This window comes from Cucumis sativus, unplaced genomic scaffold (assembly GCF_000004075.3).
Source record: "Cucumis sativus cultivar 9930 unplaced genomic scaffold, Cucumber_9930_V3 scaffold93, whole genome shotgun sequence".
NCBI classification, from domain to species: Eukaryota; Viridiplantae; Streptophyta; class Magnoliopsida; order Cucurbitales; family Cucurbitaceae; genus Cucumis; species Cucumis sativus.
In genome coordinates, this window is record NW_022279582.1 from 7,186 (window position 1) to 79,274 (window position 72,089).

The following is a 72,089-nucleotide window of genomic DNA, read 5'->3' on the forward strand; positions in this document are numbered from 1 at the left end:
AGGGTTATTGGCAATCAGGTTATGGTAGTTGGATGCTGTGAGATAGATACTAGTTTCTATGTAATAATTTTAGTACTAATGTTGTTTTCTGTTTGTGTGCAAAGCAAGTAAGAACTCAACAAATACATGAGATGAAGAAGAAAGAAAAGGAGTACATCAAATTGTGTGTGAGATACCTTTTAGTTATTTTTCGGTTCTAGGCTCAAGTTGGATTCAGGTTATATAGGAGTTTTTGTATGTCTAAACCAAGTCAAGTCTTAATGGAGAAAAAGAAAGAATCTATATCAGGAACGGAGATAATGAATTTGCTACAAGTATATTTGTTATTATCAATATTTTACCCATAATGGATCATTCCTTTCATTTACTGGCTTTTGTAATGTATGATATGAACAGAAAGAGGGTGACGACGTGGAACTTGGAATGGCAAGAAAACTGATAACGATTTCTATAAAAGGATAGTATGTTAAAACCTCTATTTTAAATGTCTGTGCATGAGCATGATTGTTAGTGGTTAAATAAAATATTCTCATAATTGTCTCATGGTTAGGTGGATGCTTATGAAGTTAAAAATCAAGAATTGACGTCAGAGAATGCTGATTTAAAGACATTGACCAGTAAATGCAGGTTTGCAACAATTTTGTTATTGTCTGTGTTTTAAGTTTACTAAATTTTTATCAAATAAATTTTGGAAGGGGTGGTGAGCATGCAATAAAACAAGTTTGTAGAATGCATCTATTCCGTCTTATTAATTTTGTGATATTGAGGTTTTTTGCCATTTTTTTATTGAATTATTTTTGTGAATTTTAATTCTTGAAGTTCATTGTTTTATTGGTTTATTTGATAGACAAAAAACCCCCTAAATTTGTATCAGATATGGTTTTAGTAATTTGTTTTCTTAAGATTCATCCCTTACATTTTGTTTAGTTAATTATTCCTTGTTTGGTATAATTAATTTTTTTTTGAATTATTTGTTTGTTTTTATTTTTATTTTTTTGTTTGAAAGAGCTTTTGTGATCAAATTTCTTTAACTTTGTTTGATCGATGATGAATGAATGAGAATAGAGGAAGGCCATAGTAGTTCGCAAACTAAATGAAATGACATGTTTAACACTACTCATGCATTGTTGATACTACAAACTGAAGAACATTAGGTTTTCTTATAATGGACTTGAGATATGCGGCATCTTTTGGAAACATTACATTTTTTTCAGTCAGTTATGCAAGCATGACTGGTATTTTTGAATCTCATTAGTCTATTCGTAGACATTTGACCCTTCTGGATGTTTATAATTGTAGTTTGTGTTTACTCCATTATTATTATTTGATTTTCAGTTGAAATATTTTGTACAAGTTATATTTTATTTGATTACCTTATTAAACATAATTTTGATTTTCTTTTTTGAACTTGGCCTACACAAGCTGAGATACTTAAGGGCATACATGATATGTCACGTTTCTACTTTTAAGGACATCAATGATTAATCAACCATAATTAGGAAGAGCTTTAGAACTTAAAATCCAGAACTCAAATAAACATATATCCTTCTACAAAGTTGTGAAAAACGTCTTGTTATTCATACCTAAAATTTTCAACTTCAGATTCCAACGGATGTACTCTACAGCCCTCTGGAAGTCCACATTGTTCAGAACCACCTGTATTCTGACCTTTCTTGCTTTCTACCGCCAAAACGCAACTCTCCGTTACTCAAATTAAATCAAAAACCCCAACTTAGAAAATAGACTCAAAATGAAAACTTTTAAGACTAATTTCACTCAAAACACTCGAGTGGATTGTGAGAAACTTAATACTAAATTTGGCCTATTTATAGAGTTCATTGCATGAGTACAAGTTGACACCTCATCCTTGCTTAAATTCACCTTAAACCTTCTTAAGGAACCTCCTACTTACTTTACACCTTAAAATGCATGCTAACAAGGTTTTACACCTCACTAAAACCTTAAACCGCTTGCCCTTATCATGCCACATAGTTGTCCAAAACGCATAGTTAACTTCCAAGGTCATCTCACCTAGTTTCTCGCCCAAACTACATAACCCAACTTAGAAAAGTTATAACTTAAAATCCATAACTCTTTTGACAAAACTTTCTTCTACAAAGTTTCTCTAAATGTGTTTTCTTCCCTAAAAAATTTTTCCTGAAATTTTGAGGGAAGAAAACGCCAAACGATGCGTTCTGTAGCGTTCTAAGAGTGTAGCTTGCTCAGATTCACTCGCAAACTGACCCTCTTGCCTTCTTTTGTCCAAACGTCAACTTTCTCATATCCAAAACGCCCAGCAACCTTCTTCAATAAACTAGACTCAAATTATGAATTTTCAAGTCTAGATTGAGTGTAATTTTCCGAGTTGTGAGAAACTCCTTTCTGAAGTTAGCTAAAACACCTAACCTCTTTAATCCTTCTTTCTTGCCAACCTTAAACACTCAAAACCCTTTCTAACCTCTAAAACCATTTTGCCAAGTCAACCCAATACGCCTAAAAAGTACTATTCTTTGATATTGAACCAAAAACTTTCCTTCTTTCAAACCTCTTAAACTCTTTGAAAAAGACTACACTACCCAAAGTTTGGGTCTTACATAAAGAAAGAAGAAGATAGACCTGGTTGGATAGCCATAGGTCCAAGGTTTCTAGTCTTTTTACTAGTTTGGAAAAGCCAACTAATTCAGTTTAGTAGAGGTGTTAAACGAAGATTGCTTGAGTTTGACGAATGAAAGAGAGCTCGTACCCGCAACTTTTCCTTGATTCTGCACTCTTGTGGGTAATAGGCTTTCCTTCCTTGTCGTAGGTTCCTTTTGTTGGGACTTTTTCCTTCCCTCCTTCTTACTTGTTCATCATACCATAGTAATAAGAATTTCTTAGAAATAAGCTACTTTCTCTCCTTAAACTACTGATCAATTAGAACCTCGCGTCTGCACGCACCTTGTTTTTAGGACTTTAGGAAATGGAAGAATGTCAAATCGAATAATTTGACTTTATGTACACTAATACAAGTGAATGGGTGTCTGTCTTTTAGCTTTTCTTGATATACATGAATATAGGACAACCATAGAGTATATGAGATTAGGGGAAGATTCTTGAGACCTCAACCTTTGCCGCGACTATCAATATTCTTTGAACCTCTTTTCCTTGCCTTTGTCTCGTTAGTTTGGGAATCAAGAAGAAGCTAAGCAAGGCATGAAGAAATTATTAACCATTCTAGATGTCATTCAGGTTGGATGCCAAATACGAGAAAACCTTTCTGAAGAGTATGAATGTGAAATTCTCATAAGCAATGAGATAGCCACTAGCTTAACCACCATGAGCCACACCCCATGGGTCGATCGTACCCCTTCAGTTCTTTTTCAACCTCAAAAAATTGAGTGAAGCATCAAAATGAAATTCTTTCACTTCGTTTTCATCTATTTTCTAGAGAGCTTTACAAATAAGGTCTTCAACGCAGAACCTAATTACAAACTGGTACAATTGTCTTTCTGTAAGAAGGTATCATGTCCATTTATCACAAGAGATCGACTTAGAAGTTCAAATGCACTTAAATAATGAGAAGGATCATTATGGGTAGTGCCAAGAGGCACAATTCAATATGCGTGAGAAGCGCATTTAAGAAAAAAGGTTTGAGGAGGAGGGGAGATCCAGATACTCGTTGGAGACTCCAACCAGCATGATTAGTTGTCTTCCTGCTCTCAAAAGTCTACCTGGAAATAAAAGGAAGTTTCAGAAACTTTAGGATGAAAGGCATAGGAAGGCATAGGAGCGAGGGAGTCAAAACCTTGCATTTCTGAATTTGAGCTAATACCTACGGTATTTCGACTATTATTTCTCCTTTTAAGCCACTTATCTAATAACCTCACGAATGAAAGAGTGATCCATCCTTAGCAAGAAGAGCTGAAACTGGGAATGAATAAAAGGAAATAAGAAGGAATGAGGCTTCCTGCTCCAAAAGAAGACGGTAAAGCTTTTGGTCTCGCCTTTTCTCCTCTGCCTTTCTTTTGCACTCCTTTCAAAGTCACTGATTATTATACATAATCAATTCTATTTCCCTTTCATGGGATAGATGATGGAATTTCCGCAAATTCGATTAGGATGAAGAAGCCCACGTAGCAGTTGTGAGTTTTTCACGGACTGACTCGTACATTATCGTTCTCAGCACCTCAATAGAGGGTTCCACTTCTTATGGAAAAAGTTCAAGACCTAGGCTTGATCTTTGTAAATGAGAATATATAGAAAGATAAAAATCTAAGATAGAAGAGTTGGGCACAAAAAAATATATAGAAGATTTTCGCTTGATTTAGGCAATATCCCAAAAATACCCTATCTTATGGAGCCTTTGTTTTTGTTCAATGGATAAACAAGTCTAGAGGATGAGTAGGAGGTACGAAGAATATTGCAAAGATTTTTGGTTCATTTTGCAAAGGAAGAATATTGACAAAGATCATTGATAAGAAACTTTCTAGAATTCTTTTCTCATATGGACCCCGTCCAGAGGACTTGTTTATCCATTAAAAGAGTCATGTTCCTTTAAAAAGAAGTTTCTGATGTAGGCTTTTTATTTGACGTTAGGAGTTATTCCAATAATATCCATCCAGATTCCACTAAAGTTGCATACGTTAGGAGTATTAAAACTGGCTATCCATTAGGGAATTTGAGAGTTATTTCACTAAAGTCCTAATCCTTTATAAAACAATTTTTCACGACAAAAAAAAAAAGATAAAAAAAAAATCAGAACTATGTTGTATTACAAAATATACAAGTTATTTGGTTATACATTACAATTTCTTTAATTATTTTTGGATTCAATATTTTTGGAGTTTGATTCAGTAAAAAGTTGGACAGTGTATAAAATTTCGTAAAAGAAACTTTTTTATATTATTATTATTATTAATATTTTAAAGAAACTAAATACACTATAAGAAATAATATTTATACAAACTCAGAACCACATATATGCATAATGCATATTACAACTCATCTAAACGTGCAGCACTTAAAAAATTCATCAACAATTGTAGTCATGATTCAAGAATCTAAGGACACCTTGAACTCGGCTTTTATAAAATCATTGTGGAGTTCTAAGGATATTGGCTGGGATTATGTGGCTTCTGTTGGATCTTCTGGGGGAATTCTTACCATGTGGGACAGCAGTAAAATATCTGTAACAGAGGTCATTAAAAGACGCCTCTCTTTGTCAATCAAATGCCTCACTTTGTGCAAAAAGGTTTGTTGGATCACAAATGTCTATGGCCCTTGTGGTTGCAGAGAAAGGAAATTGGTTTGGCCCGAATTGTCTTCCTTGGCTGATTGTTCCGTGGCCTGGTGCATAGGTGGGGATTTTAATATCACTCGTTGGGCCCGGGAAAGATTTCCTTTTGGCAGAAGTACTAGAGGAATGTCATTATTCAATAAGTTTATTGACATGGTTTCTCTCATGGAAATTCCATTGCAAAATGGAAGGTTCACTTGGTCTAGAGACGGTAATTCTCGTTGAAGATCATTATTAGACAGATTCTTCATAAATCAGACGTGGGATGTTTGTTTTGAAAATTCTCGGGTTTCTCGAAAAGCACGCATCTTCTCGGATCACTTTCCTTTATTCTTGGAGGCTAGTTCTTTTCTTTGGGGTCCCTCTCCTTTTCGGTTTTGTAACAGTTGGTTGGTGTCCAGTGATTCAAATCAGATTATTGTTGAAATAGTGAGCAACTCTAACTTCCTGGGATGGGTTGGTTTCATTCTTCATGAGCAATTGAGATCAGTTAAATTGGCAGTAAAAGCTTGGAATATTGCTGCCCAAGCTAAGGTAAAAAAAAACAGAGAAATCCTTGATGTCAAAATTAGAAAAATATGATTCTGTGGCTGAGTTGATTGGATTAAATCAAGAAGAGTTGAATTCTAGAGCTGCTTTGCAAGCGGAATTACTTAGTATTTATCAAAACGAAGAGCGTAATTTTATTCAGAAGAGTAAACTCAATTGGCTTTCTTTGGGTGATGAGAATACGAGCTTCTTCCACCGGTTTCTAAATGCGAAAAAAAGAAGGAACCTCATAACTGAATTAAAAAATGATGATGGGGTTGTCTCGACTTCATTCCGCGACATTGAAAGGCTTGTGCTGGAATTTTTTGAGTCACTTTATACCAGAATTCCGGGGGACAGATTCATCCCTATTAACAGTAATTGGTCTTGTGTTTCCTCAATTCAGAATGAGGCTCTTGTTACCCAATTTTCAGTGGAGGAGATCTTTAAGGCATTAAAGGCACTTGGCAACAATAAAGCTCCGGGCCCGGATGGCTTCACAGTGAAGTTCCTAATCACGCAATGGTCTATTTTCAAGGATATCTTCAAATCACTAATGTATGATTTCCACAGAAATGGAAGATTAAATGCTTGCATCCAAGAAAACTTCATTTGTTTAGTGCAGAAAAAAGAGAATGTGACTCTAGTCAAGGATTTCCGTCCAATCAGCCTTACTACGTTAGCATACAAGGTTGTTGCAAAGGTTTTATCTGAACGTCTAAAACAAGTTATGGATGCAATTATAAGCCCCACTCAAAGCGCCTTTATTGAAGGTAGGCAAATTCTTAACCCAATATTAATTGCTAACGAGGCCGTGGAAGATTATAGGGCAAAACGGAAAAAAGGATGGATTTTAAAACTTGACTTGGAAAAAGCCTTTGATAGGGTGAATTGGAACTTTTTAAAAAAAATTTATCTTTGAAAAAGTTTAGTTCCAAATGATATCATGGATAATGGGCTGCCTAAAAAATCCAAAGTATTCAGTCTTCATCAATGGTAAGCCTAGAGGCCGGATAACAGCATCTAGAGGTATCCGTCAAGGGGACCCCCTCTCCCCTTTTTATTCCTCCTAGTAAGTGAGGTTTTAGGAGAAATCATAAACAAGCTTCATATTAACAGCCAGTTTGAAGGTTTCCTTGTTGGCAAAGACTTGATCCACCTCCCTTTGCTTCAATTTGTCGATGATACTCTTCTTTTTATTCCAGCTTCCGATTATATATTTAGGTCTCCCTTTGAGAGGCTACCCTCGACAAAAGTCTTTTTGGCAACCAGTCATTGATCGAATTCACAAGAAACTTGAAAGGTGGAAAAGATATAACATCTCTAGAGGCGGAAGACAAACCTTATGCAACTCAGTTCTGGTTAGCCTTCCTACATACTACCTACTTTATTTTCTGTACCTGAAAATGTGGCTGCCTCTTTGTTAAAGTGAGTTTTCGGAGTGAAGGAAAAGGTCTGCAATACTCCTTGAAAGACAGGGGAAGCAGAAGATTGGTGTTCTATATTCTGGTTTGCTTATTAGTATTTTGTTGTTCGAATTTTGGATTAGGAGGTTTTCTTTGTTTGATGTTTGTGAATTATATGTAACGTGACTCATTTTCTGAGGTTCACGGTTTGCTTATGTTGTAAGTTGTGTTTGAATTGTCAATATAATAGAAACACTACATCAGTGTTCTATGATGTCATCCTTGGAATGCAATGGCTGCACACGTTGGGGTAACTGAAGTGGATTGGCGGAAACTCACTTTAACTTTCATACAAAATGAAAAGAATGTTGTTATAAGGGGTGACCCGAGTTTGACAAAGACTAGAGTGAAGTCTGTAACACATGATGGAGACATGCGACACCATCTGATTACGGTTTCTTGACAAAATGTCGAGCTATGGAGGGAGGAATGACATTTACCGAACTATATGGAATTGATGATGTTCCTACATTTCAAGAGTTACTACCAGCAGACAATTTTGGCTATCCTAAAAATCCAGCAACAAAGAAGTGGGAAGTGCTTGTTAGTTGGAAAGGAATACCACCTCATGAGGCTACATGGGAGAATTGTGATGATTTTACACAAAAGCTTCCTCATTTCCCACCTTGAGAACAAGGTGTCTTTGGAGAGGGAGAGTAATGATAGACCACCAATTGCAATACAATATAGCAGAAGAAAGACAAGTGGAATTGCACGTGCACAGGTGATGGAATTGGAGGAAGTGGAAACCACCTTAGTGGGGACAACAGTTAGTTACAGGGGGAGGTTAAAAGGGAGAGATGGAAGGAAAGATGGGGGTTGGTTAATCAGTTTCTGGAAGTGGAGGGGCTGTATTTTCTGGAGAGCAGAATTACAGAAGTTGTTCAGTTACTTTAATCTTAGAAAGTGTTTTCCATTATCGTAAACTACTTTTGATGTTTGAATGTTTTATTTTGTACTTGGTTATTGTCTGTAATAGTACTTATTTGTTCTGTGTTTTCAAGACTGGTTTGAGTATTGTATTCTGTAATAGTTTGGTTGCTTAATGAACAAATAAGAACCATTACTTGGTGTTCTATCAGCTTCTCAATCAAGCATTCACATCTCAATAAGGTATTATACATGCAATCAAACAATCACAACATACATACCATTTACTCAAAACGACCTAAAACATGCTCAAAACGTGTCTAAGTTTCACTTGAACTTTCAAAACGACCTAAAACAGCTTACGTGTAGGTTCGTAACTCATAACCTACGAAAAAAGTTCAAACATTGTGCAAAAAGCACTACAAGACCAAAATTGCAACCAAGTGTGTAAGTGCAACAAACTTAATTCAAACCAACCTAAAACGTGCTCAAAACGTGTCTAGGTATTACTTGAGTTTTCAAAACGACCTAGCAAATCCTAAGTGTAAGTTCGTAACTCATAATCTACCAAAAAGGTTGAAAAAAGCATTTCAAGACCAAAAATGACAACCAAGTGCAACAAACTTAATCTAACCTAAAATGTATTCAAAATGTGTGCAAGTATCACTTGAATTTTCAAAACGACCAAGCAATGCTTAAGTGTAAGTTTGTAACTCACAACCTACCAAAATTTCAAAAAGTATGAAAAAAGTACTTCAAGACCCAACATGTCAATCAAATGTGTGTAAAACTTAGTTTCAAACCAACCTAAAACGAGTTCAAAACGTGTCTAAGTTTCACTTGAACTTTCAAAACGACCTAACAAATATTCAATACAAGTTCATAAGTCATAACCTAGCAAAAAGTTCAAAATTTTTGAAAAAGACACTCCAAAACCCAAAATGTCAAGTGTGTAAGTGCAACGAACTTAGTTCTATACAAACCTAACAAGTATTGAAAACACGTATAAGTTTTCAAACACCCTAACAACGCTTAAGTGTAAGTTTATAACTCATAACTTACCAAAAATTTCAAAAAGTGTGAAAAAAAATCTTTCAAGACTCAAAATGGCAACCATGGCTGTATGTAAAACTAACTTAGTTTGTAACAACCTAAAAGGTGTTCAAAAAATGTTTAAGTATCACTCGAACTTTAAAAACGACCTAATAATGCTTTAGTGTTACTTCATAACTCATAACCTACCAAAAGTTCAAAAAATGTAGAAAAAGCACTCCAAAATCAAAATGGCAACCAAGTGTGTAAGTGCAACAAACTTAGTCTCAACTTTAAAATTAGTGCGAGTTGGGAAATGTATTAACTCAAGCATGATGTACAAACTTGAAACGACTTACATATTTATTCACCATCACATAAAAACAGTAATTAAATATAGATAACATGTGTAAATAAAGGGAGAATCACCTTTCTAGCAGGTAAGACCAAACACCATCCTTCTACTTGTAAATCTGCTCGATTGTCTACTTTGTTCTACACTCGTCATTTCACCGTCTCAGGCCATCCATTGAATTGGCCACCCAGCCTTGGCATACAAGAGTATGTCTCAGCCTGTTAACAAATACCACTAAAACTAAGCAAGACGAAGAAAAAAGTTTTCAAAAAATTACCTAACTTTTAGGTCTTCATGTGACTTTTAAGTACTTCTGTCTTCTCCTTCAACTCTTTGACAGATTGCTGAAATTATGTGTTTCTGCAATGTTTAAGTACTTACTCCTGAATTTTTTGAACAATAATGTTATCGCTTCTCTCCCACGTTTCACGAAGCCCTCAGCCATCTGCCAATTCCAATATATGAAAATTGTTTTACATATTATATTAAACATTGAAAATTCTTTTACGTATTATTTTTTTTTTACGTATTCCTATTGAAGAATCTCATTTGAGCATTTTGTGGTCAATTTGACTTGACAGAAACAACAGAACTTTCAATTAGAAGGAAGCAAGATGCCCAGTTTTTTTGAACAACTGTTTTTTTTTTTTTTTTTTTTGCTTCAAGTTGCTGTAAGTTGGAGATGTTTTCCATAACTACTTCGGCTTGGAACCCTCTCTCTACTCCTTATGTAATTTTAAGAAATAGATAAAATCCAAGTTAAACTAGATAAGTGGAAAAGATATCTCTTTTTTTTCTCTCTCCCTCTTTACCGGCTGCCATGCTGGGTGAAGAACTCTAAGCACCTACTAGGCGGGAATGGGTTTTGCTTAGGCAAGAAAAGCGGAGAGGATCCCCACGAAAACTCTGAAACCGGGGGATCTCGGCGCGTATTTTACTTGACCTACGCGGCTGGCTTGGCTCCCTCTTTTTTTCTCTCTCCCTCTCTACCAGCTGCCATGCTGGGTGAAGAACTCTAAGCATCTACTAGGCAGGATCAGGTTTTGCTTAGGCAAGAAAAGCGGAGAGGATCCCCACGAAAACTCTGAAACCGGGGATCTCGGCGCGTATTTTACTTGACCTAAGCGGCCGGCTTGGCTCCCTCTTTTTTTCTCTCTCCCACTCTAAAGACTACCACGCTGGGTGAAGAACTCTAAGCACCTACTAGGCGGGAATGGGTTTTGCTTAGGCAAGAAAAGCGGAGAGGATCCCCACAAAAACTCTGAAACCAGGGGATCTCGGCGCGTATTTTACTTGACCTACGCGGCTGGCTTGGCTCCCTCTTTTTTTTCTCTCTCCCTCTCTACCAGCTGCCATGCTGGGTGAAGAACTCTAAGCATCTACTAGGCAGGATCAGGTTTTGCTTAGGCAAGAAAAGCGGAGAGGATCCCCACGAAAACTCTGAAACCGGGGATCTCGGCGCGTATTTTACTTGACCTAAGCGGCCGGCTTGGCTCCCTCTTTTTTTCTCTCTCCCACTCTAAAGACTACCACGCTGGGTGAAGAACTCTAAGCACCTACTAGGCGGGAATGGGTTTTGCTTAGGCAAGAAAAGCGGAGAGGATCCCCACAAAAACTCTGAAACCGGGGGATCTCGGCGCGTATTTTACTTGACCTACGCGGCTGGCTTGGCTCCCTCTTTTTTTTCTCTCTCCCTCTCTACCAGCTGCCATGCTGGGTGAAGAACTCTAAGCATCTACTAGGCAGGATCAGTTTTGCTTAGGCAAGAAAAGCGGAGAGGATCCCCACGAAAACTCTGAAACCGGGGGATCTCGGCGCGTATTTTACTTGACCTAAGCGGCCGGCTTGGCTCCCTCTTTTTTTCTCTCTCCCTCTCTAAAGACTACCACGCTTGGTGAAGAACTCTAAGCACCTACTAGGCGGGAATGGGTTTTGCTTAGGCAAGAAAAGCGGAGAGGATCCCCACGAAAACTCTGAAACCGGGGGATCTCGGCGCGTATTTTACTTGACCTACGCGGCTGGCTTGGCTCCCTCTTTTTTTTCTCTCTCCCTCTCTACCAGTTGCCATGCTGGGTGAAGAACTCTAAGCATCTACTAGGCAGGATCAGGTTTTGCTTAGGCAAGAAAAGCGGAGAGGATCCCCACGAAAACTCTGAAACCGGGGGATCTCGGCGCGTATTTTACTTGACCTAAGCGGCCGGCTTGGCTCCCTCTTTTTTTCTCTCTCCCTCTCTAAAGACTACCACGCTGGGTGAAGAACTCTAAGCACCTACTAGGCGGGATCGGGATTTTCTTAGGCAAGAAAAGCGAAGAGGATCCCCATGAAAACTCTGAAACCGGGGGATCTCGGCGCGCATTTTACATGACCTAAGCGGCTGGCTTGGCTCACTCTTTTTTTGCTCTCTCCCTCTCTACAAGCTGCCATGTTGGGTGAAGAACTCTAAGGACCTACTAGGTGGGGTCAGGTTTTGCTTAGGCAAGAAAAGCGGAGAGGATCCCCACGAAAACTCTGAAACCGGGGGATCTCGGCGCGCATTTTACTTGACCTAAGCGGCTGGCTTGGGTCCCTATTTTTTTTTCTCTCTCCCTCTCTACCGGCTGCCATGCTGGGGAACTCTAGTGACCCACTAGGCGGGGGTCGGGTTTTGCAACCCTTAGCAGCTTGGTCGTATTGTTTTGTTTTTATCGGCTGTTATGTTGGGTGAAGAACTCTAAGAACTTGCCGACTTTGCTTTCTACCTGACCTAACAATCATATTTTGCTTTCAAAAAATCTTATACAAATGTGTATGACAAAAGAGGGATTTAAATTAATATAAAAAGGCATTAGAATATGGCAAAAAAGGGGATTAAAATTGAGATAAAAAAGACAACCGCACACATATTATTATGTACATAATTCACAATATTCAGAAAATGAACCAAGTGTTCTACTCATTTCTAAGCTATCAATATATGCATTTTCAACATATGTAACATATTCAAATAAAAAATACAATCACAAATTCGAGCTCCATTCATGCGTTAGGCATACATGCTTTTTTATGCTAAAAAGCGAAGTAGACATGGTACTTATCTCTAAGCATAGAGCATTGCAAAAGTTTCTAAATTTTGACATTTTTAGCAAAATTTGCAAAATGAAAATTTCCCAAAGGACATGGAATGTGCAAGGCTACAACCCCACCCCCCACTTAAAATTTGCATTGTCCTCAAAGCATTTTAAGCAAGATTCTACGGATGGAAAAAAAAAGAAAAAGGAGAACAGAAGACCTCCCCTTGTAACCTAGTTTCTTCATGGAAGCTTGCTTGCAAAGATCCCAAGTTTGGTTATATTTCATTTTTCACTTTATTCCTACAAAAAGAAAACAAGAATTTCCATCGAATTTATTAAAAAGGTTAAACTAAAAAATTTTAGAAAAATGTGCAGAATTGTTTAAGCTCGGTTGCATTTTCTAAGCATCACTTGAATTATTAAAACGACCTAACAAATATTCAATACAAGTTCGTAATTCATAACCTACCAAAAAGTTCAAAAAGATTGTTGTAGGTGTTCCACCAAACCTTTTGTAAATTACATACATCAATAAACTTACTTCTTATAGGGGGGGAAGAAACTATGTTTTAGGGACAGATGGCTCTAAAGCACACAAACACTCTCCATCTCACTCTCTATCTACCCTGTATCTAATTTAATCCAGCATTCATTTGGGGCATTGTAGGTTCATATTAAAAAATAGTCATTCATGTCGTGATGCAAAGGCCCTTTTTATGTATCTAGAACTAAAATCACGAAAATCATCGTGGACATGCAGCACAACAAACTGAATATCCATGGGAAGCCTTTGCTAACAAAATGGTTGACAATAATTACTCAGACAAGAGAGAATGACTATAATTAATTAACAGAAGTACAAATCAATATAGGTGCACAACCACCAAGCCCCCAACAAAAGGAACAATAAACTTCAATAACAAAAGAAAGGTAGTATCAGGACTATCCTTACCTTGTTATCGAAGAAGATACCTTGGCTCTGGAAAGCCGATGCTCTGCCTTACAACATTCAATTACCCAGTACTGTAGTGTTTCTTCAAAGTTTGGGAATCTACCTAAAACATAAAAATATATATTACAACTTGAAAACCTCCATGTCAGAAACTTTACTTTAATTATCAAACCAGATGCTATGCAAGAATTAGTTAGCAGAAACACAACATAAATAGTAATGATATTCTTTGGGGAGGGGATAAAAGCATCTTTCATCTTAGAAATAAGCTTAGCAGTTAGCACTAACCTTTATATAAGAAGTTAACACCGGTTTGATTACTTCATAAACTTCAGCTACGAAATCTGGTAAAGAGAAAGACCTAATCCATAATGTTAAAGAGGAAAAGAAAGTCAGATTCCTTTATTCAAACAGGTTAGTATCACATCTCCAAAGGAAAAAACTTACGGACCTCTACGACGAATTTCCTTGAATGATGTAGCGCACCTTGTTCTTGAAACACAGTTTCATTTATGCTGTGAAAAATAAGATTGATAAATAAACTTTCGACTACAATTAGCCACATAAACATAAGTTGTGACAGGAAAACAAAAGCTAACAGATAATTAACTATACAGTTTGTAGGCAAAATACCAAATAGCCCATAATCAAGATCACAACTGAAGCAAACAATAATGTGTAGTTTATCATTTCCAACCAAATAATTCAATAACAAATAAGGTCAAATGGCCAAATAATATGTCCTTTCACATAAATATTTACTCCTGAATTTTTTGAAGGATAATGTTATCGCTTCTCTCCCACGTTTCACAAAAATTCTTTTACATATTATATTTTTGTTACATATTCCTATTGAAGAATCTCATTTGAGCATTTTGTGGTCAATTTGACTTGAAAGAAACGGCAGAACTTTCAATAAGAAAGAAGCAAGATGCCTAGTTTTTTTGAACTGCTGTTTTTCTCTTCTTTTTTTTCTTTAACTTGCTGTAAATTGGAAATGTTTTTCATAACTACTTTGGCTTATGTAATTTATCTTCTCCCTAAATGCAACCATAAATCAAACAAACTAGATGAAGAAATTTACACCACAAAATCCATCCTATGAAGACTAGAGCGGAGAAAGATGGGATAAGGATAAAGCATAGGAAAAGCAAATACCCGATGGGAAGTAAACTGATAAAAAATACTTTGTGTTGAGAGTAATATATCCCAAACCAATTTTCTGCCAGCCATTAAGATTTACCCACTGCAACTCTACACACAAATATTTTTCTTATAAACAATAATTAACACAATCTAATTGGTATCTTATGGATATAAAAGACAGCATGGATCCATATTGGAAGGATTTCAAATTAGTCTACAAACAAAGAATTTGGAAGGATTTGTGATCAACTAAGGAGCTCTCGACTTTCTCCGCTGGAATTTACCTTCCTTGGGTACTTATCGACCAGAGACTGGAAGTAGTTGTGCTCTTCGTCCATAGTAGTCATCCAACCAGCAAGGGAAAGACCACGACGCGCAGTGGAATAGGAAAAAGAGCGTTGAGCACAGCTTTCGTGTCACCAGCAATCGTTTTTCCTTTATTGGTAGACCGAAAAGGCTTTGTCAAGCAGGCAGGCATGATTGTCACTTGATCGACAGTTGAGAAATCTGGCGTTGTTAGGCGCGATTTTGAGAAGACGTTAGAGAAGAAGTAGGGGAAGAAATTTGAAACGTGAGTGAGAGAGAAGGGGAGATGAGGGATTAAAATATATTTGAATTATTTGTGATAAAACCCATTTTTAAAACCCAAAAAAATTTCTTATAACTAAAACAAATATTTTGTTTTTAAAATTTAGACTAAAAAAATCAAATTTTACGAGATAAAATTTTTCAGTAACGATAAAGCAAAAAAATATATATTTTGTTTTTCAAATAATTATAATCCAAAATTTTCAAGAAATGTGAAATTTCATTTAATAAGATAAAAAAAATTGTGAACATTAGTTTCCAACTTTGGCAATGGATGAAAGTATTAGAAATTGAAAATAATTGTTAGACATGCATGTTAGCCGTCACCACAAACCAATCCAATTTTTCATTCAAAAAATGTTGAATTATAATTAATGGTTCTCGAAACATTCATACAATTTTTTTTTTTAATTTAACTTACTTAATTTGAGTTTTCTTACGATGTTCATGTCGATATTATACGAAAAATTGTCTTAAATGATTAAAATTGCTTTCTGAAGATATTTCACAAATATAACAAAGTTTTAGTGATAGAACATGTACTAGTGGGTCTATCAATTATCCTTATGGTTTTAGTTTAGTGGTTATTTATCAAGCTCTTAATAAATTAAATAGTGATTTAACAAATATAATGTAAAAGAATATTCCAAGAATAACCTTGGAGTAATCACTTGAATTTTCAAACGATACTAACAATGCTAAACTATAAGCTCATAACTTCTAATAACTATCAAAAAAGTACAGATAACACAAAAAATCTATTTAAATCTTAAAAAATGAAATATGAGAAAAAATTGAAAAGAGAAGAAATAAATTTTAAAGTATATGTAAATTTTAGATATTAAGTAAAAAAGAGAATATGTAAGTTGAATTTTAATCGGTAAGAATATGGATGTCTAGAAACAAATTTTTAATTTTTTAAAAGTTGATTTATAATCATTTGATTTCTTTAAATTCAACAACATAAACATAAAATGATTTGATTTTGAATTTATCAAACCTTACAAATATTTTTCAAATTTCAAATCAAGAGATACTAAGTTTGTTGACCTTACCCACTTGATTGCCATTTGGGACTTGTTTAAGACTAAGTTTGTTTCACTTGCATACTTGGTTGTCATTTTAGGTCTCAAAGTGCATTTTTCACGCATTTTGAACTTTTTTTTTAATGGGCTTTATAAAAATAATTCAAATGGAATTGGCAGATGGCTGAGGGCCTTCGTGAAACGTGGGAGAGAAGCGATAAGAATATGGATGTCTTAATGGTCATAGAAATTTATTATGCTTGGTTTTTGCTTGAAAAGTTTTCTATTATTTACTTTATTGAACACCCACGAGCACCCGTACATCTGGATTTGTAAGAATATGTATCATTATAAGGTTTCCATCCATCTTTCTTATGCCATCGATGAAGTTTTCGCTTAGATCTTTATCTTAGTTCGGCCTCTTTAAAATATATGTTACTCCATACAAGGAAGATCGAAAGTTGTGATACCAAGTGTAGATTTGTATTGTATAGTTGCCTTAGTTATTTTTTAATTATTCTTTTAGACGTTATTTTCATTTATAATTAGTTCTCTTTAGTTAGAATTTCTATTAAATTATACTTACCTATTATCAAATCCTTTTTCCGTAATAAGAGAAAATGGAGTTTTTCTCAAATAACAAAAAGTGATTATTTAAGATAGTATGCTAAAGGGAACACATCCAACTACCATGTTCAGAATATTACCTTTGCCGATTGAAATTCTTGGATTCTTGGTCAACTTTGAACGCAAATTTTTCTTAGTTGATTAATAAATATCAGGGTAAAAAGATCTTATATTGTAATATTGTTTTGCTTCACTTGCATCATACACTATTTTTTTACACTTATAATAAAAAGCCCATAGAAAGTAGAGAATTGTGTAAGAACTCTTCACTCTTGCCTGAAGCTACAATAGCCCGTAGAAAGTAGGAGAGTTAAGCTTGTTAGGTTAGAATGCGTTGGGTTCACTTGGGATCAAAACTTGCATCTGAACTTTTCACTCACAGTCGAAGCCACAATAGCTGGTAGAAAGTAGGAGAGTTAAGCCTATTAAGTCATAATGCATCGGGTTCCTTCAGGATCAAACTTTGGTAGGAAACTCTTCACTCTCGATCGAAGCCACAATAACACGTAAAAAGTAGGAAAGATAAGGTGGTTAGGTCGGAATGCATCGGGTTCCTTCCATATTAGTATTTGCGTAGGGAACTCTTCACTCTTGGCGAAAACAACAATTTTCTGTAGAAAGTAGGTGAGTTGAAGCGATTAGATCAGAATGCGATGGGTTCCTTCGGGATCAATACTTGCGTAGGGAACTTTTAACTCTTGGCGGAAGCAAAAATAGTCCGTAAAAAGTCGAAGAGTTAAGCAAATTAGGTTAGAATGCGTCGAGTTCCTTCGAGATTAAAATTTTCGTAGGGAACTCTTCACTCTTGGCCGAAGCAGAAAAGTTAAGCCAGTTGGGTCAGAATGCGCTTGGTTCTTTAATATATTACATGTTTGTACCTTTTCAATTCAATACTAGATACTTTTCACTTGTCAATGTGTTATTAGTAGTTTAATTTAGCGATAAGTTGTTGATAAGAAGTTTAGTTTATAATTCACGTCGCATTAGTTAGGCTATGCTCATCGCTTAGCCAACGTCAATCGCCAACTACTCGAGAGGGCAAGTAGCATGGATAAGGCTAATACGTGCAAGGGGGAGTTTCGCGACAAACTCCACCTTAGTGAGATAACTTCCATCATTTGTATACCGAGAGATGAACAAGTGTGGACATTAGGCACCGAGAGGTTGTTGTCCTTAATTGCGAAGCTCTATACGTTTTATAAGTGAAATCTTCTAGATATATCTCTCCTAAGCATTAATCATATGGATTCTGAGAGGTGACCATATGTGACGTTTAATGACTCTGAGAGGAGCACTTCTTAATTATAAGTTAGTTGAGCGAGATATATCCTATTAAAGTTGTCGTGTTACTTAATCGCATTATAACGCAAAGACATTCCTTTGCTCTTTCTTGCATACAAGTTAGTTCCCATTTCTATTTTGTCATCCATATTCCCTTTTATAGAATCTCTAAGCGTAGATATCTAGTGGTAGTTTGTTCTTGTATTTCTTTTATACCATTCGTTATTCTTTAATTCTTTTATACTGCCTAGATGATAAGTAATACCTAAAATTAATATCTTGAATCAATTCCTTATGTTCGACCCGGGATCACCCGGTAAACCTACCATTTCACTTGCACTTGGACAAGTAGTAAGAAAACTTGTACTCAAGAGGACTTAGTTGCCACACGATATGAAGGTCTAGTGAGCAATTCACATGCAGTTAACATGCTTAGTGATATATCGCCTAGATTGAGTATAATTTTCATTCACCATTTACTAACACTAAGCCCTGATTGTTGAAGAGAAACAACACCTCAATAACCGGAGCGATCGACTTCTATCTTTAGTTATTCGATCTTGAACCTTAATTGCACCGAGAGATGGCCTGGGATGAAACAAATTTACATTTATTTTATTCAGTCTCGAGCATACATTGTCCTAAGATGCTACATTATGAAAGACTTTTGCCTTTATTATTCGATCTCAGGCCTTAATTGCACTGAAATGGCTCGGGATGAAAGAATTCTGTCTTTATTTTATTTAATCTTGGGCATACATTACATTGAGATGCTCCGAAATGAAATTTTTTTGCCTTTAGTTATTCGATCTCGACCTTAATTGCATCGAGATGACCCGTTATTAATAAATCACAAAGAAGATATAAATCGCAAGGACGTCTATGGAATTTGTGAAAAAATAATCTCGCATCATGGACTTTTCTTATTTTGTTATACGAACCATAAATATTTTGGATTTTTCTACATTTATGTAAATTACTCTTAAATTAATCTAATTAATATTTAATTGGAAATCACTGCCACTTGGATATAGGAATACGGGAGCATCCCACATTCTCTAAATAACACCCACATATGGAAGTTATTATCTTAATTTAAATTAATGATCACAAATAGCAAAAAAGTTAAAACTATTTACAAAATATAGCAAAAAATTGAAACTATTTACAAAAAGACTCAAATGTGCTATAGAGAATTTAATTATTATGCTAATTAGTTTCAATTTAATTAGTATATTTGAAAATTCCACTTAAATTTGATTAACACTAAAATAATTAGTTAATATATAATAATTATTTAAATTATATTTAATTAATATTTCATTTAAATCACATTTAAATGAATATCTCTCACATAACCAATAGTTTTAATTTAATTAAATAGAATTAAACTAAATTATTAATTAATTCTTCAATTATTTAATTTCTAAATTAAATTTTTATATTTGATTTAATATAGATTTGAATCATACTCATATATGAATTTCTCTCATAACCTATTGTTTGAATTTGTATCATATACGTATTAAATTTTAATCTATAGTTTTATTATAAATTTAATTCATATTAAATTAACATTTGAACTCATTCAAATATTTATTATTTCATAAATTAATTTTAAATCATATACAAAATTAAATTTATATAATAAAGTTCAATTAAAAGATAAATTTTATATTATAATATATCACCATACATTATACTAATTTTCAAAGTAAATATGAACATTTCAAATTACAGTCAATATGTAATAACCTTAATACCCTTTACATACTAGGAAGGGACCTAATAAATTTACATTTCAAAGTGTTGGGAGCTAGCTACCATAGTTGAAATCAATTTATTTACTTTAGTTGTCGTATTATCCTTAAGAGCACCTCATGCCTCCACATCAATAATCATTTTATCTCATTGCAACAATCACCCATATAAATATTGAATCAACATATGGTTTGTACCTAATGATGAAAAACTTGGCACTGAGCCAAGTATCTCCCCCAATAATCGTAAAGTGATTCATCCTTTCCTTGTGTGATGCCATAGATTTTCTTCCTCACACTAGTAGCATAAAAGGTTGAAAAGAACTTTTCCAAATATTGTCTCTACATCTACTCCCATGAAATAATGCTCCCTGATGACAAGTAATAGAGCTAATCTTTCACTTCTTCGTGTTACGAGAAGGAAAAGCTCTCATGTTCGTCTGCTCAAGGGTTATAATGTGAGGACTCATTCCATTGCAAACAATATGGGGCTCGACTATCGAGAATATAACGACTGAACCCTAAGTGGAAGTCCATAAGTTCACTTTAGCAGTTAGCTAAATGAAAATCTACTTATAATATGGAGCAAGCACTAGAAGAAATTTGCTCTTTATTGTCAGTTTAGAACCGACATTAATGGCCTTTGGTGTCAGTTCGGAATTGACATCTATGCTAGCGTTATTAAAGGCCTTTAATGTCATTTTTGCTTTGATGTCAGTTTAAAAATGACATCAAATGCATCATTAATGGCCATTGATGTCGGTTTTAAATCAACATTTTTTATGGCGTAATTGTTGACCTTTACTGTCGGTTTTCCTTTAATGTCGTTTTTAAACCGACATCAAAGCCTTGTTTGTTTTTTTAATTTATTTATTTTAATTATTTTTCATGGTGTCAAAATCGACATTATTTGTTACGAATTACGACATGAAATGTTCGTCATCGAATATTTAAAAAGTATAAAAAAAATTGCTTAATTTGCAAATCGACATACTCAACTTTTCCACACTTCCATAGCAAACCAATATTTCCATTTCACCTACAAGGAAGAAGATCAACACCTACAAAACCAGCATACACTTCCACACATCCAATGCAAACTAATATATTTCTAGCTATAGAATTCAACATGTAAGAAACCTACAAAACCAACACATACATTTCCACACTTCCATGGCAAACCAATATTTCCATTTCACCTACAAGGAAGATCAACCCCTACAAAACCAGCATACACTTCCACACATCCAATGGCAAACTAATACTATTTCTAGCTATAGAATTCAACATGGTAAGAGGCCACAAAACCAGCACATACACTTCCACACTTCCATGGAAAACTACAAAAATACACTTTTCCACACTTTCATAATACTTCAAAAATACACATATCAATCAAGTAAATAATATGTAAAGTATTAAAGTATGTGTACAACAAATTCCTCCACTAATACACACTTTCCACATAGTACTACAACAAATACACTCTAAAGTCAACACCTAAAACACTACAATACAATATTCATAAACTACTACAAGCAGAAAACCTGAAAATTAAAGTATGTACAACAAGTAGTACTAGAATCTCGTAGCTTATATATTAAAACAATTAGTATTAGTACTAGTAACTTATAACTACAAAAAAAGTGTAAAAGCTTACACAAATCGGCTAACAAAGCTTGCATATTTTGTTCGAATCTCGTCAATCTCCTCTTGCGTATATGCACTTTTTTGTATTAAACTACGTAAAAAGAAAGGTATGAAAGAATAAGTTTAGATAATTTATGTAATTTGTAACATATAAAAAGTGAAAGTAGAAACTTACAAGGCTAGTGATGGGAGTACTAGAAATATGCACGATTTCATGTATATACTTTTGGACATAATACCCACACCCAACCGAATCCAATTGACGAGGACACTGCATGTATATAAATTACATACAAATTATTCTTATGTTTCATTGAAAATAATTATGTGTCAATGCAAATTACCTTTATAGGTTTCCATTTCGGATTTGACCGATAATGTTGTAAATCATGCTTAGCTTGCCATGTTTTTAATCCTCTATACATTTGGAAACATTAGAATTAGAAGACAATGAAGTCAAATAAGAAGTAAATCATAAGTCACATTTATGACTCCATGGATGTCTTCGTTAACTTTACTTGAAGAGAGTCCAAAACATAAACACAGTTCTCTCGAAGATCGATGACATGCAACATCCAATGAAAACTACAATAAACATCTTCAATGTGAGTATACATTTAACCTCAATGAAAAACATAATAATGTGTTAATCTTATTTATTTACCCAGTATTATACGGAATTAGAACTATTTGTTCCAAGGTAGCCGCTTCTAACTGGTTGGCAAAATTTCTGGATCGGAGATCACGATCCTTGATATGTGATGTTATTTTTGCTTGGTCATAACAAAAAACTTGCTTCCACAATCACATTCATCCCAAAGATATCTAAGTAAAAGCAACCTTAGTTAAAAAGGAACAAAATAACTATAGCTATAGTATTGGACATAAAGATGAGTAAAAGATGTTTACTTACGTAATGTATGCTAGGATGCACATATAGCCTATTTCTACCATGCCGCAATAATGGAGCAAGTCCTAACGAGCTAAATAAATGAATTTGTTTTTACCGAATATTAGCTCGTTCATTAGGATGCGAACCATATCTACATCCTTCATATTGTTCACGACATGTCCATATAAGAGCTTAATGGTTCCATTAACATTTATGTAATTTGAAGAATACAGAACATCCTTTGGGGTTGAATGCTCCAAGCACAAACAAAATAATATCAAAACCTAAAATACAATCACAAATAAATATCAAAGCTTCAATAGCACATAAACAAGTCAACGAGGTCATTCAACAATATTACCTAATGCTTGATTTAAAGTCTCTATCTTGCCCTTCACTGGAATAGGTAAACTACAATCTCCTCCTGTGAGCAAGTCCACCAAGATTTTAACATTGGGACCACCATTGCTATCATCAAGTACGGTTGCTATTGCAACAATATTATTAATTGTTCCTATAGCCAATTTGCACGGTGTTTACTTTACAAGTATTAAAAGCATCATTAAGAACAATTTATCCTATAAACATTAAAATTTTAAAAGTGACAACAAAGTTAATTACCTTCACTTCTTCGTTCATAGGTGTGTTGCCCAAATCCTCATCGGCATAGAGATCTATGTTAACACTTCTGATGGACGATCTCAAGTGATTATGACCCTTTTTGTAACTTTTGCTTTTTGAGTCATCTTCTACAACTTGAGAACTTGCAATTTTCTCTTTCCCTTTCACTGTCTTGAAATATAGTGATTGAGAGACAAAACCACCCATGCCACGTACACGTCCACCATGCTCCTTAGAGCCCAATGACTCAGTCAATATGTCCTCATCTCTATGTGTTTCAGCTAATGCATCCTATAGAACAATACAAGTATTCATCATTAACTAAGTTAACAAAAGATTAAATATTGTATATAAGTAAATCGCAAGCAAACTTACGATTCGAGAGACACAATCTCGAGTAGCATCATCAAAATAATCATTGTTTTTTCCTTTTCTTGCTTCTTTCCAAAGAGTTGAACGATAGGAAAGATCACACGTTATATTATGCAACCAAAGATATATATTTAATTAGCATAAACATATTAAGATAAATTATTTCATTCAATTAGAAATACTTACTAATTCTTCGGCAGGATTTTCATATCCCTTACTAGCAATGTGATGATTGTATATGCATTTTGATCTTCTTTCCCTTTGAATACGACTATAATCCTATACAAAAAATTAGTTTGTAGTTACATACCAAACCAACATTAAAGTTAACATGTAATTAAATTTATTTACCTCACATTCTTCAGTCAGTCTAGCGTCCACAAAGGATTTCCAATCTTCTTGATTAATATGAGAATAGATCTTAGGAGGAAACTACAAACATGATGGTTGATCCTTAAACGGAAGTATATACAGAAGAGTTAACGTAGTTTTGAAAGTTCGATACTTTCTTGATGCAGACATTAGGATAGAATGTCTAACATTGGGATGTAACTCAAACGACATCTACACAAGAAAAAAGAAAAAAATATTTAGACTTAGGGAAATCAAACTACATTGTAAGAAAAATGTAATTATAGAATTCATACGATATACAATCGTAGATTTTATCTTTCAACTCATTCGAAACTTGTTTCCAAGATTTGTATGTGATAGGAATCTGCTGTCGAACACACACACCAATGTAACTTTGAATTTTCTTAGATATAGCTCTTACAAGTTGCCCATGTTCATTAAATTGAACGGGCAACCGTTGCCCAGAATTTCTTACATGCTAACTCTGGCATAGTCGTTGGGCCACATGGCGCGAATGATTTGTTTCTTGCTTTGGGAATCATTTTTCTTTCATCCTCACTTAAGTATGTGACTCCTCCATCTATGAATCTGCAAAAAAAACATATATGTATTAGTAAGCACGTTAGTGAGCAAAGTAAGGACATAAAATAAGCTTAGTAATTACAATCTCTGAACATAAATCTATTATAAAGGAAAGTAAATGGCATACCTTAATAAAACATTTATACAATTATTACTTATCAACCCATCTACCCTCACAATCATGTCTAATATATGATGAAGTTGTATCATCAATCTCGTGAGGTGTATCAACATTGGGCATCTTTTGAACAACTCCATAACCACACTCTAGTAGCATATCTCCTATTTCATCTTCAAAGAAATCTTCTTCAATAGTTCTACGTGGAGATGTTAAAACCACTGACCATTTAGGATTTGCAGAATCTTTCACATAGAATATGTGTTTTGCTTGGGAGGCTAAAACAAATGGGTCTGATTTATGTCCAATACGTTTGAGATCCACAATGGTAAACTCAAGCTCGTCCACTTTGACTCCACTTCTATTATCAACCCAATCACACTTAAATAAAACAAAGGATAATTGATGGTAATCAATCTCCCATATCTCTTGTATTATGCCATAAAATGTCATATCTGATATGACTGGGTTTTTGTCTTTAGAACTAGACACTTGCATTGTAGTGGTTGTTATACTAACTCCACTATTTTGAACTCTCCTAATATCATCGACGTCTTTTTGTGTGGTAGTAATAACCATTGATCATGTAATCAGAATATGTAGCCACATGTGGAGAAGGTCCATGAGCTATCCATCTTAAGGAAGGCGTGATGGAATTTTTAGGAACTTCGAGAGCGAGGGCAACCTACAAAATATATTGGATCTGATTAGTTTAGATCTAAAATAAACATGGAAGTGTATGGTTCTAGTAATTACCCGTGTGGACAACCACCGACTGAATGTTCGATTATGCTCTTCTTGAATCCATTTTTTACTTCTATATTTACCAGAGTTAAGCTTACACAAACTCTCCATATTTTTTCTGTCAGAAATAACAAAATTATTAGGTAATTACATAACCAACTTATGTAAAATGAGAATAGATGGGATTTAGAACGTACTCAATGTATGGTAGAACTTCGTTTACATTTTGAATAACGTAAAGATGAGCTTGATCTAACTGCTCCTTAATCGGTCTGATAAAAGAAGAAGCTGATAATGATCTATCCACGTTTGAATCTGCTTTTATTACAGATGAGTTTAGTCCAATAGTGCTAGCACCCACCATAAATTTTGAACAGAACTCTATAGCCTCTTCAACAATATAATTTTCTACCATACATCCTTCTGGTCGATTTCTGTTTCACACATAATTTTTCAAAACTTTCATGTATCGTTCAAAAGGATACATCCACCTTAGATGAACAGGTCCACATAACTCAATTTCTCTTATGAGATGCACAACAAGGTGTACCATTATGGTAAAAAATGATGGTGGAACATACTTCTCTAATAGGCATAGAGTGACAACAACATCTTCTTGCATTCCTTTTAATTGTGATGAACCAACTGTCTTCTTACATATAGCATTAAAGAAGAAGCATAGTCGAACAATTACAAGTCTTACATGTTTCATAAAATACCATGAATTGCCACAAGTAGCAACTGTTGCATAAGAACGTGATGGTTTGTACAAGAATTTCTTCCCCACTCGATGTCGTTAAAAAAATAATTGATCTCTAATTGTATTCACATCTAAAGTCTTTGCATTTACGCATTTTAAACAAGGACAAGTCATGACGTTCGACATCTTTGAATGTTTCAACCCATTTTTAATAAACATCTCAACCCCAAAAGCATAATCAGAGGGAGGCGGTGGCTGTCGTGGATCTGAACGGTGGAAGAACCTCGGTCGGCGGCTTCGTGAATCGGAGATGAAAGAAAAAGAGGGGTGGGGCGGCTGGAAGATGTGAGGAAGAGGAAGAGAAAAAGAAAGAAAAAGAAAAACGGGGAAGGGACGTGCGAGAGAGAGAGAGAGAGGAGAGAGAAAGAAAATCTTTGATTTTCTTTTCTTTTTTTTTATTTCCTTTTTCTTTATTTAACTTAATGATTTAAAAAAAATTATAACAATATTATTAAATGTATATTATTATTATCTTAACCTTCCAAATCTCTTTCTCCCTTAACTTCTTTTCTAAAAAAAAGATATATATACACACATATATATAATAAGGTACCCTAGAGTTCGAGATGTTACAAGTGTAGTCTCCAACATTAAACCTTTGTCAAATAAATTTCCAAACTTGAAATAAACAAAGATTACTACTACATAAACTAAAGTATAAGAATTAATAAGAACATTTTAAGATTAGAGAAATAGAAATAAAACACAAATAATTATTATATGTTTAAAAACAAAAGATGAACTTACGTCCCTATAACACACTTAATATAAATCTAGTCTTCACCCTATTAACCTCAATCTCCATTAACACACTTCTCACTACATCTCCATAAGTTCCAAATCAACACTCTCTATTTACCATTACATTTTCTTACCAAACTAATCCAGATACCAATATGTTAATAACACGAAGTCAGTGAAAAATGTCTCAAAAGTTAATCCTAAATTAAATTGAGGAAAATAGAGAAGTGAATATTACGTTCCAATTTCCAAACAATGCTAAACTAAATCTCTCCCTTTCTCTTATTTGTAGTTACCTTTTATATTTATCATTCACTATTTCATTTCTTCACTCTCTTTGGTACTTTCCTTCTTTACCTTTAAACCCCAATCTCCATTAACCCACTGCCCACTTCCTCTTCATATCTTCCAAATCAACTCTCTATTTACCATTACATTTTCTTACCAAACTAAATCCACATACCAATATGTTAATAACAAAAAGCAGACAACAGAAATTAGAACCTACTAAAGATTGATTCAATGATCTATTTTGATGCCTAAAAAAAAAAGCGTATGAAAATTCTTTGAACCTCCAGAAGAAGGCTCGAAAGGGCCTCTGTAGTCCACTCCCTTTCGTCCAATGTCTGATGAAGTAATACCAGATTGGTATTCACGGGTTGAGTTGCCCTCTGTCTTGGTCTGCCCTGTGCTAGCCGAAGATGACGGCTGGGCACGCGATGGTTGCAATGGCTGGGCACGGTGGTGGCTATGGTGGTGGATTGAAGATGATTGGACACGAGGGACTCTTGCGGCGGAAGCACGACGGCGACTGTGACTGGGAAAGACTTGAAGGAAGAGTTATGGGCGACTGCGAATGGTCGAAGATGATTGAGCACAACAGAGGCGTTTCTCGATAGCCAAAGCACAATGGCGACTGGGAAAGACTTGAAGGAAGAGTTTTAGCCACGACGGCGATTGGGATGAATTATGGGCACAAAGACGACGATGAGTTTTAGGTCATAGAATGAGAAGAGAAGGGAGAAGGAAATTCGAAATCGAGAGAGAAAATTTTGATAGGAATGGGTAAAGTAAGAGAGAGAGGGAAATTTAATTTTTACAACTTAAAAAAATTAAAAAAGAAATTAAAAAGGGGAAGGGTCTTTAATGTCAGTTTTCACATAATAAAAAAAATTAAAAATTAAAAATGGAAATATCATTAATGTCGATTTAAAACGACATTAATGATCCGTCTTTTCAGAAATGACATTAAAGCCAGATTTTCATTTTTTTCACCTGACACTAAAGCCCATATTTCTTCTAGTGAAGGAAAGGTTTAGGTTTCACTTTCAGACATATACCAATTGTAGTCACGCATCAATAGTAAGAGCGAAAGTTAACCTATGAGATAATTAAACACTAATTCAACAAACCATTTAGAAATTTAAATCTGAAGGCATTTCAATCAAACTTTAGTAACGCTGGGAGAAAAACCTAATTGTAGCCATTTTCATTTTTAAAAAAATTAAACAAACTTTTTTAGTCCAAGCAAATAAGCTTATCAATCTTCAGATCAATTCCTCAACTATAAAATGTCAAATTGTATTGTTTTCTAAGAGTTGCTTAACAATTTCATCATTTTTTTATGCCTCCAAAAACAAAGATTTGGCATCAACTTTAGTGGACACCCCCTCCCAAACTACGTTCTATAAGCCTAAAAGACGGGATGAAGCCAACAAATATCGCCCTCCTCTTTCTACTACTACTAACTCATACAATGATACACTGTTGGAAAGGATTTTTGGAGGTTGGAGGAAATTTGGAAGAGAGAATTGAGATAAGAGGCTACTTGTGTTATTAGACACTTCTATTTTTTTGACTTAATACAAGTCGAAGGACATCCCTCTTATTTATCCTAGTTGTCACTCCTAAATGAATGGCTAGGATTTTGGCAACACATTCTTTATTTAACGGTTACAAATGACTCTCTAGAATATTCTTTACAATTACACTCATTTCTTATATTTTCTAAATGTATCTTCAATCTTCTCTAAATATCTCCTACAATTGATTTATCTAGAATATTGTAGTAATTAATACTTTATAGAAATTTGGCTTTTATTTGGGCTATGCCTAAATATTGTTAAACCCAAAATCAAGTTTATATTTCAACATCCTCTCTTAAACTTGATTTTGTTACTCCAAGCAGGTCTCTCAATTTTGTGAATTCTTCTTTTTTAAGAGGCTTAGTGAAAATGTTGGCTACCGGATCACGAGTCTTCACGCACTCTAACTATACTTCCTTTCTTCTGATGCACTCTCTAATATAATAATAATGTGTATCAATGTGCTTTATTCTGGTTGTGGAAAACTAGTTTTTGGCCAAAGTAATTGTTGATTTGTTATCTATGAAAACTTCTGGTTGGCTCTTCTTTTGGCAATATCATAACTCCTTTAATAGATTTCTCAACCAAGTTACATACATGAGGTAGCAACCACATATTATGCTTCACACGTAGAGAGAGTAACAATGGGTTGCTTCTTTGACATCCATGTGAAGGCAGTGTGCACACACATATGCACACACGCACACATGCACACGCATACACAAACACACACACATGTGCACACTCACACTCACACCCATCCTCACGACCACATGCGCACTCACACACGCACACCCACCCACACGGGTACACACGCACTCGCACACGCACACGCACACACCCACACACGAACACACGCATGAGCGCATGCACACATCCACATACACATGCACGCAAACACGCACGTCCACCCATACGGGCACATGCGCACTCACACACACGCACCCACCTACACGGGCACACGCGCACTCGCACATGCGCGTACAAGCACACGTACACGCACAAATACGCATGCACACACGCACACGTACATGCACATGCACACACACGAACACATACGCACGCACACGTGCACACACATGCACTCGCACACGCACACCCACCCGTACGAGCACACACGCACCGACACACATGCACGCACGCGCACCCACACGGGCGTATGTGCACTCATACACACACAAGCACACGTACACCCACCCACATTGGCACACGTGCACTCGCACACGCACATGCATACACCCACACACACGCACGCCCATGCGCATGCACGCACATGAACACACGCATGAACGAACGCACGCACACACACACACACACATGTACGAACATACGCACACCCACCCACACAAACATATGTGCACTTGCACACATGCACACACACACCCACACACATGCACGCATGCACATGCACACTCACCCACACGAACACATACGCACTCACACACATGAGCACACACACACCCACACAGACACACGCGCACTTTCACACGCACACACAAGCACACACCGAACACACGCATGAACGCATGTCCACCCATACGGGCACATGCGCACTCACACACACCCACACCCACCTACACGGGCACATGCGCATGGACGCACACGAACACACGCATGAACGCACGTGCACACACACACTTGCACACACACACGCACACCCACCCACACGGACACATGCACATTTGCACACATCCACACACACATGCACGCACGCGCACGCGCATCCACACGGGCACATGTGCAGTCACAGACACGCAAACACACACACCCACATGGGCACACCACACACAAGCATACGCACACACCCACACACACAAGCACATGCGCATGCACACGAAACACGCATGAACGCACGCACACATTCACACATGCATACACACATCACACACACATGCACACACGCACACACACATACGCACACGCACATCAATCCACACGGGCAAACGCGCACTCGCACATATGCACACACACACGCACACACGCACACACGTACATGCACAAAGATGTGAAAATGAATTAAATTTAAAAACAATTACATTAATTGTGTTGAGAATGACTTTTAAACTATATCATTTAACTTAATAACATTAATTAAATTATAATTTCTATTAATATTGATTTAAGAGTGTCATTAGTGTAATTATATCAATATAATGCGATCTTATCCAATTTTACAACAAAAAACAAGTCAAATATGGACTAGTAAATCCACACTCTTTGTCATAAGAGATATAATAACGTTTTTATGGGTCATTTTAAAAAATGACAAAACAACTTTTTCTTTTGAATTTTAGCAAATAACATTTTTTATCTGAAAAAGATACATCAACCCATAATAACACTACAACAAATCTGGGTTGTAGTGTTAGGTGAAAAAAATGAAAAATTGTCTTTATTGTCGTTTTTGAAAGGTGGATCAACCGACATTAATGATAAGGATTTAATGTCGTTTTTAAATCGACATTAATGATCAGCCAGTTTTATTTTTTTTTAATTTTTTGTATTTTGTAAAACCTGACATTAATGACCCCCCATTTTTAATTTCTTTTTAAAAAATTGTTAGGTTTTAAAACTAAAATTTTTCCTCTCTTTCTACTTTTCTCTTTCTTACTCTACTCTTTCCCTATCAATTTTTCTTTTCTTTCTCTCCAAGTTGGTTTCTAATTTTCTTCTCTTCTCAATCTGTGACCCTAGATCGCGAACGGCAACCAATCTTCATCGTGCTTCCACCGCAAAATCCTTGGGTTTCTTCATTTGATTGTTAACTTATGACTGCTAGGTAGCATTATTGATTATTAATTGTCTTATTTTTTTAAACGTGCAGCCTTATTCATACTATCTTTTGTTAGAAAAATGAAAGAAGAGAAGGCATAGAATGAGTGTTATGTGAAGCACAATATCTTCATAATGTGATGCGTTTTGGTTTTCGATTGAGATCAATCTTGGTAATTAATTGTTTTGAATTGTGTTTTATTTTATCTCTTTAGTAGTAAATGTTTTTGTTTTCTTTAGTTTAGTTTGAGTATTAGTCTTTTGATATATTTGTAGGTTGCATCTATTTATCCATATATTTATCTTTGATCAATACCTAGCCAATGGAGTCTCTTCTTTTTATGGGCTTCCTTATATTCCATGTTCTTTTACTATATATTTGAGATCTTCAGCTTCCATAAATGAAATAAATTAACTATTTTCATTTAAAAAGAAAAACGATCCAATAGGAGTTTGTAAGATTATTTATCATCTCCATTGTTTAACTTTCTCTATAAAAACAATGTTGCTATTGATGGGTAAATTTTACAATTAAGAGTAAGAAGCCTATAGACTAGCATTGCTAAATTGAACATTCAAAATTTGCTTTGAAGTAAGAGTCGAGGATGGTATAATTATTCTTTAGTTGTATTCCTCTTTTTCTTATAGATCTTTGAAGAACCAAATTAGGTTATTTTCTTCTTCTTAATGAGTTGTTTGATCAAAGCTTATTTTCTTCTTTATTTTTGCAGCACTTTTGGGTTGCCATTTTCAATTGTCTTCTTTGTTGCTGCTACATTATTTACTCTACTGAAACTTTGTGGTAATTTTTAATTTTCCACATTTAGATTGCAGTCTGTTTAGTTGATTTTAAATAGTATGTACTAATTTTGCAATTCTAGATTTAATCTTCCCCAGGTTGTAAGTATATTTTGGTCTTAGATAGCCAGCCAAGCTAAGCTAAGTAGATGGAAGCAATTGTTGAAGTTGAAGATTGTGAAAGCGTTTAAGATTTCTTATTTAAGTCTTGTATTAGGATCTAGTTTCATGCATTATTATAGAATGTATATACAAACGCAATATTAAGATTTCATTTTCTATATACAAATGTAAAAGAAAAATATTGTAGTTCCTAAAATAATATTAATTTTATTGATTTGTTGGTGTGAGAAAAAAATATTTATTTACACGTATCTAATGTCAGTTTATAAAAAATGAACAATAATGCAATAATTATAATTTTTTTTTGTAAAAATAGATCAAAAACAAGACTTTAATGTCGGTTTTTAAAAACGATATCAAAGGCAAACCGACACTAAAGGTCAACAATAGCACCATAAAAATGTCGGTTTTAAACCAACATCAATGACCATACCGACATTACTGATGCATTTGATATCGTTTTTAAACTGACATCAAAGCAAAAACGACATTAAAGACCTTTAATAACGCTAGCATAGATGTCAGTTCCGAACTGGCACCAAAGATCATTAATGTCGTTCCGAACTGACACCAAAGATCATTAATGTCGATTTTAAACCGATATTGAATGGCAAATTTCTTCTAGTGTAACCAAATTTATATAATTTGAGAATCAACATTTTAATAATTTTATTCAATCTTACTAACTTCAAAATAACCAAATTGAATTTGAATTTCAAAATAACAAAATTATAATTTAATAGTATTTGAGAATCTCAACGATAGATTTTGTATCAAAATAACCTTAATTGAATTTCAAAATTAAAAAATATCAACTTGTTCGATATCTTTATCTCAAAATAATATTAATGACTTGAATATCAAGATAATTAAATTATTATTTTAAAATTGAAAGAAACTCAACATTAAGAAATATCAACTTGTTCGTATACAAGCACACGAGACACACATACACACGCACGCACGCACACATAGACACACACACACGTGCACATGCGCACACACGGACACGCGCATACACATGCACACGCTAGCGTACACGCACACTCACCCACACGCACACGCGCACGCACACATATGCACAAAGATGTGTAAATAAATTAAGATTAAAAAACAATTACAATAATTATGTTTAGGAGTAAAAATCATGTTCATTTGACTTTAAAACATTAATTAAATTATAATTTCTATCAATATTGGTTTAAGAGTGTCATTATTTCAATATAATGCGGTTTTATGCAATTTTACCAACAAAAAATAAGTCGAATATGGACCTGTAGATCCACACTCTTTGTCCTAAGAAATGTTAATAACAACTTTTCTATGGGTTATTTTAAAAAATGGAAAAACTATTTTTTCTTTTGAATTTTAGCAAATAACATTTTTTGCAGGTGCATGGTATTTTACAAAATATCCACCTTCTCCAACTGTAATTATTTAGTTTCTACGTTGTAATTAATTTATGTCATTTATCAGCTTTTAATTAATTTTTACTTGAAAATATACATCAATCCATATTGCAACTTTTTTTTTAATATCTTGGGACTCAACTAATTGATTCAATATTTTAATAACTTTATTCAATCTTACTAATTTCAAAATAACCCAATTGAATTTGAATTTCAAAATAACCAAATTATTATTTTTCAGAATTTGAGAATCTCAACATAGATTTTGTATCAAAATAACCTTAATTGAATTCAAAATTAAAAAATATCAACTTGTTCGCTATTTTTATCTCAAAATAACATTAATGGCTTAAACATCAAGATAACGAAATTATTATTTTAAAATTGGAAGAATCTCATCACTAAAAAAGATCAACATGTTCGCACACGCACACACGCACGAACGCACACATACACATGCACGCAAGCACACTCGCACACGCGCGCACGCACGCACTTTTGCATACACACACACATACATATGCACGCACACCCATCCACACTTACCTACACACACGAACACACGCGCACACACACACATATGTATAAAGATGTGTAAATGAATTAAAATTAAAAAATAATTAAATTAATTGTGTATAGAAAAACTTTTAAACCATATTCATTTGACTTAATAACATTAATTAAATAACAATTTTTATCAATATTGGTTGAAAAGTGTCATTAGTGTAATTATTTCAATATAATGGAGTTTTATCCTATTTTACCAACAAAAAAACAAGTCGAATATGGACCAGTAGATCCACACACTTTGTCATAAGAGATATAGCAACGTTTTTATGGGTCATTTTAAAAATGACAAAACTACTTTTCTTTTGAATTTTAGCAAATAGCATTCTATCACGTGCATGGAATTTTCTAAAATACCAAATATTCATCTTCTCCAACTGTAATTATTTTGTTTCTACTTTGTTATGCATTTATCAACTTTTAATTATTTTTTATCTGAAAAAGATACATAAACCTATATCATAAATTTTTTCTTAATATCTCGAGACTCAAGTAATTGATTCAAGATTTTCATAAATTTACTCAATCTTACAATTTTCAAAATAACCTACTGGAATTGAAATTTCAAAACAACCAAATTGAATTTCAAAATAACAGAATTATTATTTTTCAAACTTTCAAAATGTCAGATAGATTTTGTATTAAAATAACCTAAATTGAATTTCAAAATTAAAAAATATCAACTTGTTCGCTATCTTTTATCTCAAAATAACATTAATGACTTGAATATCAAGATAATAAAATTATTATTTTAAAATTGAGAGAAACTCAACATTAAAATATATCAACTTGTTCACACACAAGCACACACGGACACGGGCAAACGCGCACACACGTACACACGCACGTATGAGCGCACACACACCCACACACCCACGCGCACAAGCACATACGCGTCCGCACACACACAGACAAACATAAGCACACACACAGACACACACACACGTGTGCACATCAGCACACAAACAGGAATGCACACACACATACACACACCCACCCACATGCACAAATGTGCACAAACGTACACCTGCATGCACACACACTCGCACGCATACACACACGCACGAACGCACACTCACACCACACGCATACCCACACACCCACACGCACGCACATACACACACGCACAAATGCACAAAACTGCGTAAATGAATTAAAGATAAGAAAAAATTACATTACTTGTGTTTAAAAAGACTTTTAAACCATGTTCATTTGACTTAATAACATTAATTAAATTATAATTTTTATCAATATTGGTTGAAAAGTGTCATTAGTGTGATTATTTCAATATAATGCGATTTTATCCAATTTTACAAAAAAAAAAAAAAACAAGTCGAATATGGACTAGTAGATTCACACTATTCATAAGAGATATAACAACGTTTTTATGGGTCAATTTAAAAAATGCCAAAACTATTTTTTAAAAAAATTTTATCATATAGCCTTATTGCACGTGCATGGTAATTTATAAAATATCAAAATATCCACTTTCTTCAACTGTAATTATTCCGTTTCTACGTTGTAATATATTTATGTTATGCATTTATCAGCTTTTAATTATTTTTTACCTGAAAAAGATACATCAACCATGTCATAACTTTTCTCTTAATATCTCGAGACTCAACTAATTGGTTCAAGTTTTTATAACTTTATACAATCTTACTATTTTCAAAATAACCTAATTGAATTTGAATTTTAAAATAACCAAATTGAATTTCAAAATAACAAAATTATTATTTTCAGAATTCTAAAATCGCAACGATAGATTTTGTATTGAATAATCTTAATTGAATTTCAAAACTAAAAAGTATCAACTTGTTCACCATCTTTATCTCAAAATAACATTAATAGTTTGAATATAAAGATAACTAAATTATTATTTTTAAAACTAGGAGAAAGTCTACATTAAAAAATATCAACTTGTTTGCACACAAGCACATGTGCACACCCACCCACACATGCACACGCACAAAATGTGCATACACGCAAACATGTACGCACACATGTGCACACACACGTACGCACGTGTACACACACGTACACACGCGACAGCACACACACGAACATACGCACAAACGCACACACATACACGCACATGCGCATGCGCACGCACCCACACAAACTCACACACGCACAAAGATGTGTAAATGAATTAAAATTAAAAACAATTACACTAATTGTGTTTATAAAGACTTTTAAACCATTTATTTGACTTAAGAACATTAATTAAATTATAATTTCTATCACTATTGGTTTTAAAATGTCATTAGTGTATTTATTTCAATATAATGCGGTCTTATCCAATTTTACCAACAAAAAAACAAGTCGAATATGGACTAGTAGATTCACACTCTTTGTCATAAGAGATATAACAACATTTTTATGGATCATTTTGAAAAATGACAAACTACTTTTTCTTTTGAATTTTAGCAAATAGTATTTTTTGCACGTGCACGGTATTTTATAAAATACCAAAATATCCACATTCTTCAACTGTAATTATTTTGTTTCTACGTTGTAATTAATTTATGTTGTGTATTTATCAGCTTTTAATTATTTTTTACTTGAAAAAGATACATCAATCCATATTGCCACATCAATCCATACCAAAACGTTCCTAAGAAAGGATCATCTCACCCATAACTTTAAATTCTTCAAACACAATGCAATTAACTTAAAGCAGAACAAAACAAAACAAGAAATCTAACCAACAATAACAAAAAAATAAACCTTAAGCCTTGATCCTTGCAGTCCATTGGGGTTCAGAACGCGGACATGATCGAGAACAATCGATTCGAGCTGCAGGTTTCAACATCGACAAAGAATTTCCAAGTAAATGAAAATTTTGGAAATGGGTAGTGAAGAAAAATAAGGTTGAGAGGATTTTGTTTGGTGAGTGGGAAAAACTCTAGCCAGTGGAAAGAGAAGGGAAGAAATGGGGTTTAGTTTACACAGATTTTTCTTAATGATTGTTGGAAGAACAAAGAGATTGTGAGAAGGTTTAACGGCAACGACAATGGCAGAATGTTAAATCCCCAAAAGACTAAATGGCCAATTGAGAGGAAGAAGGAAGAAAGAAATTCTCTTTCAAGCTAGGGAAAAGACAGAGGAATGGGAATTGAATTGTACGTTTGGTATGGCTATATGCAATTTTCTTGCTTCTTTATGGATATGTTGTACAAAGAGTAGAATGACATGGTTCACTTTGTTTCTCTCTTTACAAAGTAACCAATGACTTAAAAGAAAGACATTGAACAACAAATGACCAATAGAAAACAATATACTCAAGAAACAATAAAAAAAATGCAGAAATTAAAAATGAAATTGGAAGTAGGAAAAAAATGGAAGGAAGAAAAATACCCCAAAAGTTCTAAATGCAATATGATCATAACAAACATGTCTCACTGTGAACAAATCGAACAAGCTCTATAACGAATTTTGTAGTGGGATTCCGACTCATAGAAGCCGGCTCCAGGCTTGCACAACGAATGACCAATACAAAATAAGATCCAGTAAAAAGAAAGGCCCAACTAAAGTGAAATTAGAAGACACACACGTCCTATATTAAGGTAGAGTCAAGGTAATTTAGAAAAATTCATTACCGGACAACTACCTCAAAATTACCCGAACTTATAAACTATACAATTATTTTTTCCTGATGTTCCAAAACACTTGCCAACTGAAATTTTCTTTTGACAAATATGCAATGGGTTTCTTGAAATTGAATGCTCAATCCAGAAATTGAAAATGAAATTGGAAGTAGAAAAAAAATGGAAGGAAGAAAAATACCCCAACAGTTATAAATGCAATGTGAACATAACAAGTTGTTCATCATGAACAAATTGAACAATCCCCAAAACAGATTTTGCAATGGGATTCTGACTCCAATAAATTGCATCCATGTTGACCAAAACTTTCCGAACAAAGGATTCAGCTTCCCATCAACATGCATCACAAACCTATAACTTTAAATTCTTCAAAAACAATGGAATTAAATCAAGGCAAAAAAAAACACAACAAGAATTCTAACCAACGATAACAAAAAAATCCACCTTAACCCTTAATCATTGTCGTCCAATGGGAGGTTCAACATTGGACATGATTGAGAACTATTGGTTCCCAGCCGCAAGTTTCGGCATCGACAAAGATTCTCGAGGGAAATGAAGATTTTGGAAATTGGTAGTGAAGAAAAATAAGGTTGAAAGAATTTTGTTTGGGGAGTTGACAAAATTGTAAACCGAACCCCATGTGTTTCATTTTTCTCCTCATCGGCCAGAATTTTGTCAACTCCCCAAACAAAATCCTGGCCGATGAGGAGAAAAATGAAACACATGGGGTTCGTTTACAATGATTTTTCTTAATGATTGTTGGAAGAACAAAGAGATTTAAGGGTAACAAAAAGAATGGAAGAATGTTAAATCCCAAAGACTAAATGGCCAATTGAATGCTTAAGGAAGTTTGATTTGCCTGTTTTAGCAGTTTTCTTGCTTTTTTATGTAAATGTTGTAGAAAGAGTAGAACAAGGACATAATTCACTTTTTTTTCTCTTTACAAAGTAACCAATGACTTAAAAGAAAGACATTGCACACTAAATGCCCATTAGAAAACAATATACATCGAAAAGAATAAAAAATATGCAAAAAACGGATTTTGAGTAGAATTCCGTCTCAGATTTGCAGTCTCCAGGTTTTCCAAAACGTTCCTAAGAAAGAATCAGCACAACCCACAACTTTAAATTCTTCAAAAACAATGAAATTAACTCAAAGCAGAAAAAAAAAGATAAAAACTCTACCCAATGATAACAAAAAAATAAACCTTAACCTTTGATCCTTGCAATCCATTTAGGGGTTCAACACTAGACTTGATCGAGAACAATCAGCTCCCAGCCGCAGGTTTCTGCATGGACGATGATTTTTCGAGGAGGGAAATCAAATTTTTGGAAATGGGTAGTAAAGAAAAATAAGGTTGAAAAGATTTTGTTTGGAGAGTGGGCAAAATTCTAGCTGGTGAGGAGAAAAGAAAAGACATGGGGTTCAGATTCGAGGGATTTTTCTTAATGATTGTTGGAAGAACAAAGAGATTGTGAGGAGATTTAAGGGTATCGCCACGAATGGCAAAATGTTAAATCACAAAAGACTATTGTTTTCTTGCTTCTTTATGGAAATGTTGTAGAAAGAGTAGAACGATGACATGGTTCACTTTGTTTTTCTATTTACAAAATAACCATTGACTTAAAAGGAAAGAATTTGCACCACAAATGACCATTAGAAAACAATATACATAAGAAAGAATAAAAAATACGCAGAAATTGAAAATGAAATTGAAAGTTGAAAATAAATGGAAGGAAGAAAAATACTCCAAAAGTTCCAAATGCATTACGATCAAGAGAAATTTGTATCAACATGAACTGATCAAATAAGCTCCAAAATGATTTTGCAGTGGGATTCCGACTCAGATAAGCAATCTCCAGTCTTGCCAAAACGTTCCTAACAAAGGATCATCACACCCATAACTTTAAATTCTTAAAAAACAATGGAATTGACTCAAAGCAGAACAAAATGAAAGAAGAACTCTAACCAACGATAAGAAGAAATAAACCTTCACCCTTGATCCTTCCAATCCATTTGCGGGTTCAGCACTGGACATGATCGAAAACAATCAGTTTCCAGTTGCAGGTTTAGGCATGGACGAATATCTTCCAAGAAGGGAAACAAATTTTAGCGAAGTTTGATCTACCTGTTAGCAGTGTTCTTGTTTTTGTACGGAAATGTTGTAGAAAGAGTAGAACGATGAAATAAATCACTTTGTTTTTCTCTTTACAAAGTAACCAATGACTTAAGAAGAAGACATTACACAACAAATGACCAATAGAAAATGATACGCAATGGAAAAGAATAAAAAAGAAAACAATATGCATTTTTGTGTTCAAATTCTTGGTCAAATCGCAATTCAGAAATGAAATTTGGTTCATTATCGACGATAATATGTGAACTAAATAACATAAGTTTCAGAGTCATGGGAAATAATAGCCTTGCTAATTGCTCAAACTCTGAATGTGAAGGCTTTTCCCATGTGAAGGAACCCAAAGAACCAGCCAAAGCAGCATGCTTCTTCCCAATGCAAGAACATTCAGTGTATCTTCTGATTATGTCTTGAATGCAGTAGGAAAAATGATATGAAGTTGTAATTCAAGCTAAGGTTTTTTGCATAAACCAAAAACTTAGATGGATAAAACACAAAATGCATCCTGTTCCTACCTTATGCCTACTACATTGCTAACAATACACTTACTGCACTCTCATAGAAGGAGCCAGAAATGTTCTTGATGATCTGTTAAAATCTTTTGATGAAAATGTAATTAGTGCAAAGAGCGTTGATGATTCTAAAACAGAGGCACCTCATGCTAACTCGGATGTGCAATGCATCTCTGAAGATGAAAAAGTAAATGAAGTTTCGAAAGATGATGATTCTGTGGAGATTTCTGCTGAGGAAATCAATGAATCTGACAAATCTTCTCTGCCTACTGAAGACTTGGATGTTACTGAAGTTCACAAATCGAGCATTGCAGAAGAATTTGGTATGGAATTTGAATCTCAACAAAATGAGTCTACCTGTGAATTGGAACATAAAATTGAAGAAGATGTTGAAGAAGAAAACACACGTGAATAACTCTGCTGAAGAACTGTCTCTTCCCCACGAAAATGTGGAAGAAGAAACTGAAGTTGATGGAGATGATGCCTTGAGCAGTGATGAAGAATCTTTGGAAGTGAAAGACGATCAAGATGAAAATGATCAGATCCCACAACCGAAAATGTAGCATCAGATGCTGACATTGAAGGAGACAAGAAGGAAACAAAAATGGAGAAAAGTTCTGTTCAAGCTGAAGAAGATGATACAATTATCAATAAGTCCACAGAGGAGTTCCTTGAGAATGTTTCTGATGATTTGGTTGATGTCAAGATCCAATGGAAAATGGAAGAAAAAACTCTTCCTAAAGACATAATTGTCGAAGCTATCGACTCACAACCAGAAATCCCAAATGCCATTGTTCAATGTGAGGAAGCTTTGGTGGAAATCACTATCACATCCTCCAACAACAATGCAGTTCAATCATTGGCAAACCAATTCCCTAGGCCAACAATAGAAGCCAAATCTCCCGTTGAAGAACAAACCATTAGTTTGCTAATGGACAACCCAGATGCTGAGGAAGAAGAAGCTGAAAAAGAACAGAACAAAGCAAAGTTCATTCAGTTAGTGGTGAAGAATGATAATACTAGCCTAAGGTAGCTGAGGAAGTTGTTCAAGGAAAAACTCCAACTTAACCATAAGAAGATGGAAAAATATAACATCAACACAAAAGTTGTTGGAGGTGGCGTGAAAGTGAGAACTGCTTTACAACCAGTGCCGGAAAACAGAATGACCGTGCATTAAAAGTCTAGAAAGAGAGAGCATTGTGCATGGTTCAAATTGTGGTTTGCCTCACGTTATTGATTTTGTGTTTGTTTTATTCTTTCCATGATGTATTTTGAGAGGAGGGAAAAATGAGGTAAATGATTAATTTGTCTGAATTTTTTTCATCAGTTCAATAATAAAAATGCTAGTAGTTTGTCTTTTAAAAAAAAACAATACACTTACTGCAGCACCAAGATACAGGTTGTAGCCAAATTTCAGGAAAAAAATATATTCAGATTTTTGCATATCGAGAATTTGGTGAAACGCACCTTGAGTTTATTTACTCAACTAATCCACGAGAATTTGTGATATGAACACTCTTGGCAGAGGTCCATTGACTCCATCACCATCATCAGCAGCATTAGAAATGGAGGGAGGTGAAAACCAAAACGCTTTCAACTTTTTGGCTGGGAATGATAATTCTTCTTTTTGACCTAAGCGGCTGGCTTGGCTCCCTCTTTTTTTCTCGCTCCCTCTCTAAAGGCTGCCATGCTGGGTGAAGAACTTTAAGTACCTACTAGGCAGGGGTCGGGTTTTGCTTAGGCAAGAAAAGCAGAGAGGATCCCCACGAAAAATCTGAAACCGGGGGATCTCGGCGCGCATTTTACTTGATCTAAGCGGCTGGCTTGGCTCCCTCTTTTTTATCTCTCTCCCTCTCTACCGGCTGCCATGCTTGTGAAGAAAAATCTAAGGACCTACTAGGCGGGATCGGGTTTTGCTCAGGCAAGAAAAGCGGAGAGGATCCCCACGAAAACTCTGAAACCGGGGGATCTCGGCGCGCATTTTACTTGACCTAAGCGGCTGGCTTGGCTCCCTCTTTTTTTTCTCGCTCCCTCTCACAGGCTGCCATGCTGGGTGAAAGAACTCTAAGTACCTACTAGGCGGGGGTCGGGTTTTGCTTAGGCAAGAAAAGCGGAGAGGATCCCCACGAAAACTCTGAAATGCAATATGATCATAACAAATTTGTATCATCATGGACAGATCGAACAAACTCCAAAACAGATTTTGCAGTGGCCTTCCGACTCAAATAAACAGCCTCCATGCTCCCCAAAACGTTCCTAAGAAGTGACACCATTTCACAACAAGTAGCCAATGACTTAAAAGAAAGATATTGCACAACAAGTGACCATTAGAAAATAATAAACAATAATTAACACAATCTAATTGGTATCTTATGGATATAAAAGACAGCATGGATCCATATTGGAAGGATTTCAAATTAGTCTACGAACAAAGAATTTGGAAGGATTTCAAATTAGTCTACGAACAAAGAATTTGGAAGGATTTCAAATTAGTCTACGAACAAAGAATTTGGAAGGATTTCAAATTAGTCTACGAACAAAGAATTTGGAAGGATTTGTGATCAACTAAGGAGCTCTCGACTTTCTCCGCTGGAATTTACCTTCCTTGGTACTTATCGACCAGAGACTGGAAGTAGTGTGCTCTTCGTCCATAGTAGTCATCCAACCAGCAAGGGAAAGACCACGACGCGCAGTGGAATAGGAAAAAGAGCGTTGAGCACAGCTTTCGTGTCACCAGCAATCGTTTTTCCTTTATTGGTAGACCGAAAAGGCTTTGTCAAGCAGGCAGGCATGGTTGTCACTCGATCGACAGTTGAGAAATCCGGCGCTGTTAGGGCGATTTTGAGGAAGACGAAGAAGATAAGAGAAGGGGAGAGGACGAGAAAGTAGAGAGACAGAGAGAGCCGTTAGAGAAGAAGTAGGGGAAGAAATTTGAAACGTGAGTGAGAGAGAAGGGGAGATGAGGGATTAAAATATATTTGAATTATTTGTGATAAAACCCATTTAAAACCCAAAACAATTTCTTTATAACTAAAACAAATATTTTGTTTTTAAAATTTAGACTAAAAAAACAAATTTTACGAGATAAAATTTTCAGTAACGATAAAGCAAAAAATATATATTTTGTTTTTCAAATAATTATAATCCAAAATTTTCAAGAAATGTGAAATTTCATTTAATAAGATAAAAACATTAGTTTCCAACTTTGGCAGTGGATGAAAGTATTAGAAATTGAAAATAATTGTTAGACATGCATGTTAGCCGTCACCACAAACCAATCCAATTTTTCATTCAAAAATGTTGAATTTATAATTAATGGTTCTCGAAACATTCATACAATTTTTTTTAAATTTAACTTACTCAATTTGAGTTTTCTTACGATGTTCATGTCGATATTATACGAAAAATTGTCTTAAATGATAAAATTGCTGAAGATATTCACAAATATAACAATGTTTTACCGTCTGTTAGTTAGTGATAGAACATGTACTAGTGGTCTATCAATTATCATCTATGGTTTTAGTTTAGTGGTTATTTATCAAGCTCTTGATAAATTAAATAGTGATTTAACAAGTATAATGTAAAAGAATATTCCAAGAATAACCTTGGAGTATCACTTGAATTTTCAAAACGACCTAACAATGCTAAACTATAAGCTCATAACTCATAACCTATCAAAAAAAGTACAGATAAAACAAAAAAACTATTTAAATCTTAAAAAATGAAATATGAGAAAAAAATGAAAAGAGAAGAAATAAATTTTAAAGTATATGTAAATTTTAGATATTAAGTAAAAAAGAGAATATGTAAGTTGAATTTTAATCGGTAAGAATATGATGTCTAGAAACAAATTTTTTATTTTTTAAAAGTTGATTGATAATTATTTGATTTCTTTAAATTCAACAACAACATAAAATTCGATAAGAGAAGGTTGTCACATGCTTGAGTTTGTGTTGAATCAAATGTGGACTCTCGGGCAAGGGTGTATCTTGGCCATATAATTTCGGGCGAGGGTGTAAAGGTTGATCCCGAGAAAATTAGATCTATCAAAGAATGGCCCGTGCCCACTAATGTCCGTGAAGTTCGTGGATTTCTTGGGTTGACAGGATATTATCGAAGATTTGTAATGAATTTGGAAGTGTGGCTGCTCCTTTGACTCAATTATTGAAGAAAGGAGCATATGAATGGACTGTTGCAGCTGCTGAAGCTTTTGAGAATTTAAAGATGGCTACGATGACTCTCCCAATCTTAGCACTGCCAGATTTTCCTTACCATTTGAAATAGAGACCGATGCTTCTTGATACGGGGTAGGTGATGTCTTAATTCAAAATCATCGGCCAATTGCTTATTTTGAGCCAGACATTAGCTATGAGGGATCGTGCTAAACCATTTTATGAACGGGAATTAATGGCTGTAGTTTTGGTTGTGCAACGCTGTAGACCTTATCTTTTGGGCAAGAGGTTTGTAGTGAAAACTGATCAACGATCATTGAAACTTTTATTGGAACAAAGGGTTATCCAACCTCAACATCAGAGGTGGATTGCTAAGCTTCTTGGCTACAATTTTGATGTCGTGTATAAACCGGGACTAGAAAACAAAGCAGTAGATGCCTTGTCTCGTGTCCCTCTACTGCCGAACTTAATCAACTTACTGTTGAGATCAGTTAAATTGGCAGTCCCCAAACTGAAGTTGACCCTAAATTAGTCCCAGAAATTAATGGATGGATCTGAATGTCTTGTTCAATGATGAAGATATTCTCCCTATTAAAATTCCCCTGGATTTGCCTAATGATTTAGTGTCTATAGTCGGTGATTGTGGAATCATTATGGCTTAAATTAGATGTGCAACTGCCTTTTCCTCCTCCCAGTCATTATGAAGGTTGTCTCCTGGAGCACTAGGAGTTTGAACGACCCCTCTAAACGTGCACTTAAAAAATTCATCAACTATTGTAGTCCTAATGTAGTCATGATTCAAGAATCTAAGAAGGATACCTTGAACTCAATGCTAAGTTTGACTGCTCCCTTCGGAGTGACAAGTCTCGTTTTTCCCCTAGTGTGGAACGGGGAGGATTCCTCCTATTTTCAAAGCCCTCATCAAACTCAATGCTATGTCTAGAACGCTAAGAGTAGGTGGTCTGCTTTTGGTTAGGCCAAAAGTGAAGTTTCCCTTCATTTTTTTATGGGATTTTTCTGATGTATAATGCATATGTTCTTTTTTTTTTTAGCTCTTAATTGTCTCGCTGTCTTAAGTTTTACATTTGCAAGTCTCTCTTTTCTTTCTTTGGTACGCACACAATAACCGATGGGGTAACCTTTCTATGGTTCTACACTTAGTTTCTAAGTTTGACTGCTCCCTTCGAAGTGACAACAAGATTTGTTAATGCCCACCCTTTCTAAAGGGATTTAGTTCATTGTGGCTAGACAAGAGGCTCCAAACTCATGTTTGACAAGACAAATTTGTTAAAACCATCTCAATTTCTAAAGAGTACCTCCTATCCTTTTTTAACTCTATCTAGGCTAGGTTTGGACTAAGCGCATCATAGGTAAGTCATGGCAAAGAAACAAAGGAAGACAAAGCTAGAAAAGTATCCATGCACTTATTTATTATATGCATGCAATCAAGCATTCACAACACACATACCATTTTCTCAATCATGCATTCACATCTCCATAAGATATCGCTAAAAATGGGCTTAAACCAAAAAACACTGGCAGCTTATTCTCAAATTTCAGCACATATACTCATCAACATTCAGAATTTTACATCACAAACCCAAGCTCAGTGATCAAGGGTTGCTAGTCATGCTTTTTATGCAAGATCTAAGTAATCTAAGAAGGTATAGTGCTCATTATTGTAAGGAAATTTTTTTTAGAAATTTTGAAATTTGGGCAAAATTTGAACCTCCAAGTTTAGACTAAACATGCAAGCAATTGCCCACCCCCACTTAAAAAATTGCAAACTTTTGAAAATCAAAATAAAAGAAAAATAAGGGAGAACTTTGGACTCCCCTGGAAGGATCGACATCCTTGGCTTTGGTTTGAAGCTTGCATGGATAAACCTCTTCATTCCTTTTTCATTGATTATTCATCCTTGTTCCTGAAAATCAAAGAAAGTTCTCTCAATTTCATTTATTACTAAAATTAGGATAATTATATTAACTGTATTTTAACACTTTTGGTAGTTTATGTTTTGGTGTATTTTCAATGGTATTTTTATATAAAGTACAAAGTTTATGGGTATTCTGTATAATTTAGCCTTGAAATTTCTCAGACATGCATCAAATCAAAATTTCAAAACCATCGGTATACTTATGGAACCTCTTTAACAAAAAAAAAAAAAAAAATCAAACCCATGAAGTCTAACTAACCGAACACAATTAGATTTCTAGTAGCAGTAATTTACCACAGAAACATAAATTAATAGTTAGAAAATAATTGCATGGCATTTCTATAAATTTATCACATGATCTTTCTTCTTCCTTTTTTTCTTTCCTTTTTTTGATAGAACTCTAACTAAGTTAGTTAGGCTTCTACATGTAGCAGTTAATTAAAATAGAGACAGAAACTATAGATTAACAAACAATTGGAAGGCCTCTCGATCAATTTAATACACAATAAGTTCATACTTGTGTCGTTTTGGAAGTATGAAAAACGAAAAATCGCTATTTTCCCTAAACGAGAAACCTCTTCATTCCTTTTTCGTTGATTATTCATCCTTGTTCTTCAAACCTCAAGCCTTAAAATTGAGGCAGTAGAGGAAATTCTCTCAATTTACTTCAAAGGAAGGATCATGTTCTCTCCTACAAAGGGTGTGTTTCTAATTTTCATAACTTTATGACTTAATATGGCAATGTTGTATAATGCAAATCCATAATAGAAGAAACACCATTTGCAGCACAACCAAGAAAAATGAAGATTGAATATAATGTAATGCAATAAAATTAAAATACTAAAGAATCTTGTGGTCCCTTCCTTTTCTTCTTTGTTTTTGATAAAGTAACTGCATTTATCACACAAACAATTAGATAGAAGACTTAAAACCCTAATCTGCATCGGACTAAGTTGATATTTTTCCTCTTTCTTTGTAAGTTAAAAACCACATGAGTTTGACACTGATTACTACCACCACAAGTCATTTAACTTCTTCAACTGCCTCATACTTTTCACACGAAACTGCGTCATACAAATTAACCCATAATAAAGCTACCCAAATTCCAAACCCCATCCGATTGGTTTCTGAAATCAGTAACTCTCATGGAAGGAAAAACTTGGACAGACTGATGCATAAATTGAGAAATGAAAGTTTGAAAAAGATTCTTACATCTTTGTCTATTAGAAAAAAAATCGATTTCTTGCAGTAGAATCGTTGTTCCCTACCATTCTCAAAACAGCCTGAATAGCCATGTTAAGAACACCGAGCCCAACACTGAAGTTGAAAGAGGAGAAAAAACAGCATGTTGAAACAAATGAAGGTTAAACCAAAAGGATTGAACTATAGTTTCCAAAGTTTTCATTTCTCTTATATTCACGTAGTAATAGTAATAGTAATTCCTCTTTCAAACAACCACTTTTGTTTCAACAAAGAGGACAAGGCTTACGATCCCTAAATAGTTAGCAGTATTGCTATTTGGAGAAAATGTTAAAGTTAAACAGCTGACAATACCTTCCAGCCCCTACCACTACTATCTTTTGGTTAACAAAATCACTCAATGGCTGCCCTTGAGCTCTCACATTTCCCAATAGTCCAGCGAGAGCAACACCAGCAGTTCCCTTTATGAAATGAAATAAACGAAAATGAATGTCCTTTTAAGTAATTATCAACTGCATGAATACAACATGAACTACTCACTTGTATGTCATCGTTGAACATGCAGAACCTCTTACGATAACGTTGTAATGTTTCAAAAGCCCATTTCATTTGAAATCCTCAAACTGGCATCATTCAAAATCAAATTGCGAGATTACGATACTGATTACTGGCAGTGAACACAGTTAAAAATTTGATATCTTAACCAATAAACCTGAACAATAGCTTTAGGCCAACATGTATCCACGACTTCCATAAATTCATCAACAATAGATAGATACTCTTCTCCCTCCAATCTAGGTATTCCTATTCCCTGAACTCCAAGGTCACCGAGGCCAAGAATACGACTTCCATCTGTCAAGACAATCACGTCAACCTGTAGTTGGAAGAAGAAAATACAATGAACTTCAAATATGGTGTTGCCGGAAATTAAAAGGGATTTTCATTTTTATTTTGCTCAAAATCAATGCTCTTGAGCTTTTAATGTCCCGAGAAATGTGAAAGTTTCCCAATATATCGTGTATGGAATTTTAAACTTTTCAAAGAAAACAAGGGTGATCAACATACAAAAGCCTCTGTGGATAGAAAATTAATCAAACGAAAATTCGATTGTTCTGTAGCAGTTTGACTTTGTTGTCAAGAAAATTAAGAGTGATAAGAAGGCGAAGGAGTGACTTTGAGTGGTGGCAATTAGACAGCCAAGCAACTACACTCAAAGTTGCAGGTCAAATAGGCAGCAGGAAGAAACAGAAGAAGAAGAAGAAGAAAAGTTTTCGATCTATCAAACGTGATCAACATACAATAGAAAGTCATTTAAATTATCCAAATATCTTTTGAAGTAATTTTAACAATTTCAAAATAACTCTTAATCATGCTCTAAATATGGAATGAATTATCTATTCAACTACAAATACAAAAGTTTTCCTAAATCACTCTAACTAATTATACAAATTCCACAACACATAGATCACACGCTTCCCAAGAACCCACAAAATTATTCAATGCGGCATTTCACCAAACAGCTGGTGGATGGGGACAACAAAAACAAGTGTTTAACAAAATTATCTTAGAAACAAACACATTAATATTACCTGAAGATGGAACTCCAATTGAACAGCCTTGAAAAAGTGATGGAAAAACAAACAGAACATAAAGATTGTGGGACTCCTCAACTCCAATAAATCCTGCAATGGAAAAATGGGTTAGAAGAAGGTGGAAAAGCATAGTAGAGGATGATGATAATGAAAATGGGTAGTAATGTTTTTCGGTAGCTATCTTTTTCTTCTCTTTTTTTTTCATGTAGTTGATGGTTGTTCTTGATTGTCTTTATTTTTTTTTTTTTTTCCTTTTTTGCTTTTGGGAAAAAACAGTTTGTTGAATAAGAGGTGATGATGCTGGTGAGGGAATTTATTAAAGTAATGAATACTTTTTGGAGGACTTAAACAAGTAAAAGGACGAAATGTATAATTAGTTAGAGGAGGACTTAAACAAGTAAAAGAACCAAATGAAGCAAGCTCAAGCAACAAATTTTCTGTTAAGTAAGCATAAATATTAACTAGAGACTTAAATAAAATATTTCACCACCACCACCACAACAACAACAAAAAACCCAAATATATCGCCATTGACAACAGAAACAGATCAATATAAGCACAATACATTACATGGAAAATATGGAGATAAACGACATGAAGGTTTCCCTTTCACTTACAAAGAGAATCATTAAGTAACTTCTCGTTGTTAGTACCAATATCTAGCATTACTGGAAGAATCTGTCAATTAAACAAGAGTAAACTTAATGAAATTCAAAAAGTGGGGTTAAGAAAAGTTGCTAAAAAAATGTCAACATTAAATGATATTAGTATTCTTAGATAATCTACAAATTTCATGAAGAAAAGACTGCAGACTTGAGAGTTACCCCCACAATCAGGAATACTTGCTGGAACGGGAAAAAGATATCGGCAAATTCTAAACACGGCACACTAAAACTCTCACTCTCCTGGTTCATGCCTAAAATCACATGTACATGTCAATGCTGATAGTGCCTCTTTCACTGAAACAAACCAAATTTCAGTACCAACTAAGATTCAGAAAATAAGGTATTTAAGATGCAGAAAATAAGGTATTTAAGATGCAGGAAATAAGATAGTTAAAATGCAGGAAATAAGGTAGTTAAGATGCAGAAAATAAGGAAACACCCCACATCACTACAGTGCATAACAAATCTATCACATAAGCACAAAGATAAATACCGAGTGTATTAGTTGAAACTTAGCAAAAACAAAAAGGACATAAGCTTATTCTCAAAATTCAGAATCTCACGTCACAAACCCGAGCTTAGTGCTCAAGGGTTGACAGTCATGCCTTTTATGCAAGATCTAAGAAGTTATGATGCTCGTTATTGTAATGAAAAACTTTTGAAAAATTTTGAAATTTGGGCAAAATTTGAAATCCCCCAAGTTTAGACTAAACAAGCGAGCTATTATCCACCCTTCGCTTAAAAAATTTCTTGGAAGTAGCCCAACATGAGAAGATAAAACAATCTGAATGCAGGCAATCCTATAAACAATTAAAACAATAGCCACAACTGATTGAAATCAAGTTGGATAAACAACCATTGGATGAAGGGAGGGCGTTGAGCTTGTCTAAGAAAAACATACTCTTTGAGGGTTTATGCCAGCAGCAGCAACATACATATCCAGCTTTCCTGTAGGTATTCCTATACCCTGTAGGTTCTCACCTGCAATTTGATGTACTCCTTTTCTTTCTTCTTCATCTCATGTATTTGTTGAGTTCTTACTTGCTTTGCACACAAACAGAAAACAACATTAGTACTAAAATTATTACATAGAAACTAGTATCTATCTCACAGCATCCAACTACCATAACCTGATTGCCAATAACCCTTCTCTGGAGTTCAACATTTTCCTACTGTAGCTTGTCAATTTGAGCTTTAAAAGCAGCCTTACCTTTGGCTTCCTGTGGAAAAGAACTTCCTTGTTCAATGTTAAATAGAGAGAAATCATGGAATTTAGACAAGTCTCGAGATTGTACTATTCGTGTAACTGTTGCAATCTCCCTATCTTTAACTTGTACTACCGACTTTAGCCTCTCAACTTTGGTCTCCAACCTTGATATATCTTAATGTAGCCTGCCACAAGAAAATAAAGGTGACTGAATACAGGGAACCATGGTTGTGTGAAGGAATATTAAAAAGCTTTGCAACATCATTACCCTGAAATGAACTACATTTATTCCATATCTTAAACCAATCTCCCATAACAAGAAATGAACCAAAATTAGAAACAGTAGCTCTTTCAACACTACCGAAAGACATAATCTCACGAAGACACTTGGCAATAAAATCGAATCTTTAACGCATCACCATTCTCATCAAATGTTAAACAAATCTCCTCTTGATTCCAATTATTTGATAAGCGAGAAACAAAATAGATCATATTAAGTAACACAAATTCACGAAAAATCAAACATAATAGATCATTAAATTGAAATGTGACGGTAGACTTGACTAAGCCTGATCCTCTTAGCTCAGAAGACAAGGACGGGTCGTGTTATGAGAAATGTCAAGGTAGACTAAATCTCATGTAAGTCACTAGTCAAATAAACCAACAGCTAAAACAAAGCAAAACAATAACAAAAACCCACAAAGATGTTGTAACGACAGTAAGACGTATTGGTTATGATAAACATATACTACTATGAGTTAGGAAGATCATGGATCCAGCCAAAATTATAGATGAATCAGTGATAATCAAAAGTTGAAATCAGTGATATCGAATATTTCTTTAACCCAATATGTTTAAGGTTGCATTTTGTTGTTTCCACACACATCTTGTGACTATGATCAAAGCATTGAAAGTGCAAGAATATAAGTTATAGAATAGATAGATTCAAATATATTAGCAATATTTTTTGCGGTACATCAGAGATTTAGAAGTAAGAAATTATATGAATGATAAATCAAAATAGTTCAGAGACATGGCACCTTTTCCTCACGTAGCTCCACTAAAACAAAGTGGTAAAGGGGAGAAAGCTAAAATGTGGCAAATGCCTTCTTCGCTAAAATGTGGCAAATGCCTTCTTCTTTCAAACATGAAGAGATTGATCACAAAGTCAAGTTGAAAGCTAAAAAAACTTAAGCCTCTATTTGGCAACAATTTTGTTTCACAAAATTATGCTTATGAAAATTACTTATGACTAAACTTCTTTGAACAATTGATAAAAATGTTCTTGAAAACTACTTTTTCTTTCCTAGTCTTTGAACAGAAGAAAACAAACAAAACTAAAAGCAAAATTATTAGAAAATGTGCCTAAATGGACAAATAGTCAGTAGGAAGAAGAGGATTACAATATATTAGGTTAAAATGTTGAACTATGATGCTAACTAGAAGAGAGCAGACCACCTAACACTGATCCAAACCACAAGGTATGAACCTTAAAATTGGTGAACGTGTATCCACTTTAAAGGTTTAAGTAATGACTTCACTCTCATTATCGATTGATGTCATTGGATTGATTTTTCTCCCAAGTCCCTTGGGTTTTCTGGAGTTCCCCACCCTTGCTTTTCATCTAATCTTAGTGAAGAGTTCTCTTTTGGCTCATCTGAAACAAATGCCACCATCGTACTTTCAAAGATAAGGAATCCGACTTCACTCACTTTTCGATCATCTTTTGTATACAACCTTCACTTGGTGTAAATTCACCCCACACTTTCATTATTACAATCTTACTCTTATATCACAATGGAATAATCTTTGTAATCTCTCGCAGCATATGTGCTCTTTTGTAATTTCATCCCATCAATGAAATTATTTATATGTTTCTGATAAAAGAAATGTCTCCTCAAAAAGAATAATAATAACAATAATGTTTGATCAAAGAATCCTTTGGACAAGTCTTGGCACATTGGGAAATCAAGCCCTTGGCATTAAACGCCGAGATCATGATATGGGAATTCCAAAATGTACAAAAATACAAATATTGCTCATGCTCATGAGATTGAATACAACTTATACTCTCTGACTGCAGAAATCCTTAACTCTTAAAAGAAAACAGGAGGCATTGGAAGATGAGTATTTATTACCACTTCCAAATTCCAGTGTAGTGCTCATATACTGTTAACAGCGGTGCCTAAATCCTTGGGGTATTCGGTAGACCGTCATCGGATGAGATTGTAATGTAATGTAATCAATAACCAATGGTTGGATTCAGCGTTTTAGAGCCGATTTGTAATTAAACTCATACATTTCAGCTCTCCAAAGAGAGTCTTTGAATTCAACATAACATTTCTAGTTTCAATTACTAACCTATTGGTGGAGAGCAAGTGCCATAGGTTAAGAGTTAGTATTCCAATCCTGACTACTCCTGACATTACCACGAAGTGTAGACTACATACCTGTAACTCATTATTACTTATCGCACCCGGCAGCCCAAAATCTAAACTCTGTAAGCTTTATCTCATCTAACAATGCCACCCAAAAATCATGCACCAAAATCAACCAGAAATAGAGGTTCAAAATATAATGGAACGGCAGATAAAAACAATACAATAGTAAAAACCACGCACCTTTTACAAACTCTTCCCAAAGAGACAGGCTCAGTTAATCATCTTCGTCGCTCTCGTCACTGAAATAACTTGCTTTCTTCTCTTTTTTCTTCTCTACAATGTTCTCACCGCCAGTCAGGAGTCTCTGGTCTGCATCTCCGTCCACCACCGAGGCCCAACTGTCATCCTCAAACCCTTCTCCAACATCTGATCCCAATCCTCCTCGTGCCTAGCACCAACTCCACCCCTTCTTACCCGCTTCGGTTCTGGTCGCTCCCTTGGCCCCAATTGATTTTTAGGGCATTCATAAGACAAATGCCCATCAATTGCGCCGCACTCGTAGCACCTACTCTTATCCTTATAAACCCTCTTCCTTATAAACTCAGCGGCACGACCATTATCAGTCGCTATAGCAGCCTTAAGAACACGGCCATTCAAAATCTTCCCGTGCATCTGTTTCGCGGCCTTCACCGCGTCATCCTGAGAAATAAACTGGACGAAGGCAACGCCGCGAGACTTGCGAGTCTGTCGATCTTTCAACACCGTAACACGAGCGATCTTACCAAAGTTGGAGAAGAGAGTGTGGAGGTCGGAATTAGTGAGTGAATAGTCGAAATTGGAAACATAGAGAGTAGACTTCGAAGGAACCAAACCTCCAGAACCACCGCCAGACTTAGTGGAAGAGTGTGAGTGTGAGTGCGATTGCGATGAGAAGTGCGACTGTGAAGACGACGGCAGCGACGGGTCAGAAGAGGGGGCGGAGGGATACCGGTAATAGAAGGTTTCGTCCTCGTCGCTGTCGCTAGTAGGGCTATTGGTTTTCTTTCCCTTGGGCGCCATTTTTTCACCCGAGTGCTGTAAACAAAACCTATAGAATGAAAATATAGACTTAAGGTTTAGGAAATCGACCAAATCTAGGAACGAGACAATTACTATGAGCGGTTTGTTTTATTTAATATTAAATAATAAATAGATTTGGTTAATTTCGATTGTTTGAATTGATTTTTTTTAAAGTCAATGCTCACTCCTAAGTTTCACTAACTTTTTGCAATATCACTCTCTATAAATAAATTGTTTCTTCATCTTTAGAGAGACATCATATTCATATAAACAAATTCTTTTAGGAGAAGTTTGGTGCATAGTATTATAGTTTAAGTTGTTATAGTCGTGTTTAGGGTACATAATATTATAATATTAGTTATTATAATTTGTGTTTATGTGTAAATTATTATAGTACGAGTTATTATATTATGTGTTTGAGTATAAATTATTATAATCCGACAAAATTGAGAATCAAAGTGACCATTCTTATTTTGAAAAAGAAAAAAAATCCAAAAGAAGTCAAAAGGAATAGAGAAAATTGTTCAGTCAAATGTTAGTTTACTTTTATTACAAAAAAATTATTTATCTTTTGGGTTTAGGCTAATCTTCAATGATCATGGTCGGCCAATCTCCCACCATCATCTCTAGTGACTCCATCGACGAACTTCCGATAATCAACTTCGACGACCGTTGTCATCGATTAGTCTTGAAGATTTTTTATAAAAATATTTTTTAGTATATATAACAAACAAAAGAAATTTGTACGTATAAATATTTTTTAAAATATATATTTTAAAACACGATTGTGTTTTATTTTAAGAAGTTTTTAGAAAAAATGTTAAACAAAAATGAGATTTTTTAGGTTATTCAAGAAAATACTTTTAGTTTAGTTATAATAATATTTTATAAAATGCACTTTTTCATACTTTTTTTTCTTTGTAATATTCTCCTAAAGATAATGTTTGACCAATCCATGACTTGATTTGGACTATTATTCGATAGTAAACAATGTTGGTATGTTGCTTTTTATTTTATGTTCATGTGTTGTTTGAGTTCGGTTTAAATTTTGTGATTATGGTCACTACGTTTGTATTGTTGCATTATATATTTAAACTTGGTTAACCATATTCTCACTGTTCACACGAGATTTCGAATAAATGTATTTCGTGGAATTGAACTTTATATATTGATGAATATTGTGCATACAACCTCTAGTATTTACTCATTTGATGCTTTCTCTCGAATACAAGTTAAAACTTATAACTTTTTGATCTTCGATCTTTAGGATATTGTAGTTGCAAGTTGATTTGAACTTCGATCTTATGGAACCCAAGGAAAGTTTAATCTTCCAACTTTCAGAAGTTGTTGATCTCCAGGTTGATATGAACTTTGACGTCTTGAGAGCTTGTAGAAGTTTGAATCTTCAATTCTTCAGTACTTCAGAGGTTCAATTCTTTATTCAACCAAAGACCCCTTTTAAAATGAATGGCAATGGTCTCTATTTATAGAGAAATTTCATGGGCTTTAGGTGAACTTGGGCTCATTTGCTTGCTAGACTTGGACTTGGGCCCATTTGATTGTTGGGCTTGGACTTGAGCCCATTTGTGAGTTGAGTTTGAACTTGGGCCCATCTGCTTATTCGACTTGGGCTTGAGCCCATTTTTTCTGTTGGATATGAATTGAGTTGGGTTGAGTAAACTTAATTATCCAAACTCAAACAAAAGTATAATCATCATCATATTTATTGTGATGATGTGGCGTAATTTAATTGGTCAAAATTTCTTGCTCAACAAATGTCTCCTTTTAGAGATTTGTGCACGTTTATATGATGGGTGAATCTTGAAAACGATAAGCTGAAATAAGTGAATTTGTTCTTGGATTTGGTTCTAGTTAATATGTCAATTTAATCATACTATGCATTTGGACATAAGTGTGATTAAAATGTTATACGAAGTTTGGTCAATTTATATGGTGGAGCACACCAAGCTTGATCGAAGACAAAAATGGAGATGGAGATCCGATCGGCTGTAACACATCGAAGACGAAAATAGAGATGGAGATCCGATCGGCTGCGACACATCGAAGACGAAAATGGAGATGGAGATCTGATCGACTGCACACACCGAAGACAAAAATGTAAATATAGATCCAATCGACTGCGGCACATCAAAGACAGAAATGGAGATGGAGATTCGACCGACGGCAGCACATGAAAGACCGAGATGGAGATGAAGATCCACATATCGAAGATGGAGATGGAGATCCGATCGGCTGCAACACATCGAAGATGGAGATCCAATTGACTGCGACACATCGAAGACGAAAATGGAGATGGAGATTCGACCAACTGGAGCACATGGAAGACGAAGATGGAGATGAAAATTCGTACATCGAAGATGGAGATGGAGATTTTGATGACTGCGACACGTCGAAGATGCAGATGGTGACGACTGCGGCACATCAAAGATGATGACGACCGCATCGAAGATGCAGATGATGATGGCTGCGACACATCAGAGATGCAGATGATGATGACTGTAACACATGGAGATGGAGATTCTGATGGCTGCGACACATCGAAAATGTAGATGGTGACGGCTGCGACACATCGAAGATAATGACGGCCACATCGAAGATGCAGATGATGACAACTGCAACACATCAAAGATGCAGATGGTGATGACTGCAATACATGGAGATGAAGATTCTAACGGCTGCGACACGTCGAAGATTCTGATGGTGACAGCCACATCGAAGATACAGATGATGACGCCTGCAACACATTGAAGATGCAGATGATGACGGTTGCAACACATCAGAGATGCAGATGATGATGACTGCAACACATGCAGATGGAGATTCTGACGACTGCGACACGTCGAAGATGCAGATGGTAATGGTTGCGACACGTCGAAGATGCAGATGGTGACAACAGCGACATATCGAAGATGCAGATGATGTCGGCAGTGACACATCAGAGATGTAGATGATGACGGTTGCAACACATCGAGGATGCAGATGATAACGACTGCAACACCTAGGAGATGAAAATGATGATCTTCTCGTCTGCAACACGTGGAAGAAGATGATGATGAATCCTTTTGGCTACAGCACGTGGGAGAAGATGAAGATGAAGATGAATCCTTTTGACTATAACACGTGGGAGAAGATGAAAATGAATCCTCTCGGCTGTAATACGTGGGAGAAGAGGAATCCTCTCGGCTGCAACACATGGAAAAGATGAAGATGAATCCTCTCGGCTGCAACACATGGAGAAGATGAAGATAAATCCTTCCGACTGCAACACATGGAGAAGGTGAAGATGAATCCTCTGCTCTCGGCTGCAACACATGGAGAAGGTGAAGATAAAGATCCTTTCAGCTGCAACACTTGAGAGAAGATGAAGATGAATATCTTTTCAGCTGCAACACTTGCGAGAAAAGGTAGAGCTCGCTACTTTGACTTTGCCCCATTTGTCCCATTTCTTTTCTGTTGTAACTGTTCATGAATTTCATTTTCTATTGAGATTACATCATCACGATGAAGCATAATTTTTTTTTTCGTGCGACTGAACTTAAAGTAATCTTTAAGCTGCCTACGTATCCTTTTTATAACACAGAGATCAAGTCATAACGTAGTTCAATTGAGTTGTTTTTTTTTTTTTTTTTTTTTATTCACCTTTTAAGCTCTTGTGGACTAAGAGCATCATGCAATTTAGGCTTTGCGATAAGGAGCTTTACACATTTAACAAATATTTTCGTAAAAAATTTGTTCACCTTCTTCATTTGTAGAATTGGTGAATATAATAATTTTTGGCTTCACGATCAAGGGACCTTCTGTGTTTATGTCAACAAATAACTTCCTCTTCATGCGTGATGAGACACAACTGCGTATCTTTCGCCATTATTTTCTTCATGAAGTGATTTTACCTTCAAAGTTTTCATCTCTTTTTCATGTTGATCACTTGTCATTTTAGTCTATCAAAAACAGATGTTGAAGGTTGATATTTCTTTGATGTGGAGATACTTAGCCTTTTGAAAGCTAAAGTTTGAGTGGAAGTAGATGTTAAACATTGGTTTTCTTCTTCTTTCATGGTCATACTCAATCTTTGAAAAATTGAAGATTGAGTAATTGAAGGCTTGATACGATCAAAGACAAAAGTCCTTTGCTTAATTTCATTTGAATTGTCGATTTCTTCAGAAGATGCATAATTGTTGTCGACTTCTGTTATACTGACAACATGACATGCAAGGACTTCTAATACTTTCTTTGGATGATCATCAAGGAAGCTTCTTGGGAGAAATTCTTTCAAAGTTATCGACCGTCGATGTCGGATGAAGTCCTCGTCTTTTCCTTTGATAGGCTTAGACTTCCACATCTTATTTCTTTTCTCATTTTTACGAGAGTTGCTTCCTTTTCCATGCTTCTGATGGAAGTGCGACTTCGTTTGTACGAAAATTGATTGTCTCCCCTTTTTACGAGTCATGACTATCCATCCTTCGCAATCATCTTCAATAGGCTTTTCTTTGTTTTGAGATTTCTTTGTCACGATCCTTTGTTGGAATCGAACATGTACAGGTTCAAAAGTCCCAAACTGGACCAAGTTTTTCCATTAATCATAAAGGTGTGTTGATGGCGGAACACTTGAAGTCATCTCAATTGCAACATGATTTGTCTGAGCTACTTCATCCATATCTAACTCGATCTTCTTTTCACGAGCCAACTTTATAATCAGCTCCTTCAACACGAAACACTTTCCAACAGGATGACTAATGACCCGATGGTACTTGCAGTAGTTAGGATCATCTACTTTCTCTGCTTGTTTCGGTCGTTTGCATTCTGGCAGTTGAATAAGTTGCTTCTCTAACAGCTGCTCTAACATGTCTGCAACATCAGAGTCAGGAAATGGATAAAAATTTTCTTGTCTTTCTTTAAGGGCGTCGCTTTTCCTCTCTATCATGCTTTCCTTCAAATTTTGTTTCTTTTCTTTTAGAGAAAGATTTCAAAGGGGTTGCATGAACAACCATAGACTCATTTATGACACTATCTGTAATCTTTTTAGTGTCATCAATTTAATTCTTGTCACTCCTCATTTTTTGAACCAAAAAATCTTTTGCTCCTCTACGAGTGATACTTAGTTCCATATCATGGGCACGAGTCGCCAACTCTTCAAACGTGCGTGGTTTTATCCCCTGCAAAATATAGAGAAGTTCCCAATGCATGCCTTGGGTGCACATCTCGACTACAGACATTTCTATGAGCTTGTCTTTGCAATCCAGGCTTAGAGCTCTCCATCGGTTTATGTAGTTGATGACTGGCTCCCTCTTTCGCTATTTGCTATTTGTCAACTCCATCATGCTGACGATACGCTGGGTGCTGTAAAAGCGATTGAGAAAGTCCCCCTCAAGTTACTCCCAACTATCAATGGATTCATGTTCCAGGTCGATGTACCATTTGAAGGCGTTTCCTTTCAGAGTTCGAACGAACTGCTTTATCAACAAATCTCCTCTCGTACTAGGAGTTTCACATGTTTCAATGAAGTGAGCAACGTGTTGTCTTGGGTTACCCTTTCCATCAAACTGTTGGAACTTGGGTGGTTGGTATCCATTCGGCATTATGAGATTGTCGATCCTCTTCGTATATGGTTTGGAATATAGAGAGAGAGTTTGAGCAAGTCCATCATATTGAGTTTTGATGGAGTTTGCAATCATCTCCTGCAATTGCTGAATAGATATTGATGCAATTGAGGTTGAATTTTGTGGTTGACTTTCTTGCATAATTGTCTTCCTTTTGTCAGTATTTTTGATAGTATGTGTATGACTTGATTCAGCATCATGACGTTCGATGTGATTCTTGAGAGATGCAATCTCATTATCCTTTTCTTCAACGACCTTCATGAGCCTGTTGATCTTCTTTTTAAGCTCAGTCATTATGTCTTCACTTGTATCCACGTCAGTCACCATAATCGACATGATATTTGGATGAGGCATCTTCTCATTCGAGCGTTCACAGGAGGAAATTTGTTCGTCAATCACAGGATTTTCTTCGACTATAATTCCACCTTTTGGTGGCTTGGACAGTTGCTCCCAAATGTTCTTTGCGGCCTCAAAGGATGGCATTTCCTCAGATGATTGAGTCTCCCTTGAGCGGCTGTGAGTATTTGGCTGCTTGCCGATGTCATTTGTTCGTCAATCGACATGATTTCTTTAGATGTTCTTCAAAAGAGAAAGAGATGAAAGGTAGAGATTGTCTCACTGGACGTGTCAAACTGTTCACACGAGATTTTGAAGAAATGTATTTCGTGGAGTTGAACTTTATATATTAAAGAATATTGTGAATACAACCTCTAGTATTTACTCTTTTGATGTTTTTTCTCGAATACAAGTTAAAACTTAGAACTTTTTTATTTTCGATCTTCAGGATGTTGTAGTTGCACGTTGATTTGAACTTCGATCTTCTGGAATCCAAGAAAAGTTTTTTTCCAAGTCTTCAATCTTTCAGAAGTTGTTGATCTCGAAGTTGATACAAACTTGCACGTCTTGAGAGCTTGTAGAAGTTTGAATCTTCAATTCTTCAGAGCTTCAATTCTTCTTTCAACCAAAGACCCCTTTTAAAATGAATGACAGTGGTCTCTATTTATAGACATTTCATGGGCTTTAGGTGAATTGGGGTCATTTGCTTACTGGGCTTGAACTTGAGCCCATTTGCTTGTTGGGCTTGGATTTGAGCCCATTTGCGAGATGAGTTTGGACTTGGGCCCATTTGATTCTTGGACTTGGGCTTGAGCCCATTTGTTTTGTTGGATCTGAATTGGGTTGGGTTGAGTAACTTAATTATCCAAACTCAAACAAAAGTATAATCATCATTATTTACTGTGATGATGTGACGTAATTTAATTGGTCAAAATTTCTTGCTCAACACTCACATTTTTGTATTGTTTTCCATTCTAAAATAATTCATCCATGATTTATAGAGATTTATCTCTTACATAATTTAAAGCATAGTATTAGAATAATGTTGAAAATCATTTTATCTATTTGTTAAACTTGTTAATAATCCTATATGAAATTTTCAAAAAATTGATATTTTATATATTGAATATATGTAAAAAAGAATAGAAAAAAACTGTCACAAATAATAAATTCGACAAAATATTTACTAGATTATATTAATAATAGATATTGATAAGCCCTTATATGTTTAGTGACATTGATCGATCTATCGAATATCAAATTTTAAAATACCTTATAAATATTTTAATTAATTTGGCTATTTTTAATAGTAATAATAATAAAAAAAAACAATATAACACAAACAATTATACTTATATTGTACTCCAAAATTACAAGTTCCTAAACATAAATTAGAGTTAGTTGGAGTTTGGTTTAGAGATAAAATTTAAAACGGGAAAAAGAAAGAAGAAGAAAAAAGAAAGAAATGAAAAGAAGTAAGCCTGATGTCACATGTGAAGCTTTGACCCCAAAAATCACCCGCAAAATTGCGCCAATACGTGCCACGACTCCTTTAGCATGGCCCAGGAGTAGCCCAACGTGGTCCCGAGACAGCCCAAGGGTGACCAGGACATATGCCCACGACATTGGCAGGCACCTCTCGAGGACAGCTCACAGGCCCCGCACGCGTGCCACGAAAAGGGTTGCTTGCAAAGAGTACAACTAATGCTCGAGCGGGGATTCAACTGGTATGCCTCCCCTATAATACATTTTGAACATTTTCAGCTCTGGCAGGCTTGCATATGAAAATGCCGAAACGTCACACCCAAGCTTTATGACCTAGAATGAAAAGCAAACACCTATGGTGGGATTTTTAATTTCCATATTAATCAATTAACATGCATACAATACAATATAACCTTTATATCATACATTTTAATGCATGAACATGTTAACCTATGGTGGGATTTTAAATCTATATGACATTTCAAAATGCACATACAAATTTAAAGTAATTTAATCATACATCACATGCATAAATAAAAAAAAACACCCTAAAATGGACTGATTTTTGGCTCCTAAATTAAGCTAAGTACTAAATTATTACATAATTACTTTGGTGTAGTACAGAACCACTCCCAAAAACTTTGAACCGGCTGAAAAACCAACCGAAACCGCTTGAACCGGCCCAGGCGCACACGGGTCGGGCGAAGGCAGGCGCGGACGCGCGGCGCGCGCGCATGCGGCACGGGCGCGGGCGCGCGGGCGCATGCGGGCGCAGGAGGGCGCGCGGGCGCGTGCGGGTCGCGAAGCGGGTCAAGGCGGGTTTTCGGGTCTGTGACCTTCTTTTCTTCATTTTTTTTCAATTCTCTCACCCGGTTGAACCAGTTACAGCCTAACTTCAACTCTAATGACTTTTTTTTTTTTTAAAAATTACAAACACTTTGCAACAATAAAAATAAGCCATTAACAAGGCTAATTACAATAATTAGAACAAAAACACTTAATCTAGAGCCAAAATCATAATATATCCATTTTAGTTCAAACCAAAATTTATCTAATAAATATGAACCCACCACATGCAATTGGGTAAAAATGAAGCATGCTCTGATACCACATGATAGAACTAAGTCATGCACAGCGGAAAAAGAATCGAATTTCTACCCTAATTGCCACAATTAACATGTAACCATAAACTAATCAAATTAGGGTTTTAAGAAATATTACCTTTGAAGCTTTCAAAAGGTTTGATATCTTCTTACCAATTCTAACCGAGACCACCACTAGTACTCAACTGCTATCCTCTAGACAAAGAACCGGGTTGTGGGACCCAATTTTGGTGTAGAAAGTAATGGAGATAAAATGAGATTGGAAGCTTTCTTTTTTCTTTTGTTGAGATGATGAAAATGATAAAAGAGGCAAAAGTTTTTTCAACATTTGAAAACACCTCTATTTATAACCTAATTACATGAAAAAATGCATGCAATTCATTTGCCAAATCTCAACACCTAATGTTCCACTAACAATTAGTGGAACTTAGTGGGCTAGGTGTCTATATCTCATATAGCCACATATCCCACTAAGAGTTAGTGGGATTATCCAACAAAATGTTGGATTTTCCCACTAACTTAGTCCAAGGGTAAAATGGTCATTAGATATTTCTAGTCAAAAGTCAAACTTTGACTTTTCTTAGTCAAAAGTCAATATTTTGACTTTTTACCATTTTGTCCGTCTTGACTAATTCCAACCTCCCGAGCATGAATCCGCATTCATTTTTCCAAAATTTAAATCACATTTGAATATAAGGCCGGTCAAAGTTTGACTTTTCAAAGTCAAAAGTCAACATTTTGACTTTTTACTATTTTTGACCAATTCTATCAATTCGAGCTTCTTAGTATGAATCCGCATTCATACTTATAGTATGTAAAACATAAAGCTCTATTTCTAATTAGAAGACCGACGACTATATCACTATATTTGTCGGTTTCCCTTTCTTCTCCCAATTCGAACAATTCGACTTATTTCATCACACTGTTCTAAGTTTAATCCATATGAGCTAGCAGAGGAACCTAATGGACCTATAGATCATGGGCTCCAACGATTCAAGATTAACTAGCTAAACTCTTTTAAACCGAGTTAATCAACATTCGTTAACTAACGGGTCATTCCACTAAAGTCCCGTAGTTGCACTCCCCTCACTATAGATATATTTGTGTCCATTTGATAAAACCATAATCAGTAAGTTAATCCTTCACAGGTTGCTCGTAACCTTGGCTAGGTCAAAATACCGTTTTACCCCCAAGATTACATCTTGCTCCTTAAGTCCCACTAATCCACTATTGAACAATTGGTTTAAGGTTCAATCCTATAAACTTAATCCCTCTCGGTCCAATGAGAGGGTGGGGCCCCTTGTTCAAGACTTGGATTCAGTGCTTAAGAGAACAACCTATCTACTAACCCTAAAGCGGGTAGGAGTGAATTCCATCTTGTACCCTATGTTCCCAGCTATCCACCCGATCTTACCCCTGAAATGGGAGGCTTATTGGGCCAACGCTGATGAGCTGCCCTCACCTATGCAGATCTAAGGATAATCTCGTGTGAACAGGAGTTCATAGTTAACTCAGGATTAAGTCTAAGTTACCTAGGTCATCAATAATTGAGATAGTCAGTTTTAAACAGTAAACGGTGTTATAACGTAAAAAAGACTAATTCATGGTTCAGTCTTATGTAAACATTTTACATAGGATGCCCCCACTTTCATGTCTCTACATGAACGATTAGGATCACCTCGTTTGTACTACAAAGTGGGCCGCATCCATAGTTTCTCTAAATAAGGCGCCCAACCTTTATTTCATATACTATAGACTATTTAGGCTATATACTCGAACTTGATCCACGTTTATGTTTACACATAAAGTTCAAGTTTATTCAAAAATAGCCTTGGAACTTGATTTATTGGATTTAAGATTATAATATTTAATTTCTCAATAAACAACTTTATTGAACAGAATATGATTTACAAACTACGAGTTTTAGGACAAAAATTCCAACAGACAGGCCTGTGTACGAGCCGACACATGTGGAGTCCCATGATTGCTTCTCTTACGTTCTGACCAAAAATCAGTTTGAGCACGACTCTTCGTCTCCTTACTTGATTCGAACTCATATTCGGCCGAGTACCGAACTGGCTGGCAACGTCGTGTTTCATCTCTATAACAAAAGTTGATCTATGGGAACTTGTCTCCCATCCTTTAGACTGGTTGCTATGGCCAACGTTTCTTCTTCAAACACCGTATAATTGCCCTCTGTGGCACTCTTCTTCTGACCCTCAAATGCGATAGGGTGTCTATTCTACAGTTAGGCACCACTCAACGCATGACTACGCACCTCAACGTAAGATTTAATAGGTTGGGTCACACTCACGGACCCAAGAATTGTCCCTCTCCTCGGGGCTTGCTTCAGGACACGGCTGTCGACACTCAACCGTCCCTTCTCTTCCTTCCATAAGCAGTTTGTGCTTGATACGGAGCTTTTGCAGGTCTAGTGAATCCTGCACCCGACAATCTCCTTGACTGTCTTCGGAGTTTAGACGACTCTGACTGCGCCATACGACAATCACTCTTCGTAGGCGATTCCAATATGGGCAAACTATCACGTTTCCCATCACCACATCTCTTCATGACACACCTTGTGTCTTTCTGAAACACGACCCTCTCTCAGTTGCATGGCCGAGATCATTCTCAGTCCTTTGGGTTGCCGAAGGTCTGTCTGCACAACGGTGGGGGTAGACCCCGTGATCATCAGACATTTGGCTGCAGGCATTATGATCACTTGAATGTTCGAGAAGGAATTCCATTTCGAGGACTACGTCAAAGTCATCCATGCCTACAACCACAAAATCAACGAACCGCTCAATCCTTCCAACTGTATCGTTGTCCTTCACTATCCCAACGACAGGTAGAGCTCTAGAATTTACGACCTTCATTTTTCCCGTACCTTCTTCCAATGAAGGTTTAGTCGTCTGGCTTCGACCACTGTTATAAAATTATGAGTGGCACTGGAGTTAACCATAGTGCCTTTGCATGCTTTCGGTTGATCCAGGTGTCACATTATTAGGGCCCCTTTTAGTACGACCACTTGTCTCTCTCGGTTTCTTCTGAAGGGATGACAAGAGTCTTATGGCTCCCACTCTAACATTCTGAACTCCTTCTACTTGCCCAACTTCCTTCTCTGGTTGACTCGACGTGTCATCTGAGTCTGCAGCTAAGAGGCCCGAAAGGCATAGAAGACAGCTTTATGTAGGCATTCCCTTGCCCGATGTAGTCCGTTACAAATGTAGCAACTGATAGGAGTGTGAGATGTCCTCTGACTATTGGGCTTTGCCCCAATGTTCCCCGTATTTGGCTGGAAAGGCTTGCAGTCTCCGGGACTTCTACTTCCACTGACAGCTTCGGAAGAATTTGGTCGGCTGTTTTGATCTCTCCCAGGTGAAGAGCTTTATTGACGTCTCGTCTCTTGAGCGTCACTAGACAGATCAAACAACGCTCAGCTGTTGCATAGGCTGACACAAGGTCTTGAACTCTCTGTTCGTATAACTCAGTCCTTGCCATGATTTTAACCCTTCAACAAAACTGAAGATTTTGTCCTTCTCGGTCATATCAGATATGTCTAACATCAGCCCCGCAAATTGCTTCACATATTCCCGAATGGTTCCAGTGTGCTTTAATTCCCATAGTTTCCATCGAGCCAAAATGTCGACATTCTCGGGGAAAAACTGTGAGCGAAGTTCTCTCTTCAAACTGTCCCAAGTGTCTATTACGCAACGCCCTTCTTGAATGTCAATATATCGGGACCTCCACCATAACTTTGCATCCTCAGATAGATGCATGGTCGCCAATGTCACTTTGGCTTCCTCGCCACGGTGTTTGTGGCTTTAAAATACCCTCAATATCGAAGATAAAGTTTTCCAATGCCTTTGCATCCCTTGGCCCACAGAAGGGCTTGGGTTCTGGGATCTTTATCTTGCCAATTGTAATCGCTCCTCCAGCCGGAGCTTGATTGGCCAACGCTCGCATCGTAAGGTTCACCTTCGTGTTCACCTCTACGATTTCATTTCTAACGACATCCAGGGTGGCTCGAAAGTTCTCTGTCATACCATTTATCATCTCCATTATATCCTTCTGAGAGTTATCTAGCTCTATAACTCGCTCCTCCATTCGGGCAACAGAGCCCGATGAACTGTTCCCACGCTCGTAGGGAACATTTTCAATTTTCCTGATTTGTGACTCTAACGTGTCAACTCTAGCCAACAAATCATGTATGGGTAATCCGTCCAGGCGACCAGACACCACATCAACAACATCGACTCTCTTGGCAACTTTCTCAAGTCGTTCTTCCATAAATCAGATGGAATCAGAAACTTCCTTCAGGTGGAGCATTTGCTCTTCGATCACCACCAACCGTTCTTCATGGTCTTGCCCGTTCGTTTTACCGTCAACATCTCTCTGTCTAAACTGTCAGCCAATTTGGCTCTGATACCACTTGTCACAATCGTAGCGTTTCAACCTCGAGAAGGACGATTGTGCGACACTTGTTCTAACTCAACGAACAAGCAGTCGATAAAAATCCAAGAGTTGTAGGTAACGTCGACGTATGTCGTAACCTTCCTTTGCGTTTTAGGGAAATTTTATTTATAAAACGCGGGAAAGAAAGAAATAAATTGAAATAGACGTTACGATAAGCATTAAAGACCGTCAATTGCAAGGAAAAAATGGTTGCTTCCAAAGAGTAAACTAATGCTCGAGCGGGGATTCAACTGGTATGTCTCCCCTATAATACATTTTGAACATTTTCAGCTCTGGCAGGCTTGCATATGAAAATGCCGAAACGTCACACCCAAGATTTATGATCTAGAATGAAAAGCAAACACCTAAACTAGTCATGGAAACTAAAGATGAGATAAACTGGGGATAATCGGAGCATATAACCAAAGGTAAACACACTTTGGAAAAATATGTCCGTGACACCCGACACCAGCACCCACCATCGGGCCCATGCGCACGGGCCCATGCGTATGGCCAGGCGGCAAGCCAAGCAACCGCGGCGGGGCTCCAGTCGGCCGCCCATGCTCGCCCAGGTATGGCGCGCACGACGTCCGCGCACGCTCGCCGATGCTAAATTGCGCGCAGCCTACACCAGCGACAGGCGCGCGCGGCCCCCTAGTGCGCTCGCCCCGTGTCTGCCCCAGTTCCAGATGCTCCGAGAACCTCCCAGAAGCTTCAAGAAGGACCTAGACACGCCCATGTGCGTGTTGCCTCGCCCATGCTCGACCTAGACAGCCTCAGAAGCCTCTAGAACGCCTAGACAGTGCTGGAACGTGCTGGAATGCGCGAGAAGCTCCCGAGAAGGCCTCAGAATGTGCTGGATGATTCTGAAACGTGCTGGAACACTTTAGAAGGCTATTATGACGGTTAAGAAGTGTCATAAAAGGTCTAATCCTCTCTAGAATGTTCTAGGCTTCCTTGTAATGTACTAAATGATCTTGTATCATCTAGAAACTCCCTTGGCCGACCTTCTAAGGCCCAAGGTCGGTGGGGAAGGTCTATAAATACTTAGGGAGGGCCTCATTTGTACCAAGCCTTGCAACCTTGCAACTTTGCATGTGTTAGCCAAGCAAGGTCATTGCCATACCAAGTCTCCTTGCCCATGGCCCCCATGGCAAGAGACAACATATTTGTACCCAAATGTGTATTAATCTATTCTTGGAATGCAGTGTATCATTCCCAAGACGTATCCATCCAAACTCCCTTATCCTTCCAACCTCTCTCGTGTCTTGCAACCAACCCAATTAATTTCGCTGCAACACGTTGGTGTAGTGCTTGGCGCACTACCCCTTCCCGAAAAGGCTTACTTGGCTACGTGGGCATTGTAGTTAGCCAAGTGCCGCACGTATGGTTAGCTTCAGACTTTAACCACGTGACACTAGCCTCATCAGTCGTCTTCCTTTCTCTATCAAATAGCCGCCGACCCTCTTCTCTGGCGACACTCCAGCGGCCACACCCACCGAACGCCCAGCTCTGTAGTCGACGACGGTCTACGTTCACTCTGTACGGCTTCAGGAGCATTGTTTCTTCTTCGTTCGAGACTCCAGCGTGAACGAACAACAAGTTCTAGATCACGTTTTCAATGACTGGGTGTGTGTTTCCGGCTGCGGCGGCGTTTTTGGCTTAGGGATAAGTGTCACTCGTGGAAGTTCAATAGGTGTTAATTTGTCCAAGGAAGTGAATTTTCAAGGATGATTGTCGATCGAGGTAATTAGTTTCAAAATTGTTTGCATGCTTTAAATGGCGATTCATATGTGGTCGATTGTTAATTGACATCTCGGATTGAATGAACTGTTGATCTTACCAAGGGGTAGCCATACCTGCTGGGCTACATGAACTATGCATTTTTCCTACTTTGTATTTGAACTGAATGATTGAAAGTTTTGTTTGTATGGATGTATTTGTTGATCGAAAATTCTTTTTACCGATTGAAGAATTTTCATTTGAAAGTATTGAAATATTAGTGTTATAAAAAGTATGAAAATACCATTCATTATAGGAGTTTCAGCTTGAAGCATTTAGGTTTTAAAACTTATTTGCTTGCAATATTTTGATTTTGAAAGTATTCTTTCTAGAAAAATTTTGACAGAAAGTTCTGTGAATTTCAAAGCTTGATATGAGAATTGCTTATTGAGTATTTTTGTACTAATCTTTGATTTCAAAGTGTTTTCAGATGGAAAATCAGGTGATAGTTTTAAAGGGTAGTTAGGGTGACTCTATTCTGAAGCAGCCACCAAGCAGAGTCTAAGTTGAATTTTCGTTTCCTTTGATTATTTGATCTTTACAAACTCTTGTCTAATTTGGTCAGTTTAGCCTTCTCGATTCCATTGTCAGCCATTTCTATTTCCCAATCTAGACAATGTTTTCTAACCTTTCTTGCTTATGATTCTACAAATTACTATAATCCCTCATCGTTTCACCCAGATTTGTGCTTTCATTGATGCAAAGGTCAAATGGGTTAGAGATCCATACCTTGATTTTGCAGTTCAAAGAGAGAAAAACCTCAAACAAGTAATTTCCCTTAAGAATATAATAATTTCGAGTCCTTTAACATCTGTTCCACTTTCTTCTTGTCTTTTTGCTTAATCAGAACCTCAAAGTTCCCACTACCACCATCTCCAAGTTCTTCGAGTTATACCCTTATGTTTTCATCCAATTCCAGCCTAGTCTTGGTCTCCATCCTCATGTCAAAATCACCTCACAAGCTTTACTTCTCCACAAGGAAGAATCAACCATTCATAACTCTCGACTGCATAGAGATGATGTTGTGAAGAGGTTAGCAAAACTATTGATGCTCATAGGGGTTGGAAAATTTCCCCTATATGTTATTGAGAGGTTGCAATGGGATTTGGGTTTACCCTATAGGTTCATTCCAACCCTTCTTGCTGGTTATCCTGAATATTTTCAAGTTTGTAGTGTGAAAGACTGTTTAACAGGTGAACAAACTCTTGCATTAGAGCTACTTTCTTGGAGGAAAGACCTTTGCAGTCTCTGAATTGAAGAAAAGGGAATCTCTGGAAGGAAATTTTGGGAGAAGGAAAATAAATCATATTCCATTTCCAATGAGTTTCCCGAGGGGTTTTGATTTGCAAAAGAAAGTGATGAATTGGGTGGAGGAGTGGCAGGATTTGCCTTACATTTCGCCCTATGAAAATGCATTCCATCTAGCACCAAATACGGACCAAGCTGAGAAATGGGTTGTGGCTGTTCTCCATGAGTTGCTTTATCTTACGATCTCGAAGAAAACCGAAAAGGAGAACATCTTCTGCTTGGAGACTATTTGGGGTTTGGTTATAGGTTTAAGAAAGCCATAGTTCATCACCCAGGTATATTTTATGTCTCAAACAAGATTAGAACACAAACTGTAGTTCTTCGGGAGGCTTATAAGAAAGATTTTTTTGGTAGAGAAGCACCCTTTGATGGGGATGAGGCATCGGTACCTTCACCTTATGAACAAAGTTATAAGGAAACCTAGACAGATGTCATATTAGCTTCTTCCAGAGGTAAAAGTAGCAATATTGCATTGGCCAATAAAGAAGTTTAAATGAAAGATTTTGTTGTCCTTTTTCATTCATCGGTCTTGAGGAATACTATGCTGTCTCATAACAGTGCATTTCATGAGTGAAAACAGTATTAAAGCCTTCATGATCAGACATGACTCTGGCAGTTGAATTGTTTTTTCTTAAGAGCTTGGTGACATCTTGGTAGAGCATCAGAGAAATTTTGTTAGTTAAATTGTGTTTAGGTTAGCGTTAATTGACTTGTATTCTCCCTTTTGAGGTAGAAGGTTCAATAAAGGGTAGTGAATAGTTTGACATAACAATTGTTTGTAATAAATTGCTTCCGTTGAATTGTGTAAGTTGTAAAAGTTCATATTTCTTAAGTTTTCCATGTTTTTGTTATATAGGTATATTAAAAAATACAGGCTGTTACAAAATTCTTCCCAAATTTTTTAGTTGTGCAGTGGTCCATCTTCTTCTGCTATCCTCTGTAGCTTTCTGAGTTCTCTGACTATAGCTCGACCTTTAAGCTTTTTAAGCTTTCTTAGGCTTTTCCATATAGAGGTTGAGCTAACTGAATTTTCCTGTAACACTAACATTAATCTTTGGCTTTACCTTTGTGTTGTAACATGTTATTACTACTTAGTGACTTCCATTACAATATCTATAATCTAACCTTCATTGTTGGCTTAAGTTGTTCTGGTGTAATATGTCAGTAGTTTGTAATTTTAGAGAAAGACTTAAGGCATGTAGGAAAATAATA

The 72,089-nt window shown here is 35.9% G+C and overlaps 2 protein-coding genes, 4 long non-coding RNA genes and 1 pseudogene across 17 annotated transcripts in view; 4 read left to right on the forward strand and 3 right to left on the reverse strand.

The window, feature by feature from the left end:
* LOC116406375 overlaps positions 1-314 on the forward strand; it is a 4,941-nt gene extending 4,627 nt beyond the window's left edge. For 6 of the 8 annotated variants that reach the window (XR_004219382.1, XR_004219385.1, XR_004219386.1 and 3 more), the window contains 2 exons: positions 1-18; positions 105-314. The exon at positions 1-18 is cut by the window's left edge and continues 72 nt beyond it. This is a non-coding gene — a long non-coding RNA (uncharacterized LOC116406375). The remainder of the gene's footprint in view (positions 19-104) is intronic. The other 2 variants (XR_004219383.1, XR_004219380.1) reach the window with 1 other exon arrangement.
* Positions 315-396: 82 nt separating this feature from the next.
* On the forward strand, positions 397-810 carry LOC116406380. The gene is made up of 2 exons (XR_004219389.1): positions 397-461; positions 551-810. It is a non-coding gene; the product is annotated as an uncharacterized LOC116406380 (long non-coding RNA).
* A 12,785-nt stretch (positions 811-13,595) lies between these two features.
* LOC116406385 lies at positions 13,596-14,012 on the reverse strand. The gene is made up of 3 exons (XR_004219394.1): positions 13,981-14,012; positions 13,818-13,890; positions 13,596-13,632 (listed from the first exon to the last, which is right to left on the reverse strand). It is a non-coding gene; the product is annotated as an uncharacterized LOC116406385 (long non-coding RNA).
* Positions 14,013-32,156: 18,144 nt separating this feature from the next.
* Positions 32,157-32,558, forward strand: LOC116406384. The gene is made up of 2 exons (XR_004219393.1): positions 32,157-32,229; positions 32,309-32,558. It is a non-coding gene; the product is annotated as an uncharacterized LOC116406384 (long non-coding RNA).
* A 15,339-nt stretch (positions 32,559-47,897) lies between these two features.
* Positions 47,898-48,509, reverse strand: LOC116406379 (NAD-dependent malic enzyme 2, mitochondrial-like). The gene is made up of 3 exons (XM_031890099.1): positions 48,427-48,509; positions 48,241-48,347; positions 47,898-48,003 (listed from the first exon to the last, which is right to left on the reverse strand). Exons 1-3 carry the CDS (start codon positions 48,493-48,495, stop codon positions 47,910-47,912), a joined length of 270 nt encoding a protein of 89 aa, XP_031745959.1. The 5' UTR covers positions 48,496-48,509; the 3' UTR covers positions 47,898-47,909.
* Positions 48,510-51,044: 2,535 nt separating this feature from the next.
* Positions 51,045-54,838, reverse strand: LOC116406378 (U11/U12 small nuclear ribonucleoprotein 31 kDa protein-like). Of its 5 annotated transcripts, none has more exons than XM_031890098.1 (5): positions 53,972-54,837; positions 53,801-53,866; positions 51,439-51,535; positions 51,354-51,363; positions 51,045-51,187 (listed from the first exon to the last, which is right to left on the reverse strand). In XM_031890098.1, the coding sequence occupies exon 1, from the start codon at positions 54,788-54,790 to the stop codon at positions 54,086-54,088; it is 705 nt and encodes a 234-aa protein (XP_031745958.1). In that variant the 5' UTR covers positions 54,791-54,837; the 3' UTR covers positions 51,045-51,187; positions 51,354-51,363; positions 51,439-51,535; positions 53,801-53,866; positions 53,972-54,085. The 5 variants fall into 5 exon arrangements, with proteins under 5 accessions (XP_031745958.1, XP_031745957.1, XP_031745954.1 ...); XM_031890095.1 differs by having other exon boundaries at positions 51,153-51,187; positions 51,274-51,363; XM_031890097.1 differs by lacking the exon at positions 53,801-53,866.
* Positions 54,839-70,172: 15,334 nt separating this feature from the next.
* Positions 70,173-71,317, forward strand: LOC116406377 (annotated as a pseudogene).
* The last annotated feature ends 772 nt before the right edge of the window (positions 71,318-72,089 follow it).

What these genes read in the sequence shown, in the direction of transcription:
- LOC116406379 (XM_031890099.1), bottom strand. Translation starts at nt 48,495, where the DNA reads ATGAAATGGGCTTTTGAAACATTACAACGTTATCGTAAGAGGTTCTGC. An exon ending in TGTTCAACGATGACATACAA is followed by an intron (nt 48,348 to 48,426) that starts GTGAGTAGTTCA and finishes CATTTCATAAAG; the next exon opens with GGAACTGCTGGTGTTGCTCT. An exon ending in GTAGTGGTAGGGGCTGGAAG is followed by an intron (nt 48,004 to 48,240) that starts GTATTGTCAGCT and finishes TTTCAACTTCAG; the next exon opens with TGTTGGGCTCGGTGTTCTTA.
- LOC116406378 (XM_031890097.1), bottom strand. Translation starts at nt 54,790, where the DNA reads ATGGCGCCCAAGGGAAAGAAAACCAATAGCCCTACTAGCGACAGCGAC.